The sequence below is a fragment of the Cryptomeria japonica genome, chromosome 3 (assembly GCF_030272615.1).
Source record: "Cryptomeria japonica chromosome 3, Sugi_1.0, whole genome shotgun sequence".
Taxonomy (NCBI): domain Eukaryota; kingdom Viridiplantae; phylum Streptophyta; class Pinopsida; order Cupressales; family Cupressaceae; genus Cryptomeria; species Cryptomeria japonica.
Window position 1 is genome coordinate 86277370 of NC_081407.1, and position 72089 is coordinate 86349458.

Genomic DNA, 72089 nt, shown 5'->3' on the forward strand with positions numbered 1-72089 from the left:
AAGAAAAGGTGACTGAACCTGTGGTGATTCACTGTGGCAACACCACTACTATCAACATATCCAAGAATCTGGTGATGCATTCCAAGACAAAGAATATAGCTATCAAATACCACTACCTCAGGGAATAGGTTCAAGACAGAGAAGTAAGATTGGAGTATATACCAACAAAAGAATAGGTGGCAGATATCTTCACCAAGACACTACTAAAGGATGCCTTTGAATATCTCAAAGGTAAGCTAGGGGTGATACCCCTACCTGCATTAAAGTAAGAAAAGAAGGGCTCTACATCAATTTAGTATGCTTTCTTTATGAAAAATTTCTAAAACTAGATTGATAAGTGTGGACTACTCCAGTTAGGGGGAGTAGTCTTGTCAATGTACTAAAATACATCTTTGGCATTATTGTCAAAGTAGGAGATTATTATAGTGTTTGATTATTATTGAGTAGTGGGTAGAATGTATGCAGTAGTGTTGAGCAACAAGTTGCTGAAGCAGAGGGTTGCTAGAAGTGGTTAGAGTGGTCTGATGAAAACAAAGTATTGCCAATGTTAGGGGGAGATACGCATTACTCAAAGCAGAAGTAATGACCGGTACAAAAATATAGAAAGAAATGAAAAAAGTACATGCAGGAGTAACTGATAAGACAAATTCTGAAGTTTTTCCATCAATGCCAAAGGGGGAGATTGTTGGCATTACTGATATTGACATAACTGGTTAATCCAGTGAACTAGTATTAGCTGAGATTTGTCAATGATGACTAACACTGACCGATGGAGTGGTACCGGTGGAGTGGTTTATCTCAGTAGAAAAGGTGATGGCTTGCAAACAACATGGAAGTAGCATCAGAGACAAATGATCAAGGTTCAATCGGTTCAAGGGAAGACAAAATAAGCCAATCGGTCTATCATTCAAGAAGATCAGTGTCAAGGTCACATCTTCAAGTTGGCGATTCTGATGATAATGCAGTCACAGAAAGTGACTTAGGCAAGAAGACTTGAGGTCCTATGCAAACCGGAACCTCATTGGAAAATAGGAAAAGAGGCTTGATTGAAATACTGCAAACCAGTAGCAAAGGATGAATCGATAGTGAAGAGCGCAATGGTATACCGGTAGGCCGATGAAGCAGAAGGACCAATAGTGAACAACACAGTGGTATACTGGTAGGATGATGAAGTAGAAGTAAGATAGGTGGTCATCATAAATCTAGGAGCGGTGATCAGTTACAAAGTTGCGATGGAAAAGGGTGAGTTGGTTAGTTTGTGATAATGCCAAACTAAAGGTTGGTGAAGTCAACCTTAGTTATCATGCAGTTAAGCCATGATTTTTTGCGGATTTTTTGGTTCACATTTAAAAGACTGAACTCGACCCAAAAGTCGCTATTTTGGGGGATGCAGTGATAGATTTGGATGAGTAGTTGGTGGAATTATTGTAGGGCGTGCAAAGAAAGAGTGGGAAGATTTGAATTTAAAATCTACTGAGATCTGTGATTGCATTGATTAAGGAAACACTTGAAGATGACAACAGGGGGAGTATAAAGTGTTTTGAGTTCATGCAAAACATTTTGATCGAAAAATTTGTAAAGTGCAAATCCTGTTAGAGGCAATCCAAGGTACAAAGTGAAGAAGTGATAATTGATTTAGTAGAGAAGAGTATGTGTGTAAAGTAGACTAACAAAGTGCAGAGCTGAGGGTATGAGCAGAGAATCGGTGTAGTGTAGAGCAGACACAACCGATGGAGATAGAGTATGAGATTCATTGTGATTTGATCAAGCTATCAGTAGCTATTCTAGCAGATCAACTTCCTATTGCTTTCTAACCATTGCAACTCAAAATCCCTTAACCAGGTGGACTTTAATAGGTCCCTTTGTAAAATCCCTTAACCGAGTGACATCTTAATTGATGATCCTAAGTTCTTTAACAAGGCTACCTCTAACAGGGTAAAGGCACTAACAGGCCTTAAAGAAAATCCCTTAACCAGGTGGCACCTAACAGTGTCTTTTGTAATCTCTTAACAGGGATGGATCCTCACCGGGTATACTCTAGAAGAGTGCAGAATTTGTGAGTTTCTACTCACACCATGGTTTTCTCCCATTTGGGTTTCCATGAGATAAATCTTGGTGTTATTGTGTATCTTTTCATGCATGCATGTTCACCTGCAATAACTTTTTGTATTGATGAATATTAAGTTAGTGCAGACTTGAGTAAAAAGGTTTTAATTTAGTAAAACCAGTAAAGTGTTGATTCACCCCTCCCCTCTCAGCACCAGTTGTGACTAACAGAATTGACTTTAGTTCATCATGATACATTGCTTGCCTAAAAAATCAGGAAAAAGTTGGTCGGAACAAGATGATGCCTCTTGGTCCCTACTTTTTCTCTCAGAATTTCGGGAGAATGTTTTGGCAATATTTTTATGTTTAATCCAAAGGATTGCAAAATTATATTAATTCTAGGTCAGCTTATGATCAAAAACAAAGTTACGATTTCATAGATATAGCCTTTTCTTTCCTCGTTTGAAGGATCCATCTAGTAATTTTGAAGGAGCCTTTTATGAAGTGAAAGTGCAGGTTTATTTGAAGTCTTCAATCAGCAAATCAAGCATATATCAAGTCTAAATCAATAATTTTCATCATCAATTGGAGCTTTGAAGACATTGAAGAATAATAGGAGATCATTGACTGTTGATTGGCTTGTACCTCTTTCTTAGGGTTTGGTATGGTTTCATGTTATTTTCGTGTCTTTGTATGAGCTTTGTAACAATCATTTTTAGATTTACATTCATGATTTAGATCCATTATTACATTTTTTATTTGAAGCATTTACATTTACATTTACAAGCGTTTAGGGTTTACTCTCAAAGTGTAGTGTAGACCTCTAGATTTACTTTCTTTTCATTCTAGGATCTTGCATACACACAAGATTCTTGCACACACATTTTTAGTACATTATTGGCTATTTTTGGAGGTGGAAATCACCAAAACAAGGGGTTTGACTAAGGCAAAACCCTATATAGCCACCTAGACACCATTTTTCAAGTTGTAGGTGTAGGTACAGGAATCCGACGAACGCATGATCTTCAGGACCGTTGGAACACACAGGTGTAGACCCAGTCTCAGAGGCAAATCACGGTTTTCTAAGACTAGGGCATGGTTCCCTGGTCTAGTACCAAGGCATGGTACCCTAGTCCTCTAGGTTTTGTAGCTTTTGTCTGGTAGCTCAGCATTTCAGAGTCTCAGGATCCAGATTCCAGAAGTACATCTCTCTGTGGTATCAAGGACCAGAGTGTGGTGTTCTGGTCCAACTTAGTTAGCATCCAATTTCAGTGATAGGTGCACCTCTGAGTTCCTTTTCCTGCTCTGTCCTCAATCTATCAGTTTTAGATCTGCAAATTTCAGTATTTTTAGTTTATGCTTGCATCCCTGCTCATCTCCTAGCATAGTTGATCATTGCATTGTATTTTGCACATCTCCTCTTCATAGCAGCAAAGGAATAGAAACCCTAAAGATATTCCTTGACTCTCTCTCTCCCTCTTGTGAGAAGTAGTCAAAGTGAATCATTTCCTTAGGATCTTTCATATTCCAATGTGTGGAGGAAAGTGGGGTTAGGTCTTAAACTACCCAATCCAATTTTTTTTTACCTTACATAGTGTTAATAGTCAAATAGGGTAGAGTACCTCTCATACTTGGAACAAGCTCTTCAAATACTTTCTTCAAGCCACTTATGTGCAAAATGTTTCCAAACACTCCCATGTAGAGAAATTGAATATCTAAGGCACATTTTTGAGGTAGGATTCAAGATGGACCTTGCCAAAATTATTTTCATACAAAATTGGCTTAACCAAAAACCCTCAAGAGTCTTTGTGGCTTATTAATCCTCACAAATTATTACCATTTCTTTTTAAAGGATTGTGGAAACATTGTTGCCCTCTTTATGACCATATTAAAAAATATTCCTTCTAGTGGGATTTCTACAAATGTAGCATTTGATCTACTTAAGTAAGATGTTCAACACTCCCATTCTTCCTATATTTTAATTTATCTAGACATTTAAATAATTGAAATTTATGCTTCTAAATCTAGGCTAGGTGATGTTCTCATGTAGAAACAATAATTCATTTTTTTCGCCAACAAGGATCTATTTAGAAAAAAAATCTTTCTCATTTCGCTTATGAGAAGGAGATGTTGGTCATCCTTCTTGAAATCAACAAATGGTATCCCTACCTTTTTGGATGATGATTCTACATTAAAACTAATCACCCTGGTCTCAAATATTTATTAGAATAACATTAATTCTCTCCAAAGCAACATAAATAGGTCACAAATTTATTGGGATATGACTACAAGATCACCTAGAAAAAGGGACATAAAAATAAGGTACTTGATGCATTATCATGTCAAATTGAGAACCTTCTTTCTATTACTACTTTATTAGTTAATGCTTTTTGGATTACATTGTGTAAAGAATGTTTTGTATCAACATTTTTGGATCACACTCCATGATCTAAAACATTGATACAAAAACATTTGTACACAATCTAATCCAGAAACATCTGCATTAATTATTTATGGATTGTGGAAACTTGATATCATTACTTTATTAGTTCCCACACTTGCTTGGTTTGATAATTTACATCAAAAATGTTATAAATATAGCTTCCTACAACAACTTATAGACAAAATTTTCACTCATTTTTCTCATAGAATATTTGATTATTTATGAAATGAACCTATTTATGGTATAAGAGATGGTTGGTCTAGTCTCCTAATCAACTCTATTTCTACCATTTTTTTGAGTTCCATACAATACCATTGAAAAGTTGCTAAATCTTTAAAAATATATAAATGACTTCACCATAATTTTGGTATATCCTCTATAAGCAGTCCCTTTTGATAAGTTAGTTTATCCCATGTACTTGGGAGTCAATGGTTTTGCTTAGTATAGTTAGTATAGAAAGAAGGTTATGAGAGTACAATAGTCATTCATGAATTTTATTATAATGATAATTTCTCAAGGAGGTTTCCCCTCCAAGAGATTTGTGATTTACTACAATACAAATATGATAGTTGAATGTAATATAATTCAAGTTTGTTTATTTTTCTACAATATATTTTTCTATATTTTATGTTTGGTCAATTCATGGCATGAGGTTCCTCATATGATTAATATCTAGTATTAAATAGAATGAAGGAAATATTCAATACATTCACATTATTAGCCTTGATCCATATATGCCTAATCTAATTCGAAGACTAGCTCTCATTATGTCCTCATAGTCATTATGAGATAACTTACTACACACATAGGTATGTGCATGGAAATGGAGGATCAAAATGGCAATCAAAAGTGGCCACTTTAAAAAAAATATAGTAAAACTAATGGGTGTGTGCAAGAAGTTGAGTAAGTGGAAGTGTTTTCCTTGCTTTTTTAGACTTCGCCACATTTGACCTAAAAAAATGAAGCACTTAGAGATTGAATCTTGAAAAAAGTTAGGAACACAAAATTTATTACTTAGAGTCTAGTTTCTAAACATGTAACTTATTCTAATACCTAGATCATAGAAATTGACTTTCAGAAGGGATTTTTAAAAACCATTATTTAAAAATGTTTGTTTTAGGACCATACCATGCATGTGTATGACCATCACTTTTTGACACAAATAAAAGTTTTTTAAAACCTTCTAAGAAAATATTTGTAAGACATTGAAGATTGATGAGGATATTCTTTTGTAATTTTTTTTTACTTTTTTATTAATTTTCCATTGGTCATATTTGCTATTTTAAAAATCCTCATGTACAGCCACCATAATTTGACCTAAACTTATCGTTTTTAAAAAAAAAAAAATTATAATTCTATGTAGATTGATGTCATATATTTTAAAAATCCTCATGTACAGCCACCATAATTTGACCTAAACTTATCATTTTTTTTTATTTTTTATTTTTATACTTCTATGTAGATTGATGTAATATATTTTAAAAAAACATTAAAATAAAAATATATTAAATAAATAAGAAAAATTGAGGATCAAATCTAGTACAAATTAATTAAAAATGAAAAATAATTAGATTCTTAAAAAAAGTATATATCTGCAATATACACAATGTAATCTCTAATGGGTTTTAATTGTGTCTGATAAATTTGTAAAAATGGGCATCAAACATATGCTAGAAGTCAATATTTTGTTACTCACATAGTCCAACCTTGTGCTTGCAGGTCCAAGGCTTAGGTTTTGGCATTTGAGGCCTTACCCAACTTGAATCCCAAGGCACATGGTGGGGTGGTTTTCAATTTTTTTTTAAAATAATTGGGCCTCGTTATACAAACGAGAACTTGTTTAAATAATGGGGCCCCATTATTGATTTTATTGTGAAAATACTTTCAGGAAACAGGGCCCCATTTTATAAAATAATAAAATGGGGCCCCATTATGAAATAGAACAAGGTCCCATTTTTATCCGGGCCTCGAAGCATAATGGGACCCTATTGTTTTTAGGCCTTGGGACCCCAAACCAAAACAAAGCCCCATTTAGAAAATAACAGGGCCCCATTCCTAGTGGTGTTGTTCCCAACACACACACTTCCCCCTAATTGGGACCCAACTTCTTGCACCGACCCTAATCATGGATAAAAAATTAGAGATAGCTACACTTAAAACTTGAAATGTGATGTCAATGCTCAAAATCTAGTTTCTAAGCTTACTATTTTAAATAAAAAATGAAGGGGATTAAGAAGTTTAAGTAGGGAAACCCATAAAGTGCTTTTTCTATCATAAAAATATAATAACTATCTTATGTCGCTCCTCTTAAAATATAGACTTTTTAAAATTATTTCACAAATTCAAGTTTCAATGAAAATTTAGCTAAAATCCTGTTGTTTATACTTGATCTTTCTACAATTTTTTTTAATAAATATATAATTTTTTGCAAATTTTTAAAATGGGCACATATTAAAAAATAGGCATTGCTTCCCTCTAAATTTTTAAAACTAATTTAAAATATTTTTTTGAATGTGTATATTATGGAGTCTAGAATGTAAAAATATAAATTTGTTTAAATTTCAATCGATAGATAAAAAAATATATATTTGAAAAGCTATTGTAGTGTCATAAATTATACCCCTTATAATTCTATGGTACATAATAGCCTCCGCTTTATGATAATTGGAGGTCTTCTTCACCACCTTGATCTTTTATCCATCTCACTTGCCCCATTAGCCTTTGCCTTGTCCTTTTTTGACTCGACTTATTGTTTCACTCATAGACACTAGCGTGTCGCGGAGATGTCGGTGCACCATGCTCAAATCTTGTGAATTTGACAGTCTGAACGTGGTTGTTTGAGCATTACACATATGCCTAGAAGATGTTTGTAATGCATCTTCATGATCACCGACATTCATTTTTATCCCAGCATGTTTATCTTCCCTTTTGGAGCTCATTTTGGCTCTCTAGTGGCTTCTCTAACTCTCTCCCTAGAATTCTATTGGATTTATGCTTGTTCATTGTCTCATTTCAAATCTCTCTTTGACTTTTTCCTTTGCTCTCACATATTGCTACCATTGTCATGCTTTGAGGAAGATCGACTTGTTCTTCTTCTTCATCTAGTAGGCTTCTCACTTTGGGTGTGAAAGGGGAGTCTTCTTCTTCCTCTATCTTTTGTTATCTCCATAGCATATTCGTTAAGATATTATTGTTGTATCTTTTATTTATTATTTCATCTATCTTGGTTGTCTATGGAAGTGGAAACACCAAAGCAGGGGTTTGACTATGGTAGGCCTCTAAAAACACAACCACGACATTTTTGTCCTTATTCACCTTGTGTGCAGGTCGTCAAGTAGATTTGGGGAGCTAGCTAGAGACTTCAAGCATGGGTCAATTGTGAGATTACATCTCTTCCCTCTTTCCTTTTTCATTACTTAATAGATAGTCATATTTGATTTTCACATCATTATTTTGCTCAGTTTTTGTTATTTGGGCATGTTTTCATCATAGTCTATTCTTTGTATGGACCCTATGACTCTATATGTACATAATGTTAGTGCATCACACTATTGTCTTAGACCCGCACGTGCGTCCTTAGATAGAGTGTCGTTAGGTCGCATCAAAGGGCCTCTATGACACACTCAATTTCATCTAAGGGGTATTTAACAGTTCTATACTTTGTATTGCATTCCAAGTGGAGAGGTTGATTAGTGAGTTCCTGATAGGTGTTCACCCACGTGTCGGAGTGGTTCACTTTTTCTCCTCTAGAGCTATAAATAGTGTTTTAAAGAAAAATGAATAGACTAGTAAAATAAATTGAAGATTAAAACTTAATGTATTTGAAATGTAGGAAAAATGCATGGTTAGAAAGGTAGGAAAGAGATTAACGTTATTGTGGTATTTTTTTAATTTTATTTTATTTTTTAAATGTGCAAATATGGTAGTGCATGCAAAACATTTACTTACTTTTCATGTTTTATGTAAAAAACATCTTTGGACACCATGTACATGTAGGCCCAAGCCTATAACTCAAACATCCAAGTCTAAGGGTTACCTTCCAAAGCAAATTTAATTGAAACGAATGTCCATCATAACCTATATACATTAAAAAAAATTCAAAAAGTGAGTGATTTTATGTTTTCAAGGCAATTATAATGTGTTCCCATTATGGCTTGGGTTTCTAAGCCATCTCACTTTGACCATTTTTTGGTCTCCCACCTTGCACATATTCACTTGTGTGGCAATTTATTATGTCAAGTAACAATTAAATACATTCATTAGAGTATTGATTCATCATCAATCATCATTCAAAAATGTTACGACATTGAGAAGTACTTAAGGAACACTTCTCTTTGGAGTATTAAGAATAATACTATAACATTAGGATCACCATCTTGATCACTTTTTATGGCTTATATGTTTTTTATCCAAATTTGTTATGACTATAAACTTGGTGGTCCAATAAAAAAAATTGACTTAGGAAAAAATGTTCTTTGTGATTTGACAACATTCCTAAATATTTTAAACTATCAATTTTTATACCAGAAAAAATAATTAAAAATAGAATAAACAAATTATATTAGAATTATTAATTATAGATCTAAAGCACTTTTCAAAAAACATCTATTTTTCTTGATTAAATTAATCCTATCTTACACTGCGAAAAAAAAAAAATATTAATCTGCTCACTGTTTCTCCACCTCCCCTTATATTTAATTTCCTTATTGAAAACATTTAATTAATAGATCTAAGTGTCCCATTAGCAAATGATAAGGATAAGGGCCTTCTTAGAACATTCATTCGCCAATTTTAAAAAAAAACAAGTCAAACATTTAGTCCCTTTAGTCCCTCATTATATAGTAAGTCCAACAAATTGGACCAGATTGATTAAAATAACAATTAAATCTTGACAGATAACAATCGTAACGGTTGGTCTGGAGATTGGCCAGGGATAGTGAAACCCTTTTAATGTACAAAGGCATGGAAATTCATGGAGAAATTGCAGAAGACATCATATTTTTGAATTCAGAGAAATCCAAAACTCCATTGCAGTCTGAATCAAATCTACATATCATTTTCTCGCACTCTTGTGGAGGTTGAGTGTGTGGAATTAATCCGAGCGCTGAGAGAACTCTCTGCAATTCTTCACAAGAGATATATCCGTCTTTATTCTCATCAAAAATATTGAATGCCTCCATTAAATCTTCTGACTCATTTTCTTCTTCATCTTGTTCGCGGTTGAAGATGAAGTTATATAAATCAACAAACTCTTCAAATTGAAGAAGATCGCTACAAATCTCTTCACCTTTCTCTCTCATTACAAATCTCAGATCTTCTTCTGACATTTGTATTCCTAGCTTGTTTATAAATCCACAGATTTCGTTCACAGTAACGACTCCATCTGCATTTTCGTCCACCATTTCAAAGACTCTTCGAATTTCACTCAGATTAGCCATTTTAGGAATGATAAACGCGTTATTAATGATCTCTGAGCAGCTCCAAAAATCATATGCTTAGCAAACAAACAGAAAAAAGTTTAAAATGTGAAAACGGAAGACAATAGGAGGTGTGATCGAAAGGATTAGCCCGTCCAGATTTATAAGAGGGAAAAAAGAAGTTTCGATGAAATTGCAAGGAAGAAGAAAGGATTCTCAATCTCACCGCCCTCTAACGACCCGATAAAATTAGTTGAATGTAAACGCGGAAACTGCAGCTTCCTTCCTTCCCAATTTTCACACGTTTGCTTTGGTTTTTCCTTCTCTTTTCTCGTACGTCGCTTTCTATTGGTTAAGAGTGCGTCTAACTTTGCGGTTAGCATACCACGCGTGGAATTTATGTGCTGAACAATATGGGACATCTGTTGACTATTTTCATAGTTAAAGTTAAAAGGTAAATATTAGTCAATGAGCATCATCACATAGTAAATTTTAAATTATTGCTTCATCAAATAGTTTACCTTTGTCAATTCGTAGGCCTTATTCAAAACTATTAAAGGTCAAACTCTTTCTATTGTTCGTCCAAGTTTGAAAAGTATTCAAGGAGAGGGAATTATGAAAGTAGAAAGACGTAGATAGAATTATGAAAGTAGAAAGATGTATCCATTAGGAATATTTTAGAATGGAATCATTTTATATTTGATGGTAGAATTGTGGAAGTAGAAAATGTCTATGTTAGGAATATTTTAAAATTGAATCATTTTATATTTGATAATTTTATATTGAGATTTTTAATGATTATAAGATGAAGGAGTATTATAAGGAAATTTCTAATGAAGTTCTAGTTATGAATGTTGAGAAAAGGTTATAGTGAAGGAATCAAGAATGGATCGACAAACAATATAAGAAACAAATGAAGTCTACTTTTTTGCCTCCTAGATTATTCAAGAACAAAAATCTTATAATTATTTTCTTCATCCATAAGTGAAGCAAGAGTAAAATATTTCTCATCATTCATATGTACCAAATCAAGGAATATTTTATTCCTACCCAGGTAAGTTTTGGCAATCCTTCTACCACTTCTTCTAAAGGCATTATCATTTTATATATCTTAAAACAAAGTGCAAATATTGCAAAGACAAACATCTATTCTACTCCAAAAGTATAAAAGAAATATTAAACTAAAATCCACACTCTCAATCCTTGTATATATCAAGTACATTTACAAGAAATTGTTTATGATATCATGCTGAAATTTAATTTATTGAAGATAGTTACAAACCATAGGATTGAGATGTTCATGTGATCAAAGGTGTTTGAGATTTCTAGCTTGCATGGGCTATATGTGCGTGTACATAAATATGCACATACATATCCATATACACATGTATACAAATATATGTTTATACATAGAAATGATGTCTCGCACTTGGGGGATCTTTTATCTCATTGACCACTATTTTAAAATATTGATGATATACCTCCATAACTATTACATAATGCTTATTATTACTATTCTTGATCACATGTTTCACAAACATAATCACTTTCTACGATGATTATGGGGTCTTCCATAAAATAACAAAGTTGACACCTGGAGATTACGCTTATTCATGACATGCTAACAATGGCTTGATATCTTATTTATCATGATGATTATCCCTTTTCCTTGAAAGTTTGTCATGATGATATCTCACATGCATCTAGGGTATGAAGATATTTTGCCTTATTGGGAGAAGCATTGGGTACATATTGTTGCCTATCATTATATGCATCACAATGAACATATCAATAGTATGTGTTTAGGATGTCATATGAGGTTCTATATTTGTATTCAAGTATATATTCATTCAGATTTTCACAATTAATTTAATAATTTACATATATTTTCTACTATTGCTCAACTGAATTGCACTTTTTGTACGTAATTAATTTGATGAGTTAGAAGCTCGTTAATTGAAGGTGGAAGAAAAAAGTGCATCTACAAGCTTCTTTTGAAACGAAAGGGCATGAAGAAATATTTTTATGTATATTAACATTTCTCAAGTTTTGTTAGTAAAGATTCCATTAGTCATCTCAAAATTTCTTAGGATTAGGTGGCATATGTTGAATGGTAAAGTGATAGTTTCTATGTATTTAATCTTTTGCAATTATAAATCTAGAATTTTAAAATATATTTTAACAATACCAACATCCACTACTTCTTGCATTAGTTAGATGATAATAGATCATTTCATGATCTATGGAAGAGAGGACTTTGTAATGCATTCTTGAAGACCATCTTCTTAAACAATTATTATTGACATCTATATAAATAAAATATGAGAAACATTTAGAAATCAAATCCAATATCATGTATATGATTCACGCTTTCAGGACACAAGGTAACTTCATCACCTTATATATTGACCAATATAAATTGACTTGATATATCTAATACCTAATAAAAATATCTTCTAATGTACATGTACTTTTCCCACCTACTTTTCATTTCAACATAGATTCATATATTAAATATATTGTACATATCTTTTAAATCGATTATAATATTTTAAAATTTAAAACTATAAGACTATTAACATATTGAAAGACACTACCTAATACACTTAAAAGATAAAAAATAAAAAATAATGTATAAATATGAAAGAGGAACAAATATATATGAAAGTTTGTTTGGTCTACAAGCACAAACCACATGGGAAGAACTTAAGCTCTATTTTTAAGGAAGAGGAGATTTTGGGGGGGGGCTACAAGATTATTTGGAAGTGAAAATGGGGTGGGGCTAGAAATTACCCCACCAGGGTGGGAATTGCATTTGTCACTTGGCAATCACAAAAGAGTTGAAATGAGTTTCACCAAACATTTTAGAAGGAAATAGAAAAAACAAATTATTTCATTTTTACTGCTGCTCATGGGACCACTAACTTCCTTCAATTTAAAGACTTAAATTTTTAATGTGCTACACATTTCATGGAACCACTTGCTTTACAGCACCGAAGCCCCTTCGATGGGACCCCAGCCTTACTCCTCTTTGCTATACTGCGTCAAACTTGAGCGAAACACGGTACAAGGATTATTTTAGTTGAGAGACGTTGAACGTTACAAAAAACCATCTAATCTTCAAACCACTTCGAACGCGCAGACGTTGAACCTGGTGGGTATTGCTGAGATTGCATAGGTGCAATTGCAATCTCAATGATTTAATTGTCAAATCCACGCATCACCATGGCCAAATGTATTCAGGCCATTCTCATAGTGAGCTTGTTTCTGGTAATCCCATCTGTGTTGGCAAGTGAAAAGGAGAATATTATTGCTTTGCCGAGCGAACAAAAGGCCTGCAGCAAAAATTACGAATCGGTATCGTGTCCTGTAAGTTGCTTTAGGGCAGATCCGGTATGTGGGGTCAATGGCATAACATACTGGTGTGGCTGCGCGGAGGCTCTATGTGCCGGTGTTGAAGTGGCCAAAGTTGGATTTTGCCCGGTGGGCAGTAATGGAGGAAGCGGTCTTTTGACTGGACAGGCCCTTTTACTGGTACACATTGTCTGGTTAATTCTTCTGGGGTTTATTGTATTGATTGGGCTGCCATGAATTGAGTAGGGTTAGGATTTCAATTAGTGATCAATTCTATTGGAATTTATTTGTAATCACTGGGGTGCCCTGAATTGGACGGGGATAGGGTTTTTTCTGATTTTAACTGATTTCGGGAGTTTCTACTGGGGTTTGTTGTTCTGATTGAGCTGCTCTAGGATTAGGATCGGCTTCTAATTTTTGGGCCATTTTAGATGAAATAATTTCTCTCTTTGGAGAACAAGATTGTGGCTTCAGCCGTTTGTGGGATTGGTTTGTACTCTGTTTTGAACATGAAATAGAAGCAGCAGATTAGTTCATTACTAGTGAAGATGGCATTCGTTGACAACAACGAAGATATTTCTGTATTTCCATAAATTTTGTGTTAATAATTTTATTTGGTACAAATTTAGCAATTTTTCTGATGGATAAAGTCACGGATGATTATTGATTGTAGATCAATTAAAGGTTTATGTATCCTTCGATACACTATTTTTTAGCAAATATGTGCACGTACGTAACGACTAGATTTTTTCTAGCAGTGATGCCAAGAGAGTTCAGAAATAACATGCTCTAAAATATTCCTACAACATCAATCTTTCCAGCTTTCAGTTACATTATTTTTAGATACAGTAACTGGTATTGAATTTGTTTTTATTGTAATATTTGACCTGTGTGTGTTTTAAGTCATTTCAAGATGACCTCCGTGAGTTATCATAAGGCAAGGTAAGCACATTTAGCACACAAGCACCTTTAAGTATTTTCTAGGGGGATGAACAGTGAATGTAATCCACCGGTTTGGGATTTTCACACTCTCTCCTCTTCTTCAATGGTGAGGCTTTTAGAGAGTGTAAGACCTTGTGTAATTCACTTCTTCTTAGTTTCTTAATTTTTATCATTGTGAGGTTGACCTGTTTATAAGTCAATCATGTATATTTTTAAAGGCTGCGATTTGGCAGTAAGCCTCTCTTTAAAATTTGAGCAGGTGTTTCAAACTTCCAACCTCACTTACTATTAGATGCTGACATTATAGAGGCATTAAAATTGCTGCTTTGCATTTTAAGCTAGGGATTTATTTTCTTTGTGTTGCACTGTTTCAAACATTACATGAGACTGCTAATACAAAAGATTACCTCCATGACACCTTGTCCTTAGATGCTATGGTTTCCTTATGCAATGCTGCAAGAAAAAATTCTTCTTGAAGTTGTATGCATTTTTAGTTGTTAGATGAATTCTACATGTCACATTCATGGGGGATTGTGCCATGATTAGCTTTTGCATAGGAGTATATCTGATTTTATTATCTCTTAAAAATATGTGAATAGAAATTAAGAATCAAGACAATCATGGACTGTGCTACTTATAATCGAATAAATGATAGTCAGAAAGGAAAGAATGCTATGATTAGAGAAGTGAACTGGTGCAGACCTAGACTAGGGGGCTTTATTACAAACTGTCCAATCGAGCATCCTAAATACAAATTAACGCACTTGATGCAATTTGGAGGCAAAACTGAATGACAGTATTTTATTGATTTTTCTGTAGCTTGTTACAATCAACAAAGTGCTTCAGGAAATTAAAGCCTACCTGTGACAATCTATTCACATACACAATGCATTACCGAAGCAAATATTCTTCATATAGAAGTCTGTCCAATGATCTTCAAAAACTGGTTCACATTTCCTTCTTGTAGCTTCTGTTATATGCTTTGTTAAGGGTTTTAGCAAGCTCTGTCTTCTCAGCAAGAAAACCACCGTTCTATGTATGCAGCATTTACTCTCTCTTGTACAGTATATTCTTTAAACTAGCATTCTCTGCATTTACACTTTACTCTCATATGTTCCTTATCAGAATCCTATGAGCTATGCACACGCTCAGTTTTTGTATTTCCCTTATGTTTTTCTTGAATGTTTGACCATTTTCCCTCTCTTTCATAAACCATTGCTCAGACAGCCAAACAATTATTATTAAATATTCTGTCAATATCTAGTTGTTTCCCTATCTAGGGTTTCTCATGTGGCCAGCAGCAAAGTCTCAACCATCATAATGTCTGAAATGGCTAAGAAACAGAACAAGAAACTTCATACAGACCAAGGATCTTTCAAAAATTATTTGAAGGACAAGACATATCAAAGGATTAACAAAAATCAATGCCACAAATCAGAAGGGAAAATGAAATTTCTTGGCTGTGTGAAGAATCTTGCCCAACACCACAAATTAATCAGAAAATTTGCTGACAAAGATTAGTAAACTGCCACTTGTAATTAGTAATAACCAAATGGAATTGTTTTGCTTTGCCAAAGGCAGCAGCAATTGATTTGTCATCCCATGCCAGTGCCAGATCACCAAAAACTAAAAGGAACCCTTTTTAAATCATTAAAAAATTAAAAATGCAGCTGGCAGACTTTGTTCTAAAGATGCATCTTATAGATATATTTGCATAAAATTATTTATCAACCAAATCCAGCTCTGCATTTCATGTTTAAAACAATTCCAAGTTGCTTCTAGCCGAAGGTAAAACATTTTGCTCCACTAAAGTTTGGCCAAAAGATTTATGCAGTTCCTGATGCCTTTTAAAAATCTTTCCATAAGCACATACAATTGAATTTGCTTCTGTATTAGACTGTGTGAGTTTTTTAATCAATGTTCGGATCACACTCCATGATCCATCATCAGGATAATAGAGAGGCATGAGAGACAAAATTTGCACACAGTCTAATCCAAAAGCAACATCAATTAAATTATGGATTTTGTAAATCTGATATCATCACTAAGCAGATACAGCTTGCTGTCACCATTATGTAGCAGCCGTTATAATCAAAGATGTCTTCATTACCATTTATCTTGTCTTGATGTCTTCCCAATGTCTTGCCAAGACTTGTTGTTTCCTCTTATATATTTCTACAGCATCTTTTCCTTTGAAAGCATCACATTGTTCTTCTCTTCCTACATATTATCCTTGGGCATGATCTCTGTCCAAGTCTTATGGGTTGGTGGGAATTAACCTCCATCTAAGGTGCTAAAGCACATCCTTATCTTCTAAGCTCATGCCGAATAAAATGTTTTGTCTCCTAAACTCCATGATTTAATCTTGCACACCTTGCTCATATCTTGTTTGAGGTACAATAACTTAAATTTTCAGATTAGTATTGTGCCCAATAGGAAATAAATTCTTACATGGTAACTCCTTAAATTCTTCTCATCTAGACACAACAAGTTTTTTTGTTTTTTTTGAAGATGACAAATAACTTTGACACAATACAAGAGCCTGTCTTGATATTCTGAGATGTGCAAAAGATATCTTCTACTTCTCATTAACATTAAGCAGACTGAAACAAACTTCCATTTATTTGATCCAAGTATCTAGAATCTTTGTAATATCCCATTTAATTATTTAAATATCGAGGGTATATTTCTGAAATGATAATTCGTTATATATAATAGAGACAAAAAGCTTTATTTATAAAAGATTACAAGATGTTTCTAAAAAGAAACAACCGTAAACAATAGAAAAGGAAAATTACTAAACCACCTAAGATGACCATTATAGAAACATTACAATATTATTTAAATACCTTCCCTTAAAGGTCATCATTCTAACTACCATATAGAAGACATAATCTATAGGTCTTTTGGTCACGAAAGCATAGAAGGCCGCTCCCTTCTCTTCAAAACGCTCTGTGGCATGAGCCTACATTTGAGACCCTCCCCTATTCCATAGAACTTTTGGATATGACCAAGATAATGACAATCCTTCCAACCTGTCGTTGGGTAACTAAGCTATCCCTCCCTATAGCTAGAGACATCGAGATCAGCTTCTCAAACTGAAACCACAATTTTTTGACAAAATCGTGGTTGTTTTTTGAAGTAGTGGAGGGTTTGACAATTATGAAATGATAATTTGTTATATACAATAGAGACGAAAGGCTCTATTTATAAAAGATTACAAGATGATGTTTCTAAAAAGAAACAACCGTAAACAACAAAAAAGGAAACTTACTAAACCACCTAAGGTGACCATCATAGAAACATTACAATATTATTTTAATAATTTCGTAATATATAATCAAGTTTAATTTCCAATTTCTATAGAATTTTTTTTTTTAAATTTGTTTTGATACCTAGGGTATCCCCAATCCCCATGGCCCCGGCCCTGTGTTTCCACTTGAGGGCGAGCCAGAGGGGAGACTAGTTCTTGGGGGGTAAATCCACAGACCGCAAGCAGTCCCCCCTCTTAAACCCAAGAGGGAGTTGAACCTGACCTTAACGGGGAGCAAACCCATCACCCAAGCCAACTCACCTACCCGTGTGGGCTTCTATAGAATGCCATATTGCACAAAACTATGTTTTCCCAATTGATAACTTTGTTAATTAATCAAATTTGCATAATGGTGATTTCTGTGTGAAATTACTCTTAAGAAATTGTGAGTTTTTGTCCTCCAATTTCAAACCTAAAGGGATTTTGTCCTTAGGCTAATTGAACCATAGTTCCATGCCTGCAAGGAGTAAACATCAAATAATAAAATGTTTCTCATGATATGTCCTTCTCCTTGCTTGGTCTTTCTTAAATAGATTGTTTTCTCCAAGAGTTGTAACCCTTCATTTGCCCCTTGATTGCTAATCTTAAATTATGATCTCATTTTATAAATCTATTTAATACTAAGGCTGTGTTTTGCGCTGCTCCAATTTTGGAGTTCAATAATGGTTGTAATGCCTCTCGATTTGTTATTTATGATGTGTTGTTTGTATTATATTTACCACAATTTAACAAGTCTCACATCCAGTTTTTAGGAGGATAGCATATTTGAGCTCCTGCTTTTGTGTAGGCATATCAAATGCGTTTGTTGGGGAGTCAAAGATGTATTTGTGACTATGTAGTCTTTTCATAATCGGTAGTTAATGTTTTGCCTTGCATCCAATTTTGGATTTTATCATGGTTGTAATACCTCTTGGTTTGTTACTTGTGATGTCTTGTTTGTATTCAGGCATGTATCTCATTAGACACAACTTGAATGTTATATTTACCACAATTTAATAAGTTTTACATCCAGTTTCTAGGAGGATATCATATTTGAGCTTTTGCATTTTTGTAGGGATATGAAATGTGTTTGGTGGGGAGTCAAAGATGTATCTGTGATTCTGTAGTCTTTTCATAATAGGTAGTTAATGTTTTTAAAGAAGCTTATATACAGTCACGCATGAGATTGACAAAAGATTCTGTGTCTTCAATAATTGTGATACTCCAAAGACCTTTTGTTTCACACACCATTCGTCAGATGATGATTCGTTTTGCAACATTGTGTAAGGGGGCATTAACTGCTTTCACATGTCTTGATTGGGTGGAGTTAAAGATGCCTCTGCTTGTCATCCCACAAAGCAATTGTCTTTCTTGGCCAAATTCATTCATTAATTACCCTTGACATTTAATCTGTGCAAATCTATCCAATATCCAAATCACACAATCATCTGGTTTGATCCTTGTGTACATTAATTGGATTGATATACCACTTCAAAGTTTCTCTTAAGGAGCAGAACTTAATATATATGCTGAGCGTTTTACACATGTTTTGGTTTAATTCTTCAGCACTATAGCTCTATTGACAAATTATTTATTACATATAAATATCTAAATTATAAGGTTTCCTGTGCCTGGGTCTGTGGTAGGAAGTTCTGTCAAAAGAGGGGGAATTACACCGTTGCTCCTCTGTGATCAATTTCCAAGCGGCTGTAAATAGTCTATCACATGCTTAAATCTTTGAATGTCCAAACAGATGTCTGTCTCCTTTACTTGGAATGCTACTTCCAATAGGGTATGTTACAAACATATGATGCTTTGTGCCAATGCTTGCCTTCCTCGCCCTTATCCAAAATTTAAAACATACGAGCATTATAATTCTGCACTATGGATGGCACTGGCTGCCTGGAATAATGGTGAAGCTGAATCCCTTCTCACTGTTTCCAAAGATGACAAAAATATCATCACTTTGCAATAGCCTTTCTTCATAGACAGGTGGTTGGAGTATGTTCTTCTAATTAAATTACCATCTGCTGTATGAACTTACGTGCACTGGTGTGATTTTTGTGGGATGAAGTTACATTTAGAGAAAAGGTTCGATCCAATGAATATGCCATAATAAGAGGATGGGGAATTCTGTACCATTGTCATTTCCTATAGCAGCAAGGGTGCCTTCACAAATTACCCCTCGCTTACAAAATCCCATTCTCATGCAATGTCCTTTATCAGGTGATCATCCTGAAGGTATTGTTTTGAAGCAATGTGCTTTGCCCAACACAAGTACTATAAAATTTTTCCTCATTCATATATTCGACATTATGTCTATCTTTCCATTGCCATTGGGAAACACTTGTATTAGCAAAAGCATATGCATTCTCCTCAATAGATTTAGGCCTTGGAAAAGAACAAAAAAATTGGTCTAATCAAATTGACAGAAGAAGTGAATATGAAAAATAGAAGCTAGTACTCTAATGCGGAGACTCTTTTCATATGCATCCAAGGGACAGAAGCTAGCACCCTAGTCACTTTAGACTCTTTTCATGTTCACTTCTTCTGTCACTTGGATGCATATGATCATTCTATAGATTGTTTTCTCCAAAAGCCATAGCCCTGCCCATGATTGTTGGCTACACTGATTGTATGGTGTATTTTTTTTGTTTTGCCTTTCATCCATTTTTTCCAATTTTGGAGTTTATTGTGGTTGTAACATATAGATGAAAAACTCGGCGAGCAATTCAAAAACTCGCGAGTAATCGCGATCCATAATCCCGCGCGAGTTAATCGCGGAAATACTCGGGGCGATTTTTTTATATACTCGCCGCGATTTTTTTGGCAAATAATCGCCGTTAATGGCCAAAACCCGCCCGAAACGCGGCACAAAATGCGAGAAAAACGCGACTTAAGTCGCAGGCAAAAAAAAAACCGAAGTCTTTATTCCATTTCGCGGCTCGCGCGACTCCGGAAGGCAAAAAACGCCACGCGATTTGCATAGGGTTTGCATTTGCACGCACGACCAGGTATCTTTTTGTATTGTTTCATTTCGAATACACAGTCATTTTGACTGTGTAATACACAGTCATTTGAAATGACTGTGTATTACACAGTCAAAATGACTGTATTGTTTGCATTTGCACGCACGACCAGTTATCTTTTTGTATTGTTTTATTTCGAATACACAGTCATTTTGACTGTGTAATACACAGTCATTTGAAATGACTGTGTATTACACAGTCAAAATGACTGTATTGTTTGCATTTGCACGCACGACCAGGTATCTTTTTGTATTGTTTTATTTCGAATACACAGTCATTTTGACTGTGTAATACACAGTCATTTGAAATGACTGTGTATTACACAGTCAAAATGACTGTATTGTTTGCATTTGCACGCACAACCAGGTATCTTTTTGTATTGCTTTATTTCGAATGACTAAGACTGTGTAATACACAGTCATTTGAAAATGACTGTGTATTACACAGTCTTAGTCATTTCAAATGACTGTGTATTACACAGTCACAGTCATTTCAAATGACTGTGTAATACACAATCATTAGTAATTAGTAATTACAATTTACAGTCATTTCAAATGACTGTGTATTACACAGTCATCAGTCATTTGAAATGACTGTGTAATACACAGTCATTTGAAAATGACTGTGTATTACACAGTCACAGTCATTTCAAATGACTGTGTAATACACAGTCATTTCAAATTTTCAAATGACTGTGTATTACACAGTCATCATTACACAATCACAGTCATTTCAATTTTCAAATGACTGTGTAATACACAGTCATTTCAAATTTTCAAATGACTGTGTATTACACAGTCATCATTACACAGTCACAGTCATTTCAATTTTCAAATGACTGTGTAATACACAGTCATTTCAAATTTTCAAATGACTGTGTATTACACAGTCATCATTACACAGTCACAGTCATTTCAAATGACTGTGTATTACACAGTCATCATTACACAGTCATTTCAAATGACTGTGTAATACACATTCATTTTCAAATGACTGTGTATTACACAGTCATCAGTCATTTGAAATGACTGTGTAATACACAGTCATTTCCAAATGACTGTGTATTACACAGTCATTTTCAAATGACTGTGTAATACACAGTCATTACAGTCATTTCAAATGAGAAATGACTGTGTATTACACAGTCATTTTCAAATGACTGTGTAATACACAGTCATTACAGTCATTTCAAAATTTCAAATGACTGATGACTGTGTAATACACAGTCATTTTCAAATGACTGATGACTGTGTAATACACGGTCATTTGAAATTTTGAAATGACTGTGTAATACATAGTCATTTTCAAATGACTGATGACTGTGTAATACATTAATCATTAATGTACATTGTAATTAATGACTGTGTATTACACAGTCAATTGTGAAATACTCATAGTCATTTGAAATGACTGTCAACTGTGTAATGTCAATGTGTATTAAAGTATTTCATTTAAATTTAAATTTGAAGTTAAAAACTTAAAAAAATACACAACCAATTAAAAATTTTAATTTTAGAGAGTCATCTAATTTGACTGTAAATAAATACAGTTATACAGTCATTGTAATTTTTGGATGTTTGTGATTTTTTTTGGTAATAATGTTATTTATCTCTAAATGTTGCCTCTCTTTTGCTAGGTTCTTTTCCACATCTTTTTGAAAGAAAATGGATTCAGCTTCTACAGTTAAAGTTGGTGGCAAAAAGAGAGACCCTTGTTGGAAACATGGGAGACCAGGTCCAAAACGAGGAGATGTTTTTTGCAACCATTGCAAAAAAATTGTAAAAGGTGGCATTAATAGGTTCAAATATCACCTTGCAAAAATTCAATGCCGAGATACCACAAGCTGTACGGAATGTACTGAAGAGGCTACGAGAGATGCAATAGCAACGCTTGAAGCATATGATCAAAGGAAGGCAACAAAAAAGAGAACAGCAGAGGCAATGGCAGCCCCAAGGGCAGATTTGAGTTCCATGGGGTCACATACAGATGTGGGGACATCTGGTTCTTCCCTTGGGCCACGGATACGAGCAAAGGGAACTTTGGACAGCAACATGGAAAACTTCTTTATTCCACGTAACACTCCTGGTGCACAACCTGGATTGCTTGGCACTGCATGGAATAAAGAGGCTCACCAACAAGCCAAGGTGGCGTGTGCTAGATTTTTTATCTACAACGATGTTCCGTTCAATGCTATTTCTAGTCCATCTTGGGACCAATTGGTCACCGCGTTGACTGTGGCAGGTAAGGGGTTCAAATCCCCAAGCCGTTACGAGGTAAGTGGACCGTTATTGCAGGATGAGGTCCAAAACACTCATGCATTAGTGGAAGAGCAAAGGACTATTTGGGAAAAGAATGGCTGCACCATTCTTTCTGATGGATGGACAGATGGTAGGAACAGGACACTCATCAACTTTCTAGTTGCTTCAGGAGGACAGTTAGTATTTTTAAAATCAATTGATGCCTCCAATGAAGTGAAGAATGCGGAGACCTTGTGCAACATGTTGGATGAAGTGGTGATGGATGTGGGAGTGCAGAATGTCATCCAAGTTGTGACTGATAATGCAGCTGCATATGTGGCAGCCGGCAAACTTCTAATGGCTAGACATCCGACATTATTTTGGAGCCCTTGTGCTGCCCATTGTCTTGACTTGCTCCTTGAGGACATAGGGAAACTAAGTTGGGTAAAGAAAGTGGTTGAAGATGGAAGGAATATCACCAAATACATCTACAATCACACATGGGTCCTGAATCTTATGAGAGAACACACTGAAGGTAAGGATCTTGTGCGGTCGGGGGTCACACGCTTTGCTACCAATTTCCTCACCTTGCAGAGCATACTTGCTACATTGCCCAACCTGAAGCGGATGTTCGTGAGTGAAAGATGGTTGGGGAGTCCTTATGCTACAAAGCCTGAAGCAGAGAAGGTTGTGATTGCCATTTTTGATACTAATTTTGCCAAGATGGTGGAGGAGATCATCAATGTAAGTTTTGAAACTTTAATTGATGATTTATTATTTAATTTTCTAATATTTCAATCTGCTGATTTTGTTAGATTTTTTATATCTAGGTGTCGGAACCGTTGGTGAGGGTGCTACGAATGGTGGATGGGGATCATAACTCCATGGGGTATCTATATGAGGCCATGGATAAGGCCAAAGAGGCGATTCAACACTTGTATGGGTCAAACAAGACCAAGTATGAACCCATATGGCACATAATTGATCGGAGGTGGAACCATCAACTCCACCAACATATTCATGCTGCTGCCTACTTCTTGAATCCCAAGTTTTTTTACTCTCCGAGTTTCAAAGCAGATGCAGAGGTTAGAATTGGCCTTGACACATGCATTCGGAGATTAGTTGATGATGAGATCCTTCAAGACCTGATACTTGATGAGTTGCAGAGTTATAAGAAGGCCTTAGGGGAATTGTTTTCTTCACCTGATTGCAAACGTAGGAGAGCCACCTTACGACCAGGTAAAAAAAAACATATGTTTAATTTTTACCATTTATTTCTCTCTTTAAGATTATTGAAATCTTTACAAGTTATAAATCACATTTTGTATCCTTGCAGATTTGTGGTGGGAAGATTATGGTGCCACAACGCCTAATCTTCAAAAGCTTGCCATGCGCATATTATCACAGCCTTGTAGTGCTTCTGGTTGTGAGCGCAACTGGAGTGTTTTTGAGAACATCCACACAAAAAAGCGCAATAGGTTGACTCAACAACGCTTGAATGATCTTGTCTATGTGCGGTACAACATTCGATTACATGAGAAGAAGGTGCTAGGGCAAGATTCACATGAAGCACTTGACTTGGATGACATTGATCCATATGCAGCAGAATGGGTTGCTTCTCCTGATGATGTTGATAATGATTTGGATCCATTCCTTACTAATGAGCAGCTGAGTGAGTTGGAGAGGGCAGGAGAGGAATGGGATGCGGAAGTGGCAGCACGTGAGGAGGAGCAGGAGGTTGATCATGCAGAAGAGGCACCTGTTAGTGTTGAGGATGTTGCCACTACTTCAGCACCACCCACCCAGCGGCCACAATCTATTTTGAGCTTTAGTCGTAGACGCAATTTATGATTTCTTATTTTCATAATTTCATTGATACCAAACTTTGAACTTGATATGTAATCAGAATTTCAGAGGTTCTTGTTTTGTGGTCTATGACTCTATAACTCTATGAGACTGTCACTATGAAACGTTGATATGTATTGAACTCTTATACATATGTTGCACTTGGTTTTTGGTTTATGCTATGATACTTGCATTTGTTGCTATGTATTACCAAAAAAATTTGATTTATATATCATGGAAATCATATATGTTATACAAATTTGGTGTAAATGTGTGTTTTTGAATTATATATTAAAAAAAAATGTATTTTCAAATGTTCGATAAAGTTGCCGAGTTTTGCCGAGTTTTTTGCCGAGTTTTGGCGAGTCCCGAGTTTTTAAATTTTTTTGGCCTCGCCGAGTTATTGCAAAATCCGAGTTTTTCATCTATGGGTTGTAATACCTCTTGGTTTGTTTGTGTTTTCACTCATGATGTGTTGTTCATATCAGGGCATGCATCTTATAAGTTGTAACCCGAACATTATGTTTACCACAATTTAATAAGTCTCACATCTGGTTGCTTGGAGGATATCATTTTTGAGCTCCTGCTTTTGTATAGGGATATCACATGCATTTCTTGTGGAAGTCAGAGATGTATTTGTAGTCCTTTCAGATTAGATAGTTAACATTTTTAAAGTAGCTTAGACACAGTCATGCATGAGAGGGACAGAAGATTCCTCTGATACTCGGAAGACTTTTTATTTCACACACCATTCCTTAGACGATGATTGGTTTTGCAACACTATCTAAGGTGAGATTAACAACTTTCACATGCCTTGATCAGGTGGAATTAAAGATGCCTCTGCCTGTCATCCTACAAATGAATGCCTTTTTTGGCCAAAATTATTCATTAATTGTCCTTGACATTCAGCTGTGCAAATCTTCCCAGGATTCAAATCATACAACCATTTGGTTTGATCCTTGCGGTTATCTTTTGGTTCAATATTCTTCTTAAAAGTTTCTCTTAAGCAGTGGAACTTAATATTTATGTTGAGTGCTCTACAAATGCTTTGGTTTAATTCTTCAGCGCTATAAATCTATTTACATATAATTTTTGACATATCAATGTATAAATTATAAGGTTTCCTGCACCTGGGTCAGTGGTAGGAAGTTCTGTCAAAAGAGGTGGAATCACACTGTTGCTCCTTTGTGCTCAATTTTCAATGTGACTGTAAACAGTCTGTCACAAGCTTAAATCTTTGAATGTCCAAACAGACGTTTCTGTCTCCTGTACTTGCAATGCTACTTCCATGAGGAAATGTTATGAACATAGTATACACATGCCCTTTTAATAATTTTATCTCTACATTTGTTTCAACTTTAAATGGGGCATGTGCAGATATAACCTGAATTTGTTTTCCTTATTTTTTGTACAAGATACCAACATCTCCAATGCCAAATTTCTTGGCAAGAGCTTGCACTATTAAATTGATAGAAGATTGATCTTGGATTATGTGCTCTTGTTGGCTTATACATTCTTTTGTTGACTCATCTAATTCCGAAATTTTAGTAACTCCATGTTGCTCTCAAGGGGGGACCTGTGTTGATTTTAGGCAATCAGATGTTAATCTAGTTACTTAAATTATAAACAGACTGAGAATAAGCAGAAATAATAATAAAAGCACACAACACAAGCGACAAGTACTCTGGGAAAACCTCCCTCTTGGAGGAAAAACCCAGCATCAAAGATTCAGATCAGTTCCTTATTTATAAGCAGATTACATGAATCAGATTACTTATCTAATTGAGTGCCAATCTAGGGCAGTCTGAACCTACTATATGCAGTTGTAGTATGTCTTCAGAGAGAGCAGAATATCGACACCACTTGAAGAGGGAGATCACTGAAGTATAGCGCACCACCTTGCCCAACAAGTTGTCCAATGGATATCTTAAGGATGAAGATATGGATCGCTCTCTACCATGCCAGGTTCACTGACTGTTCTTGCATAAGGCTGACGGCACTTGATAAGGATGATTGTTGTGTAGAATGAATCTTGTTTATATACAAGATACAAACAAGATTCATGTTCAAGTTTTCCAAGTCGGCTTTAATCAAATTTCCTTTATTTACATATTTTACTTTGCACTTTGGCGCCCAATTTGGGGCCTACATAACTTGCAACTTGTGACACGTTTCCTTTTGGGCCCAGCCCTATTAGACATGAAATGCTTAACCACACGTTACATTTGGGCCCAGACCTATAGACATAAATTTCTTAATCCACACGTTACATTTAGGCCCACCCCTATTAGGCATAAATTGCTTAATCTTATTACAATAAGATAATATTGTAATTGCCACAAGGCAACATTAAGATATGATCCGAACTAGCTAACCATTTCAACACTCCCTCTTAGCTAGAGAGGATTCAATGAATAATCAAGTCTCAAAGTAGCTACCACCATGGCTACTCCCATGGATGAAACAAATGATACGTTCACCATAGCTACTCCCAGAGGGTGAATGAACTCATCATGGAATTTCTTCCATGATACCCACCATACCTACTCGCAAAGGGTGGGACCACCATGCCTACTCACAGAGGGTGGAATCTCTTCCATGATACCCACCATACCTACTCGCAGAGGGTGGAATTTCTTCAATGATGCCCACCATACCTACTCGCAGAGGGTGGGTCCACCTCAAACTTCTCCCAAAGAAGAATGCATCACCACCATGCCTACTCGCATAGGGTGGATCCACCATACCTACTCGCAGAGGGTGGAACGAAAACTATTGCACAAAAGATGAGGCTTCCTCTGAAGCTGAAAGAAACTGGCTCCCTCTGAGCTTGACAAGCTCCCTCTGAAGCCTAAGATGTCAAGCTCCCTCTAACATTTCCTCCTTTTAGAAAAAGAAGTCTTCATTTGACCTTTGCTCCTCCTGAGATGTCCCTATGCCAACTTTTGCAAAGGAAGCAAGAGGAGTGGACCTGAATTTGCAATCTCGAGCAAAATGACCATACTTGTCACACTTAAAGCACTGGATGTGAGATAAGTCCTTCTTCCTTTTCTTAGGGGCAGCATCTGAATCTCTATCTCTATCCCACTTCCTTCCTTTGCCTTTAACCATATGCAAATCAAGGACTTGATTGTCTACATCATAATGATCACGCTCAATTCCTCTTGCTATCAATCGTGACTCTTCTTGTATGCAATCTGCTCTCAAACGATCGAACTTGGGAAGATCTGGTCTTGCACTGATTCCTTGAATGTAAGACTCCCAAGATGCCGGAAGACCATTGAGGGCAAGCATGGTCAAGTCACTGTCATCAACAACCTTCCCAATGGATGAGAGCTGATCTCTCAAATCTGAAATTCTCATGAAGTATGCTATGACAGATTCACCTTTCATCATCTTGATGTGATGAAGCTGCTGCTTCAAAGCTAGGGCACGGCTGGTGTTGTTGATTTTGTACATCTCTTCCAATGTCTTGAACATTTCGCTGGCAGTCTTCAGCTTAGAGATGATAGGTACAATATGATCTTTCACGGAGTCAACCAGCATTCTTTGAGCTTGAAAATCTTTCTTCCTCCATGAAGTCTTTTCCTCTTCTACCTCAAGTTCAATGGAAGATCTCTCCACAAAGTCTGCAAGATCACTTCCATTTAATGCAAGCATGATTCAGAATCTCCATGATGTGAAGTTGGATGCACCATCCAATCTATCTTCAACCCTGAGACAGTCAACATTTCGAATGAAGTAATAAGAGCAAAAATGGAAGGAGGAGGAACAACTACAATCAATCTGATTACCCATAATACGAACTTGGCTCTGATACCATGTTGATTTTAGGCAATCAGATGTTAATCTAGTTACTTAAATTATAAACAGACTGAGAATAAGCAGAAATAATAATAAAAGCACACAACACAAGACACAAGTACCCTGGTAAAACCTCCCTCTTGGAGGAAAAACCCAGCATCAAAGATTCAGATCAGTTCCTTATTTATAAGTAGATTACATGAATCAGATTACTTATTTGATTGAGTGCCAATCTAGGGCAGACTGAACCTAGTATATGCAGCTGTAGTATGTCTTCAGAGAGAGAAGAATATCGACACCACTTGAAGAGGGAGATCACTGAAGTATAGCGCACCACCTTGCCCAACAAGTTGTCCAATGGATTCGCTCAAGGATGAAGATTTGGATCGCTCTCTATCATGCCAGATTCGCTGACTGTTCTTGCATAAGGCTGACGTCACTTGATAAGGATGATTGTTGTGTAGAATGAATCTTCTTTATATACAAGATATAAACAAGATTCATAACTTGCAACTTGTGACCTACAATTTGGGGCCTACATAACTTGCAACTTGTGACACGTTTCCTTTTGGGCCCAGCCCTATTAGACATGAAATGCTTAACCACACGTTACATTTGGGCCCAGCCCTATAGACATAAATTGCTTAATCCAGACGTTACATTTAGGCCCACCCCTATTAGGCATAAATCGCTTAACCTTATTACAATAAGATAATATTTTAATTGCCACAAGGTAATATTAAAATATGATCCGAACTTGCCAACCATTTCAACAACCTGATGTTGGTTCATTTTTCTATATTGTGCATTCTCACCTTTTATTCCACCCTTCAGTACTGATGTTTGGATTGCAATGTAGCAATTATTTATTCTTTGCAAACCTAGTCACTATATTACAATCACCAATATTTTTCACAAATCCCAAAGATTAGGAAACCACTCTAATATCAAATTCATCTGTAATCTCATAAAAAAATGCTTGTAGAAATTAAGAATCAATATAATCATGGACTGTGCTACCTAAAATCAAATAAATAACAGTAGGAAGGAAAAAATGCTTTGATTAGACAAGTGAACTTGTAGATATTCAAAAGACCGTGCAAAGAGGGTAAAACCAGCTTTGGTAGTGGCTAATACATTTTTTCCAAGTTATTATTCGAAGTTAGACTTTGGTAGTGGCAAATACATTCCTACTGAATTGTTATTAGAAGCTGGACAAACATGATGAGTTGAAAATAGGGTAGAATAATAAATACAATTCACTCGTTGCTCAAACTTACAACACTCAAATTCAAATTCTACTTCTCTACGACAACACTCAAATCTACATCCAACGATACAATCCAGCAACCCTTTTGTCTGTATGTAGATGCTGGGATGCCCATGTTATGCATAGAAGGTCCCAGAAGTAGGTTAGAAAGAGAAATGTTGGACCGCTGACTTCAAATTTTATGTTTCTGAATTGGGGATGAAATTGCCCCCTCACACACATAGCCAGTTTCAAAGTTACTGCTTCGAGGGAACTTGCAGTTTCAAAATTGGCAGCTGTAGGAACTGGCAGTTTTGTCAAGGCAAAACCAGATGGTCTTTTAGAGCTGCAACTTTTGGAATTGATTCCTTTGATGGAATTTGACTCCTGATCCTTATGGATCAATACCTATTGGTCTTTGAACTTGGGTTGTTATCATGAACTGTTGTCTTTCAACTAGAGCATGCCCCATTGAACCTAAAGAAAACATTTGTTGATGAATCATGAAGTCTACTGAATGCAATATCATATACAATCAGTTTTATTTCAAGTTAAAATGTACTTTTTATTAAGCAATTCTTTGTGTTTTGGAAAACATGCAGCTTACCTATTTCTTAAAATATAATTAATTCAGTTGTTTTTACTTTTCCTTTATTGCATAAGTTGTAATATGATGATTTATGATTTCTATTGGCTGCCTCATTCATTCTGCTAAATACCTGAAAGTCGTAACATCAAAGAAGACTTGAGCTTACCATCAGTACTGAAACAAATAATTTTTATAAAGGCTATCCAGAAGAGATTGTTCAGTTAAAATTAAAAATTTTGTTTGACAAATATAGAACAAATAAATTTGTCATTTCTTAAACAGTCATTGAAAAAGATGCCTAATTAGAAAGCATACTCAAAACAAACTACTACTAATTTGGATACCAAACGCTGCATCCTAAGCATGGAAGGGGTTTAATTTTGGTTAATTTAATAATTTTAGAAGATGGTAGGGCTTTTATTTTGGTTAATTTGATCATTTATGGCATTTTCTATTATTAATGCTCACCTTTTGGTTGTTAGGATTGGTGATATTAACCTTGCAAATCTGGACTAGGTAACTTATTTTTAATCTTTTAGTAGTCGGATATTATTTTCTGTACTCCAGGAATCATGGAAAGGGTTAGATGCCCTACATAGGAGGCACAGTTTTTTTTGTAATTAAATATCATTGTCTAGGCACTTGGGAATATTCTGTAGGCACAGTTTTTTTGTAATTAAATATTATTGTCTAGGCACTTGGGAATATTTTTTAATGTGGCATTGAATGTAGAAATTTAATTTTGCCTATGATAGCATCTTTAGATGCTTGACCTGAAGTGGGAAGGGAATTTAACTTTTTATGGTGCTGTAAGAAGCATCTTTGATTATGTATAAGAGCTTGGTGGCCTTTTTTCATCTCAGGAGTTATTTTGCCTTTCAGTGGGTTGTTTTTGTCTTCTAATGTAGTTGGACACCTTAGTTCATGAGAAAAGTCTTGAAGCTTTTAGAAAGATGGTTGTAACTCCCAGGCACATGTCATGAGGAATCTTCTACATGCAGACTATTTGGCTCATGATTTGACTTTGAGTCCATTGTATTCGAAATTTTTTATGGTTTCTTGTATTAATTTTGGCTATAAATTGGAGCTTGGAGTAGGAGTTAGCACAAATGTTGAAGGTTGTTGTAGCAGTATTGAAGTGTTGTAGCAATTCAGAGGGAGAAGTTGTATTGGTGTAACTCTTGTTGAAGATTAATACAAACTTTGGATCTCTTTTGGTCTGGACTTTTTTCCTTCTCCACCGATATTGTGCTATGGTTTGCATCTTTGAGTCCATTGTATTGGAAATCATTTATGGTTTCTTGTATCAATTTTGGCTATAAATTGGAGCTTGGAGTAGGAGGTAGCACAAATTGTGTTGAAGGTTGTAGCAGTATTGAAGTGCTGTAGGAATTCAGAGGGAGAAGTTGTATTGGTGCAACTCTTGTTGAAGATTAATACAAAACTTGGATCTCTTTTGGTTTGGACATTTTTCCTTCACCTATTGTGCTATGGTTTGCATCTCTTTTATGGTCATTTCTATATTTGTGTATGATTTATCAATGTTTTTGTGCTTGGATGCTTTGAAATTGCAACTGTACTTTCAATTGTTAGTTATATTTTGTTTCAACACTAGTAAGATGTTCATGCTTCATATAATGATTTAGAATAGCTAGTTATATGGTAGTAAATGAGAGAGATGGGAATTTAATGATCAGTGTATTTTTTCTGAATGTGATCGTTGATATTAGTTGGGACCTGTCATTATCTTCCTGTAGTTTGAGAACTCATGCTTAATATTTTGAAAAGACATCCATAGTTGAAAAGTCCAAGTTGGGTTGCAAGCTAAGATAATTTTGACTGCAATAATACTACAGTTATCAGTTTTACTAGAATACAGTGGGACGCCTTCCAGTCTCAATGTAAGAGCCTAATTTTACCTTGTCAGCGGTATTTTGCATTCATTTGTATGTATGCTGCTCTTTGTTTCTTTGTGTTGCCGTTCTTCTATAAGGTCCTAGTATTTATATTTTTTATCACATCTTAAGTATACGTGAAACACAGACTAGCACAGGGGATTAACCAGTACTAGAGACGTCTCCGGTGATTTCCAGACGCATAGGGTGCTTTTGACTGCCATCTCCAGTGTCTCCCTACCAGAAACTGACGTCTCCCACTAGAAAACTTAGGGCAAAACATAGTAAAAGGCAAAAAAGGAAGACAATTAAATTAAATAAGCCTGCAGAAAAGCAAAGACATAGGGAAATAACTAATAAGGAAATCGTGTTGCAAGAAGACAAAAATCCATGCAAAGTTATAGTGATTGGATCTACTGACAGTGTAGATTTTGTGAGAGGGACATAAACAGATGTATGACTGATTTTTGTCATAGTAACAGTCGAAAAACAAAGTGCCTTTACTAATTAGCCAACAATATTGAGTGTGCCCAACACTTTTATTACCTTACTTTCTCTAAATCATTTAGACTGGCTATGGTACCAGCAGTATAAGCAATTTTAATTTCAATTTTTGTTCAATTTTAAAAATAAACTTCACCACTAATCTTATTTTCAAAGTTCTTTGTCATGATATTTTCTGAAAATTATCAAACCATATTAAAAAAATTGGCATCTCCAAATACCCGTGTCTCCTGATAACCTTGGGATTTTCAAGGTTTAAACTATCTGAGTGTGAACAGCCAATTCAAAGAAGCTACATGTTAGTGGATTGAGAAATAAAAGGGGGGAAAACAAGCCAACTAGAGGTAGCCTACTTGGGCCAGATAAAACTTAATGCTGATGGGGTTTAAAGCGTGTCCTTATGATTTTGGAGCAGGGTACCTCTTAAGAGATCATAATGGGTTCTTTTTTACAGTCTCATTTGTCGTTCCCAATTGAAACATATTATAAGTCAGTGTTGGTTAATTGAAGGCTTAAAATTAGCACTTTAGATTAGCTGCTTGCATTTATTAGTGGAATGTAACTCACAGCTAATAATTAATGCAATTGTTGATGGTCTGACATCTAATTGGAAGCCAGAGAGCATCCTTAAAGAATCAAGGCACCCAATAACAAAGTTAACAAGACATTCTCAGCCTTGTTTTAAATAAATCAATGATTAGTGGATCTTATAGTGGACAAGGATATGCATCAGGATCTGCTAGGATCAGTACTAAGTTTTCAGCACCAAGAATGGGAGGGGAGATCTCAATCTATCAGTAATTAATGTGAATTCTGTCAAACACCTCACAAAATGAATCCTTGTTTTCCTTAATCTAAATTGATTGTATAAATTGATTTTCCCTCATCCATGTGCTACATCCCATTGCCAAACCTCACAGACCTGTCTCTGTTCTTTTTTGTGATGTGTTTGTGTATGGATAGAACTGTTTTGCACTTGTAGTTTTTGCTACTGATTGTAACCCTACAGGATCCTCCCCGCTTGATCTCTCTCTTGATGGTCCTATGATAGTATCGCCTGGACTGTTGTTTGTCACAGGGTGAAGGGGAAGTCCTCCCCCCTTCCCCAAACCCCTCCTTGTCAAGGCTTAGGTGTCTCTATCCCTCCTTGAGTTGGGTCTAGGTTTTTTCTGGTTTGACAGACTTTCCTGTTCGCCTGTCCAACCTTGTTGTTTGGGGGCTTGCTCCCATGGTTAGTATTCTCTCACTGCCTGCGGGCTGTTGTATTGAGGGTCTGCACCCTTGTTCTTGATACTGTTAATGTGGTGTTGATAGTCTTTGACTATGTTAAAGGTCAGCACCCTGGTTAACGCTGCTTTACTAATAAAAAACAGGGACAGGTTTGACCTCAATCAATTAGCACCAGTCGAACCCATTATCAGTGCCAATATTTTTTGTTAGGTCTGGTCACATTGATTGTCAGGTACTTAACTGCATATTCATCTGTTTTTGTTTGACAGTAAGCTTCTGAAACCTTTTTTAGGTGTCTATTCTCAAGAATAACCTTTCAAGATTGTTTAGCATAGGGTTCACTAGGTTGTTTCAAGGGGAGAACATTTAAATTGAGTTATCTAATTTAACTATATTAACTATTGTTGTAGGGAGATATGTTTCCCATCATCTGGCACCTACAGTTCTGGAGATGGATATGGCAGGTGTTGTGTGACATGAGACATCCTCACATTATCTCTACGTTTCTAGAAAACCTAAATGTGAAAACAACCCTATAAAAAAACAAAAACCCTAAAAACAGAACAATAAAATTGTTAGAAGTTGTCATTGACTGTTTTAGTAATTTATTTACAATACATTTTCTCTTTGACTATTTTTATTGTAATTCTAAGGGCGAAGGACTGGAAGAGACTTCTGAGCACAGTGATACCAGAGGCAATGGACTTATGAATTTCAGAAGTGATGGCAAACAAAATAAATAGATTTCAGAACAGTAATGATGGTAAAAGGATCTGTTTTTTAATAGAACAGTGATGGTGGTAAATAGATTGCGTTGTTTTGTAATAGAATATGGCAGAGTTGTTCTCTATTAGCAACGGCTGTAGAATGATATAAGTCTAGGTTTAAAACAGATAGTCTAGGTTAAATTTAACTTATTAAAGTTAAATTTAAGTTACTTTGTTAAAACTTATAATGTAACCCCTAAATTAAAAAAATTATAAGTTCAGGTTAAAGTTTGAGACTCCAAGATTTTAAATTAATTATTCGTAAGTATACAATTTAACTTAAATTTAATAAGTTAATTTCATGTTTTTAACTTCAAATTTCAAATTATCTAAATTATAAGCTTAAAGATTTGTTTTTAAAATTAAATTTAAATTGTTCATTTGTAATCTAATTTTTAATGTTTAGAAAATTATATTATTATTCTGCATGTAGTCTCCAAGTATATCCCTCATCCATTTTCAAGGAAATGGCATTTTGGTATTGGTACACATCTCCCGAATGTGTTTACCATTACTGATCTAATTTCAGATCACCAAAGCCCTCTTTGGAAGGATTTTCTGGAAGTTTTAAACAATAAGGATCACTCTATGCAGGTGGGGGTAAAAAATCACTTTGCAGGGCTGTCGTTTCAAAATTTAAAATCATTACTTGGCCAGTTTGATAGTACATCATTAGAAGTCAAGGGAAGTGCAGATCTGGGCAATATACGCCTTGTACAGTCGTAATGTCAAAGATTATAATCTTGCCTGTACTAGTCCTGATGTCAGGGAATTGTACAGGAGGATTATATTTTATTGCCTATTTTTTTAGATTACCAGTTTATTACACCATCCCCCATCCCCCTTGCAATTCTCACGATGCTGGTTGTTGAGTTTGACATCTGCAGGTTCTTTTATATTCTGCCTATCATCCTGATCAACTAAAATAATGCTTGCTTTGCTCTTTATCTGATATAACTCTAAAAAAACATGTTTTGGGTAGACGATTCGAGCTTGTTGGACATGATTAGAACTGTGCTTGGAGAGGGCGGCACTGCTAATAACAAGCAGAGAATGAACTGGCTTGCAACTGAAGAATATTTTTACAAGAAGCTGGCATAGGTGGTGCAAATCAAAATTCTCAAGGCATTCAAGAGAAGATACATGGAATAAAAGATTTGGGGAGGAGCTTGGTGAAGGACACTTCAACAGGAGCAGCAAGCAGCAGGCAAATGTGACCTCCGTGGCTGATGGCCCCTAAGAAGCCTTTTGTTATAGATAAATATTCAGATTAGCAAACTTTGTCTAAATCATGATTTTATTGTAGAAACTTAAGATAGATGGCACAGACAGTCACTGCAAGACTGATTAGCTAGGATCTTGGTAGGGAGCCCTTTAGTTTCAAAACAAAGATGTCAAGTCCTGGGAAAAAAATATAAATGTAAAGCTGTGTCTTTGAGTTATTTTGTAGCACATTCTTCTACAGCTGCTACTGAACAAACGCATGGCCTTGACATGGACAAGGACAAGGACAAAGAGAAATATGAGAATAATGTGCCACTAGTTGATAAACTCCTACAAATATGGGACATGTTGAGCACGATGTTTCACATTGACGTAGTTGTGAACTACCTCATTGCTAGGATTAACAATCCTGAATGGTAATGTTGATACATTTGTACAAAGAATTCGATGTGAAGATAAGAAACACCAAAGTATATTACAATACTTTGAAATATGACATTTTGATTTATCCAACATCAAATGGGTTCATGGTACCTTGTTTTCGATAATATGATGGTACAAATGATCTATCACGACATCTACAATATTTCACCGTTATTTTCTTGAGGATCAATTACTTGACAAGGTGTTCCCCAAACTTTCGTGATCATGTAGTATTTTGCTTTGCCTCATATTTCTATCACTTCGGTCAAGGATTTGGCTAGTGCTTTCATTGAACATTTCCTTTACAATATCAAGTCAAACACTTACTACTCAACTCATGCAATGCAAATAGAAGAAACAAGAACCGATTAAGATCATATTTCTGAATTTCAAGCTCTAGCCTAATAATATGTCATGCCCATTTTGTGATGATGAACGTCTATTTATGGATGGCGTACTTTCAATCTTTAAAAGGTAAGTGTTTTCTATGTCCCATTGTTCATTTTCAGACTTAGATGCTATTATATGTAAATGTGAGTGTACCCTATCAAAAGATCAACTTATATATTAGTATATTTGTAATTCCTTTTTCATGAGTCAAACATCATTATTATAGAAGATTTTTTCTAATATCAGCATTTTTAGTAGTATTTAAAAAATGCTGATATGAAAGGAAATCTTCTACGATAAACAACAAACTATCCTATCTCCAATTAAGCCAATCAATATGTCCACACTTACACCATAGAAAGCTAAGTACTTTTGTTAATATCTGATTTGTATACATGAACATTTTATGGATAGATGTATTGTTGTAAAGCATAAAATTCAATACCTTGTAATAAAGTAGAATTGAACATTTAAAAGACACACGGGCCTATAATTTCATAGCTTCACGAGGTTAATCTTATGAAAGAAAATAAGAAACATTGAGAAAGTGGTCTTGTTGTCATTTTATGACACCCTTGGTCCATTAGTGAGAACCGATCAGAGACATGTTCCATGGACCAACGCTGCCCCAGTTGATCAAGGGGAGAAGAATCATGAAGTGTGAAGTGTTGCCTTATCTAGAGGAAGTTCCTCGCTTGGCCCTCTCTTCTTCCTCGGAACTACGAAACCTTGAGGTTCTGAGGTTCTTTCTCTTTCCCTTCCCTCGCTCTTCCTTCTCCGGAACTCCGGAACCCCGAGTATCCGAAGTTCCTTTCTCCTTAGCCTTTCTCCCTCCTCTTCCTGAACTACGGAACTCCAAGGTTCCGAGGTCCCTTGCTGCTCCCCTTTCTCCTATCCCGAAACCTCGAGGTCCTTCCCCTATCTTCCACTTCAGAACTTCGAACTTTCGAAGTTCCTGGACTTCCTTCCGACTGGCGACACTTCCTGATGGCGTGATCGACACTCAAAACTTTTAATGCTTCGATAGTTTTGGTGACTTGTGCAGTTTCTTTTGTGGAGCCACAAGAGTGCATTAAATGTTTTGGCAGGATTTCCATTAAGGGAGGTACGGGAGCCATGTTAGGTGACTTATGTCATGTGTGACATTGGAAGGTTAGTCAATCCACCTTCCTCATAATTGCCTTTGGAGGTATGGCTAGGTTGCTTGCATGTACAAGCCAAGTGCATGCACTTCCCTGCACTTCCAGACTGACATGCAAGAGTCATGATCATCTCTTGTAACCATTTTTCTATATAAACGCTGTTAAGCCTCATTGTAAAGGGTTCTCTCCTTGTTGCCTTGAGTTTTCCTATGCTCTTTCTCTTCTCTTGAAGACTTGTAATTTTTTGCATTTCTGCAATTGTAAGATTGACTTTTGGCCTCAAATTAATTGAAGATCACCATTCTTGCCTTCTTTCGACTTATGCATGTTGTGTATGTGTTCTTATCCATTATAAGTGTATGTTTGTGATTTTCTTTCACATGTGTGTTGTGTTAGCTTGTTTTCTGAGTGTGAGTTGTGGGAATCCTTCTCCCCTCTTGACACTTAGCAAATTCTAACCTCCACACACGTATTGGGATCATTCATACAATTGAAGTTTGTGCACTTCTTGGGTGTTTCAGTTAATTCTTTGTGTCATTTCGGTAGGGAGAGGAACTATCTCCTCTTGGTGCATCACCTCCTCTCATTTTTAGCATTTCCCTCTTCCCTTTTCCTCTGCAATCGCTAGGATAGGCTTAGGAGTCAGTTTTGAAGTGTTGAGTTGGTTCAACACTTGCACTTGGATTGAGAAGGAAGCCGGCCTTTTGCGGAGATTCAACCCCCTTGCGCTTGGTCCCACACTTCGGGGTTGTTTCCATGTTTCACAAGGTTGCTGAGTTGATAGCTCAGCAAGGGTGCAAGCTTTTGTGATAACAGGTCCCATATTAGCCCATGTTGAGATTAAACATGGCATAAAAGAGAAACAATCTCTTGTGCAACTAAATTCTTATTAACTAGAGACAAACCGAAAAAACAAACAAAGAAGAAGCAACGACACAACGCTGTGAAAAGAAATTTGATTTCTTTTGGATGGTTGATAGATTGGATGAAGGTAATCTATTAGATTTGATACACTATAAATGAGCATCATTATGGTGTACATACATAAATGTGTGTAGCTTACATTTACCTTTGTCTTATATCTTTTGCATTTACTTTTGGTCTTGCATTTAAGGTTTGTTTTGTTGAACTTCTTTATATTTTGTTTCTACATTATTGTTTTTACAATTTTTTTTACATACTAGAGGGATATCTTGGTTTTGACCTCTTTTTTTTTTTTCACATGATTGTTGACATCCATTTTTATGTCTATGCTTCATCTACATTTGCCTATTTCGTTATTTCTCACTTAGGTTGCTCACTTGCCTTTTTTTCACATGATTGTTAATATCTTTGTTTTTGTCTATACTTAATCTACATTTGCCTATTTCTTTGTTTTCTCACTTAGTTGAAGATGAAATATTACCATCATTAATATTCCCATGCGAAGATTTCAAGTAGCAATAGGATCTATAGGAACATCATTGCAACTAGACAAAACATTTTCACATGACATGCCTCATGTTCCATACATCTTCAACTAAACACACTTATCATCTTTGGAATGGATGGAATTTCTTAAATTTACCCATTTGCTCTTATTTTGTACTTTATTTTCACTTGTGGAACAAAGACTACTCAATGCATACGTTTCTTTGATTTGTAGGTACTTATGGAAGGTGCACATTAATGGATACACTTACATGATGCCACTTTACAGAATATGTTATATTACATCATATGGATCTCCTCTCGTATCTTTTGATGTCTTAATATTTACTTTACATACATGTTTGCAAGTCTTACATGTTTTGAGAGACATGATCATTTTAAATTCATATTCCCTTTTTTCGCTCGTCTCCAAGTGGTCAATTTTTCATCGAAGCTATACGAGACAACTTAAAAAAGATATTTGTACTATACATAAGCCTATTAAGACTAATAACCCATTCCTATCATGGCGCTCCGGAGCTGTTTGAAATCTCCACGGGCAGGGGCTACGGTTTCTTTCTCATTGTCGAGCCGCAAGGAAAAATTTGGCTCTCGCCCAAACTGTTCTATTGCAGCATGGAAACCGGGTTCAAAATGTGCTTCAAAAATTGTAAGCCCTCCTTTGAGTGATGATTATCTTGTGTCGTGAATGCAACGTAGTGATTTTCCCGGGTTTGAAGATGGCGAGCCTTCTCGATGTGTTGTGGATCCGCCATGTGTTGGGTACGGTCGTGCCAGGGAGCCAACTTCTGGGGACGGTAGTGCACAAAGCTTTAAGGTGGCTTCAGCTAAGGGGTGTGGCTTAAAACCCGCACGACATAAGGCCAAACAGTCATCGGAATTCCATCAACAACAAAACGGTGTTTTCGAGACCTCCGTAAAGCTCTCATCCAAGGCCTTTTCAGTGTCTTTGGATGTGGAGGCTGAGGATGAAGTTGCTCACATTGTATTAGTTTTCTCTGAGTTGGGGTTGGTTGGACGCTTCAGGGGCTTGTGGCCAAGCCTTCATGACTTGCATGCTTGGATTTCTACTAACTAGGAGCCGATTCTTGACGGGTGTGTGCAGATTTACCCAACAACAAAAGGTTTTTTTTACTGTGGTTTTTGAAAAGCCCCAAGACAGAAACAAGGTTTTGTGTGAACATTTATGGAGTTGGGAAGATAAGTTCCCCTTGATGTTGAAGCCTTGGCATCCATCTTTTTGTCCAACTATTGAGGTTTTTCTAGATTGAATATGGGTGAGGCTTCCTAATCTCCCCTTACATCTCCAGTTTGATTCTTGTTTTGAGGCTGTAGGAAATTCGTTGGGAAGTTTCTTGATGGTAGATGAAGGATCTTCCAATCTATTTCACTCTACTTTTGCACGTATTTTGGTGGAAATGGATGTCTCTGATGGACTTCCCAGAGAAATATCAATTAAATCTTGAAAAGGTTGTTAGGTACAACCTTTGGACTATGAAGGGATCCCCTTCAGGTGCAGGAGATGTTTCCAAATAGGGTATATGGTAGCACAATGTGCCAAAGATAGGATGCTCAAGTCGGCCTCTTGGTGGAAATATGCTACTCAAGAGCTTTATACAATGGAGAAGAAAGATGGGAAGAAGGATGGGTCGCAAAAAAGATTTTCTCAAATTGTTTCCACAGAGATGACTCACAATTGTACAGATCCTCTACTCATGATGAGCAAGCGATAAAAGATAGGGTTGAATCCGGTTCAGGTGGGAGTGATGGGGAGATGCTATTAGGAAAGGGTGTTGTTACCCCGGAGGGAAAGGAAAAATGCAAGCCCTCAGGGTCCCAAGATATGGAGGAGACTTCGTTAACAACAGATGGCAATTACCAATAGGAGGTATCCTCTACAATGGATCAGGGGATTTGTTTCGAGGATTGGCAGGTTGAGGCTGCTAGGCTTGAAGATGGATGGTACACTGTGAAAAGGAAATAAGAGAGAAAGATGAAGAATAACCCCTTTGATATGGTCCTTCGTTCACATGCAAAGGGAGGGGCTAATAGAAAAATGTAATTTCTACATTGTATGGTGGTTTTGGATCTTTTTCTATTTTATGTGATCTATTAATGGATCCCTCTGTTTTATTCACCTCGGGATGGTAGTATCCCTGATTGTTAACACACTTGGCCAAGGCCAAGTTTTTTCCCTAGATACTCTTAATAAATTTATAACCTATTACCGAGCAAAAAACAAAAAAGACTAATAACCTTGTATGATTAGTTAAGGTGGGAAGTGCATAATCCTTGTCTAAAATAGTAGTGAGTTTATTAGTACTTCTCTTGGTAATATTATTGCAATCAAAATTACTTAACCAGTTATTCTTATGTGTACCTATTATACAATCATATATTAGAAGTTTTCTACCAAAAATAAATATTAATTTTTGTGAAGTCAACATGCAAACATTTTAATTAGAAATATCCCAAAAATGATTTATTGACAATCTTATTGGCTAAAGAATTTCATCTCTTTATTGCAATTTTACATTATTAAAGGCAGTAATGATTACTTTGTACAATTTTAACCTCTTAACATATATTTTTAAATGAGACATATTTGGTTTGCAAATTTGTATTCATATAGTCAAACACCACAACAAACTCATCTTCCCCAATATTTGTAAAAGTAAAATACAAAAATGAACTCAGTTTCATGCATGTAGTCTAGCCACCTACCTTTTTCTTCAATAGCCAATATCCATGCACAATGAGGCCATAAATTCTTTTTCCCTCCAAAACCTTTGCAAAAATTCACTTTTGATAATGCTTCGATGGATGCTCATGTCTTTCATAAGAATTTCTAAGTTATTTTCAAAAAATTAATATTAATATTGTACAATCAACATATTATATATTCATATATCTTTGATTTTTTTTTCAAAATGTTTATATCAGTGACTACCAAATTCATTTCAAAATATAATATTAGAAAGCAAAACAACTTCTATTGGTATAATGTTTCAATGATACTTGTTGAACCCAAAACATAGTGTCGATATATTATAAGAAGTCAAAGTCATTTATTTACTCGAAAACAAAATGCAACCATTTTATTATAAGCTATTGTTTTAAATGTCGTACACAAGTCCAATCCAATCTAATGTAAAATCTCTACCTTTTTCCCCATTAGATGATGGAAATGAAAATGGAGATGAATCTTTTTATAATCTTTGATATTAGACAATCTATTTTTGAGTTTAAATATGACTTACAACATGTTCTTCATGCAGAGGCACCTAACTATATCACAAATGAAATGTACATAACTTATCCTTACCTCTTTTTTAAGAATACAAATTTTCCATCATGAAAAAAGAAATCCAATTATATTACAATCTCTATGCTATTTGAGTATCCCACCAAAAAAGGCAGCTCTGCTCATAAATCTCAGGGCCTCTATGAAATCCCTCACGTCAATTAGTGGCTGACAAATTCTCCTCAAAACAAGCGGCCCTGTTATTTAAGAAAAATAGTTTCAATTCTTAGATGAAATTCTTAGCCACTCTGGTTCTGAATTTTAATGTACAAATCTTTTTATTTTGTCTTCTATTTTATCAGAATTCAACTTTGAACTGTGATGTTTTACAGAATCAATTATGATGTTTTTGTAAGGATTTATAAATCTGTTTAAAAACCAAAGCTGCAAATATGATAACAAATAATGTACTAGCTGTTTAAAGCTCAAAATCTCAAAATCTGAAAAACCCTGAATAACCCCAAACTGCCAAACGAGGTCAAAAGTGAACACCTTCAGGTTTTGGTGGTCATCATGTTCTTAAACTCAGAGAAATCCATGAGGCCGTCGAAGTTCTCATCAAATCTACATACCATTCTCTGACAATTCTCCAAATAATGCCTACCCTGCTCTATCAATCCCAAATTACTCAGCACTCGTTGAAGCTCGGAAGAAGAAATATACCTATCTTCATTCAAATCGTAAACTTTGAATGCCTCCATTAAACATAAATCCTGGCTTTCTTCATTACCACTGGTACTGGTACTAGAACTGCTCTCATCCAGAACAGATTGGTAAAGCTCAACAAATTCATCAAATGTTAAACTACTATCTTCGCTATGAGAAACAGCCATCACCATACACTTTAACTCTTCCTCAGTCAGATGTATTCCAAGCTTATTGAGGAAGCAATTGATTTCACGCAGACTGAGCCTCCCATCGCCATTTTCGTCCAAGGTATCAAACATTCTACGAGTTTCATTGTGAACAGATGAAAGTGCCATACGTACTTTGCTTTTGTATATAAACTTAGTTCAATAACGGGTGATCTTGTATTGTCTGGGGATGCTTTTGTATATGAACTTATTCAATAACAGGTGATGTTGTATTGTCTGGGGGATTCAACATATATACACACCCAAAATGTAGAGCGGCCACATGATTTCCAAGTGCGTGCAAGGAGAAACCTCCAAGTCAAATCTGTGTGGTTTAATCTAGAAGAACTAGAAGCTTCTGGACTCGAGAACATCTAAAGGATTCCCGATATAGGACCATTCGTACCATTTTCGTGGTAAGGCCAGCAGGGGCGGGGGCAGAGGCAATTTCGCGGCAATTGCACAAAAAGAGTCGACTAGTTAGTAAAGTAAAGCTGCGGCGTTTGTGGGGGCCCAGTTTGTGGGGGCGGGGGGCCGCGTGACTCTTAATCTCTAAATAAAAATTTAGTTTTTTAATGTGGAGGTCTAAATTCCAAGGTCTTATCTGGAGATTTTTTTTTAAATATATTATTTTCTAAGAGATTTTTTTTTTATATCTATTGATTCTTAAGAGTAACCCAACTTTAACCTAACTTTAATCTTAAGCTTAACTCTAATATAGATTCAACCTTAATTTTAATAGTAGCCCTAATTTAATACTACACCTAATCTTAATTGAACACTAACTCTAACTGTAACCCTAATTAAAAACTAACCTTAAACGTAATTGAAGCCTAACTTTGACCCTCACAACAACCTAATTGAACTCTAATCCTAACATTAATTAATTCCTTATCCTTACTGAACCCTAAATTTAATTGTTAAAATTGATCTGTGTAATCTTAGGGTGAAGACTTATTTTATATGAATTTAGAGCTATTCAATTTAATGATGCATAATTATTAAATTATAAATTTGATTTATATAATTTTAAAATTAAGAGTCATTTTATATTACTTTAGATCTATTTATTTTAATGAATGGTAAGCCTAATCCTAACGAAACTTAATCTAATGATAACCCTAACCCTAATAGGAAATTGCTAGAAACATTAATTACAAGTTTTGAGATGCTTGCAATCCAAATATTATAAAAATAGATACTATAAAAGCCCTTTCATGGAATGCGCTTATACTCTATAAAATAGGTATTGTCAAATATTGTACATCTTTTGTAAAAGATCCTTTAGTAACTTAAAATAAGGACTGTGGTTGTAGAGCATGCTTTTGGCAAAAATCTAACCTTTTGTTTCTCTCTATCATAAATAACATGCAAATTTTGTTGTTGATAATTCCCCAAGATAGTGACAAGCCCATATAATTCATCTTTGCTATTCAAATTGATTAAACACCCTAGTTTTGTTGAAGAAACACCAATATTAGTAGTAGCATCTTCAACTGAATTAGGTATTAGAAATATGTAATTCTCTGCAGTAAGTGTGATAGTGACATTTTCTTTGAAGTGAAACTTGAAGCTTGGAAACATAGGAGGCTCTTTTGCAATGGAAACATATAACATTGATCAAATTCAAAAGCTACTTGAAGCTCTAGAGACTTAGTGTTTTCCAACTTGAGCATAGTCAATATTTTTCTATGTATTGATGCATCACGCTTTCATTACTATATCCTTATATTTCTAGGGGAATCCCACTTGCATATTGAGGTAGTTTCTATATTTTTAGTACATCCCATTCTTTTAAATTGTTATGTGTTTACATCAAGGCATCATGTTTTCTCCCACATTTTGTACTCATCTTACCATATTTTTAGCCTTTATACCTACATCAAGATATCATGCCTTTCATGCCTTCTCTTTGACATGTCATTAAACTATACCTTTATTTAAGGACATCATGCCTTCTCTTTGACATGTCATTACTATACCTTTATTTAGGGACATCACGCCTTCTCCTCCTTGACATTATATACCTGCATCACCTTACCATCTTTATATACTGGGGCATCATGCCCTACTCCACATATAATTTTTTTCTACCTATATCCACTAGGGGCTTATTTACTTACTCACACCATTGTGTGATCATTCTTGTGGACACCACATTGGGGGTATATGTTGATCTAGTTCCCTATATACTTATGTGGGTGCCTTTTCTCTATTGAGTTACATGACCACATTTACTTGCCCATGCTAGGGGTAGCACTACTTCCTATATGTGCTTATCACACCTTGTTATTCTAGATGTTTATCATATAACATTCTCATCTTACTTTGTACATAACTAAATGGTTGTCTTTATATTACATTTGATTTTATGTATACTTTCTCAATTCTTTGCATCTTATTGTAGGATAGGAGTATATCATCACAAACAATAAGATGTTGAGCTTTCAAGTAGTGGTATGTGGATATCGTTGTGGCTAAAAAAATATTATTACAACATGTCCTGTGCTCCATGCATCCTTAGCTAAATGTTCTTTTCATATTTTAAACAGGTGGAATTTCTTAATTTTATTTATTTCTTCTTGTTTCCTATTTTCTATGAAGTTGGCATAATCTTATTTTGTACCTAATATTCACATGTGGAACAAAAGCTACTCACTGAATATTTTTCTTTATTTGCAGTTGATTATGGAGAACACACATTTAAAGACAGACACATGTAATGAAATTTTATCGAATCCATTACTTTATATGGATCTCCTTTCGCATCCTTTTATGTTTGAACATTTACTTTAAATACATATTTTTGAGTATTAATGTATACTTTGCAATATATGATCATTATTGAATTTACAATGTCCTTGTTTGGTTGGTTTCCAAGTGGTCAATTCTTCATGGGAGCCATGTGAGACAAAAAAATATAAAAATTGCACTATGGGTAAGCCTAGTAAGAATTGGCTGCTTACATTTTTAATAAATGACACTAATAAGCTTATGGGATTGGTTAAGGTAGAAGTAGGTAAACTTTGTCTAAATTTTTTTTTTTTTAATTAGTACTTTCTTTTGACAATATTATTAAAAAAAATGTTTAATTAGTTATTATCATACATACTTATTACACAATAATATATTGGAATTTTTTTAACTAAAAGTAAATATTTATTTCATTGCTAAGACAACATGTAAACTTTTTAATTGAAAATATCTAAAAATAATTTACAGGCAATCTTATTGGCCAAAGAATTTCAACACTTATTAAATCTTTCACATTATTCAAGGCATACAATAATTACTTTGTACAACTTTCACCTCTTTAATTTATATTTTTAAATGAAACATATTTGCTTGCAATTTTGTATTCTGATAGTCAAACACTATAGAAAACTCATCTTCCCTAATATTTGTAAAAGTAAAATAAAAAATTAAACCCAATTACATGTATGCACTCTAGCCACCTTCCATTTCTTTAATGTACATACATCCATTGAATGTTGAGGTCACTAAATTCTTTATCCCTACAAAACCTTTTTCCTATGTATGGTAACTAACATCATCAATATAGATGATGTCTTCTTTTGGTTACTTCTTCTTTTATTTAAGATGCATAAATTATATGTTGAGGCTACTAAATTAGTTTTTCCCTCCAAAAGATTTCCCATATGTATGGTAACTAACATCATCCATATAGACGATGTTTTCTTTTGTTTAGTTCTTTTTGAAGTATGAACATTTGGAAAACGAGAAATAAGAGAGACAAGAAAAGTGACTCGTAGAATGGTTAGTCTAGACAACAATGTAGCCTATACAACTATGTGGCCAAAATTGATAGAGGAAACACAAAAAATAACCATGTTATACTTGCTCAAAATAATTCAGAAGAGATTTGTAGGTTGTAATTATATTCCTTATTTTTTCTTCTAGATTAGCAAATATCCCCCTTTTGTTATGCACTAGTGGATGTCATACCTTGTTCCAAAGTCCCCATTTTCACATACGCTATAACGATGTGGGTAAAAGTTGCATAGTTTGATTTTACACTTGCCAATTACACCTACTCAAATGTTTCTATAGCCTTTAAAAACTATAAGGAACTTCAAATCCCATCCAATGAAGATAACCTACAAAGAAAATTAATCATAATTAGAAATCATTTATTCATAAATTCTTATTTACTAGACTTTGTGCAAAATTTTGATTAGACAAGCACGGGAAGGGACCAAACCCATTACAAGTTAGCTATGAAGGCAAAAAGAATGAATCTCACAAGAAATGAGATTGGGAAAAATATTTTGACTAAAGCAAGGAACCAATAGGAGACAAGGGTCCAAACCCTAGGCAACAAAGTTCTCTTTCACAACATTTCAAAGAGAAAGGGGTGAAAGAGAAGGAGGACCTTTCCTTCAAGTTTACAAACTATTGTCCAAGCTATCTATCATTTGGGGCCCCATTATAATGGGAAACAAGTGATGATCCCCCATTGGGGAATCAATGACAACAAAAGTGGGGACAAGATGATGGGGTGCGAGACAATCCTCAACCATTGGAGGATGTTGAAGTTGTGAGGAGGCTCTCAAAGAAAGTTGGGTTAGACATGAGGTAGGAGGAGGTTGAAATTGTGAGGAAGCATCCAAAGCAAGTTGAGACAAACAAGGAGTAATAGGGAGTTCCAAGCATGACAAAGCCTTGTCTAGAGCAAGACACTCATCAATATATTGAGAAGAACAGGCCTCAAAAGGGACCTCAATAGTCAAGTGATCTTCCTTAGCATTATTCCATCAAGTAGCAATTCCTTTTTGTTAGGAAAGTGAGCAGTTTGAAGTGAAGTAGCTAGTTACGAAACAATGGAGACAACAAGAGGGTATCCCTCATAGTCCAATGGGACTTTGTGAAAAGTTCATGAAGTCTATGGTGTTCAAAAGTGGTACTTGCAACTACAACTTGCAATAGTCTACTTTCAATAATACTGTTATGAATCCCCATATCTCATTACACCAAGATATGTGTAAGAAAAATAAATGCCAGCATATCAGTGTAAGAAAAACAAATGCCAACTATCAACTCTAAATTGAATAAGATTATTTTAGCAATGTCCAAGTTTATAATTTTTCCAACCTTTCTTAGCCTTTAAAGCTTCCAATCGATATAAAAGTTTCTATTTTCAATCAAGAAATCCTTTAAAGTTGTAATTTAAATTGAAAGTTTCTATTTTGAGATACAATGATCTACATGAAAAATCCTACATTTTCCTTCTATGAGCTACGTCAAGACAACTTTCTCTATACATCCCAGTTTTTAAATGTATTTGTTCATTTGTGCATATTTAGCACTTCCTTTTTATAAGATAATAAACATTGCTTTGTTAGTTGTTATTATAAATTAATTATATTAGTTTGGTAGTTCGTTTGGTAGTAGTTATTTCATTCAATTTTAACATAGCATGGATAAATAAACTTTCTTCTTTTGATGATGATATAGAATTATTTTGGCAGTTTGTATTTACAATAGTTGAAGGGATGATAAATTAGATGAAAATTCTAGGAGATGATATAACCAACCAAAATATGATTGAAAAAATATTAAGAAGCTTGCCTTTCAAATTTGATAGTGTTGTCTCCACAATTGAAATTTCAAAAGATCTTACATCTATGAAAATTGATGAGTTTAGTAGCATTTTATTAACAACAGAAGAACAATGAAAAGCATTTAAGAACCTTTAGATCAAGCATTTGCAACTAAGGTGAATATTTAAGAGGTAAAAAGCATAATTTTGTTTAAGGGTTATCACAAATCTGGTTATGGCAATGATTCTAAACATGAACATAAAGGTGAGCCTAGTCACAATTATAGAAGCAAGGGCTATGATCGAGGAACGGGTTCTAGTTTTCAAGGAAGAAATAGTAATTATAGATGTAGAAGCAAAGGTAGAAGCATGGATACTAGTAGAGACAAAAGACATGTTCAGTGTTTCCATTGTAACAAATTTGGCCATTATGAGTTTGAATGTTGGCATAAGCAATCTGTTAATAATGTTGTAGAAGATAAACAAAATATGTTTGTTTCTTGTTTGAATGCAAGTTCCAATGAAGAGCCTTAATGGTATATTGACTCTGGTTGCTCTCAACATATGACTTCTAATGAAATCTATTTATTAATTTGAATGAAAAATATGATAGTAATGTTGTGTTAGGAGACAATAATTCACATGAGACTAAAGGAATAGGAACCATTGAAGTAGCAATTGAGAATGGAAAAACTAAATACATTTTTTATATTTTAATAGTTCTCATTCTAAAAAAGAATTTGCTATTAGTTAGTCAAATGCTTGAACATAATTATCAAGTTTTTTTTGAGAGAAATGAATGTATAACCAGAGATAAATCACAAAGATATGCAACTGTTGCCTGAACACAGATGACAGGTGATCGTATGTTTTTTATGATAATCCATTATGGCATCAAAGGTACGGACATGTAAACTTTGGTGGTTTACTTGTGCTTAAGAAGAAACATATGATTGAAGGATTGCCATTTCTTAAAAATTATCAGAAATTTGTGAAGAATGTTTATTATCTTACATTCTCTCCCATAGAAAACATTGTAAGCAAACAGAGAGAAAATGTTCATTATATCCCTTTTAATTTTAAGTGTTGCATTTCTCTCAAATCCTTCGAACAGAGATTTGGCGAGATCTCTTATTGCAAACCATTCACAAAGGATATTAAACTGAGATCTGAGAGTCTTGACTTGATGTTCACACGATTGATATCTTGCTATGAACCTCAAACAACAAATAAATGAGAGTAAAAATTTCTTCTGTGCGGACCTGCATGAATGATTCAATTTTCTCTACATCACACAGATTATTACATGTCTTTCTATGATGTTGATATAAGCCAATTGACCTTCTTCTAAGACCAATATCAGATGTCAATCAGTTTCAAAAATACCAACACCTATGTTGTAAGTGATTGATTACTCGACGAGACTAATCTCATAAAACTACGAGACGACAGTATATGACATTTTGAGAAGAGGATTTTGGGTAAAATGGGAGATAGATAAGAGCTACGAGAATATGTGTCACTTCTGCAATTCAAGTCAAGGGATGTGTAGGTATTATGTTTCAGGCCCTCTTATTTCGTTGATCCATTTGGGAACATCAACTGTAATTGATTGTCTCATTTTTCTACTTGTGACAGGCATTAGAAGAAGAAGAGGGGAAACATTTGTCATTGTTAATATTTTCTTTTATTTGGGCTTTGGTATTGAGATTACTTATGAGAAGAGCCTTCACCTTGTATGTTATTTGGGCTTTGGATGCCTCAAATAACATATAATGTCCGCCTGTTATTTACTGTTTGCTTAGTATTTTTTTAAAGAATTTACTCTGTTAACAGTTGGTATTGTCTGTATTATTTGGGGATTTTTTTGGAAGAAGTAATTTCTCCCACTTCTCAGACCCAATGTAATATGATTTTGATCATCAATAAATTATTCTCTGCTGTAGCAGCATATTTTCTGTTTTATTTTTTCTCCTCTTTGCTTTCATATTGTATCAGAGCAATATGAAAGCAGGTTGAAGGTGCAGTCAATGGGGCTCGACAACCCTAAATTCCTCTTAAATCATGTTTTTTTTTTGTTTTGTTTTTCTCTGTGTTGACAGATTGGTCATGGTGATGTTGTAGCTTTAAGGAGGGAGATTCATTGTGAAGCTGTAGCTTAAGTAGGGAGAGTCTGTATTGCTAGTAATTGCATGAGGTCAGAAGAGATCAGAGTAAATTAAAGATTGAAAAAGCGCTTGAAGAGCTTGGAGATCAAGAGGAATTTGATGAATTAAAAAAGTTATTATAGAGTTATTGCCGCCAGCCCGAGGAAGGAGATGATAGAGGCCAGAGATTGCATTCCTCAAAAATTTCGAAGGTAAAGGGGATTATTGTTTGTTGTTTGTAGTTGTTTGAAGAGTGGAGCAAGATAGAGGAAATCAGTTTGTGGTGAAAAATCTGTTATCTCAGTTGTATGGAAAAGTCAGCCGTAGCTGAATTTGAGGACACTAAATGGAGACACTGTAAAAGGTATTGGAGGTAGGCAGATTTGTTCTAAATTTGTGTAAAAATAAATTATTATAAGTAAAATGGTTGAGATTATCACATAGAAGAAAGCCTGAGAAAAAGAGCATCGGCCAACAGAGTCCATTGATAGTAAGATCCCCGAGCACCCGTAGTGTGACTCTAAGGGAGGTGTTGATAAAACAAGTGAATCATAACTGAACCTATGATGGACTGGTAACCAAAAGGGCCAGAGCAGCATGGGACTTCCTAGATTTGATCTCAAGATTTAGAAGATTTTTCAACGCAGTAGAATGAGTGAAAGAGACATTGCAGTCATCAACAAAGGAATTAGAGAATGCCACAGCATTCATGGTAGTTGTGATTAAGGGGGAATCCCAACTACAATTAACTCCGTCTGCCACCGTTTACAGTCAAGCCAGCCACCGTGATTATTTCTCCGTACGTCTACATGCAAGCAGATCCTCCATGCAAACAGATTGAACTAGAGATTATAAATTGATCCCATGTCTACATCCATATATGCAGCCAGTAGACTTCAGTTACAGCCAGTAAACTTCAGTAAAAAGTTGAAATCATTCCCACGTTTCCTATACTTTCTCAGTCAGCTCCGCATTCTCACTCTGTTCTTTTTCTCATTTTAACTTGAAGTAATCGTATGAATTCTTCTATTTATAGAGAAGCAATGTAATATGATTTTGATCATCAATAAAAGTTAAATTATTCTCTGCTGTAGCAGCATAGTTTCTATTCTATTTTTCCTCCTCCTCTGCTTTCAGATTTTAAATGTAAATAGTCAATATATTATTTGCTGTTGATGAGTTAAAACACTAAGGTAAGACAGGGTATGCACTTGGGATCTTCTGAAATGTCTCCCATTCCTTTAGTTACACACGCTTTGCAGTAAGCACTTCCACATATCTGGGAAAAAAACAACTTTTATTATTTCACAGTTTTCAACTTTGATGTATTATTATTTTTTATTTTTCTTGTATTATATTTTAATTTACAAATACAGATGCTGGAACGAAAAGAATTAATGCAAGATGGAAAAAGAGCTCCAATTATACCACAATTTCCATAGCACTGCGTACCATATTTCTATTTGAAGATCCGCCCATAAATCTCTGGGCCTCTATGAAACCCCTCACGCTAATTAGTGGCTGATAAATTCCACACAAATTTTAGTAATATATTCTCAATTCTCAGATGAAATTCTGAGCCACTCTGGTCATATATTTAAATGTACGAATATGATTATTTTACCCTCAAAATAGAAGTGAGAAGTTATCGACCTGTGATATTTTATCAATTTAATTTTTGCGGATTCATAAATTTATTTACAAATGAAAAGCTCTAAATATGATCACAAATAATTTATGGTTGTGTAAAGTTGTTTTATTTAAACAAATGCAAATTACAATTGAGAAATGCAGCAACAGCTGCAAATGTCCAAAAATACTCAACCAAATATCCAAAATGCTACCAGCAAAAACAGCAGCAACATAGGATGCATCATACTGCCAGCTTTACAGCGGAGTGGAAAGAACAGATTTACCCAGCAAACTAAACAGCAACAGTTGCTAAAAATATCTTAACAAAGAACAGATATGCCCAGCAAACTAAATGAACAGCAGAACTAAATAAATCAGGCTGTTTAAAGCTTTATTCGTGTAACATGCCCTTATACAACAATATATACTCAAAATCTGTGAATCCCCGATTTAGTCGTCATCAGGCTACCAAACCAGGTCAAAAGTGAACACATTCAGGATTGGTCATCGACTCATCATCATGTTCTTAAACTCAGAGAAATCTATGAGGCCGTCCAAGTTCTCATCAAATCTACATATCATTCTCTCACAATCCTACAAATAATTCCTACCCTGCTCTATCAATCCCAAATTACTCAGCACTCGTTGAATCTCGGAAGAAGAAATATACCCATCTTCATCCAAATTGTAAACTTTGAATGCCTCCATTAAACATAAATCCTGGCTTCCTTCATTACTACTGGTACTGGTACTAGAACTGCTCTCATCCAGAACAGATTGGTAAAGCTCAACAAATTCATCAAATGTTAAGCTACTGTCTTCGCTGTGAGAAGCAGCCATCACCAGACACTTTAATTCTTCCTCTGTTAGATGTATTCCAAGCTTATTGAGGAAGCAAGTGATTTCATGCAGACTGAGCTTCCCGTCGCCATTTTCGTCCAAGGTATCAAACATTCTACGAGTTTCATGGGGAACAGATGAAAGTGCCATGCTTTGCTTTTGTACATAAACTTAATTCAATAACAGCTGATCTTGTATCGTCTGGGGATTGAACATATATACACACACAAAATATAGAGCGGTTACAAGATTTCCAGGTGCGTGGAAAGAGGATCTGAAAAATCTCGAAGTCCAATCTGTGGAGTTTAATCTAGAAGAACTAGAAGCTTCTAGATTTCACATTGTCTGAAGGATTCCTGGTATAGAACCATTCATACCAATTCTGTGGTATTTTTTTGTTTCTTTTGTACAGGGGCGGGGGCAGGGGAAATTTCGCCTGTGATTGCAAAAGAATAGCGGATAAGTTAGTAAAGTAAAGGAGCGGTGGGAGTCAGGTGCACGTGTCCCTTTAGTCAAGTTCACGCGAGTCTTGCTTTCTAAATAGAAATTTAGTGAAGGTTTATATTCGATGGCTTTATTTATAGATTTTTTTAATGTGAAGATTCATTTTCTTATATGCGAGTAGAGCTCAACAAATGTAATGAACTAGGCCTAATCTCAGCAACATGAACTCCTCACTCATCAATTCCACAAATTACATAAGTTTAATTTCGTTATATTACATGGTGTGGTAAGTTCAGTGTGTTTGATTTTGAGGTAAAGAATAAGTTAATTAGTCTTGATTGTGAAAAATTATATTGGTTAATGTTGTTAAAATGGGAGTATTTCTAACACAGAGTTTCATTGGTTGGGCAATATTATATCACGTGCATCTATATTGGGAGATTTAATATCTCAAAAAATAAGTGCAATATACTGCCTATTTGGTGAAAATAAGGGTTTTTTTTAATTCAGGGTATGAAAAAATGCAATATATGGTCAAAATAGGGGGTTTTTTAATTTGGGTTGTGTATTGGGAGGGGGTGACAAAATTTCTTTTTAGAGCAATATTTTAAAAAAATAGGGGGATTATTAAGTATGCATGAACACACGTGTTATAACCCAAGTTCACTAAGTGAAGCCCTGTGATTTCTAAGTAGGCACCCTCCCTTATCATAGAGCTTCACTACTAAATGCATGAATATCTAAATAGAGTGTTGAACCCCTAAGACATTTTTGGCATTAATGTCAAATGTCTGAAGATGTTTGATAATTCTCCTTGGCATGAGACACTATAATGAAATGCAGATATGATTATGCTCCTAATTCAGGTTGTTTACAATGTGGTCATACTTACACATATTCCTTCATGCATCTTTGGTTTCATGTGATATTATTGGAATCACTATTGAAAGACCTTCACTCTATACATTATAAAAGTTGTGATTACATTTGTGAAGGTACTTGATTTTTTGGCTTCATTAAAATGTGCAAAAGCTAGGTGAAGATACCTAGATGCAAAGTGTAGAAGGCATATTTGTATAAGCCTAAGATGTTGAGAAGTGTTGAATAAGGTTTGAAAGGTGATGTATTAAATTCACTTTAACTAACTAGGTTGTGGATATATTATATTCAAGTTTTATTAAAATATCCCACTGAAATACTTTTGAATTTTAATCGGGCAAAAGCATTTTCTTTTTTCTTTTTGAAAGCCCTCGAGCTTCGGCTGGGGTACATACATAACAATTAGGCTTCTTGCCCGAGGAAGAAACAATGGATGTTGTTTGACAGTTTGTTGAGGTAGTATGTGACTGTTTTGATAGGAAGAAGCATGGAAATGTGTTTGGTTTGGTGTTGACAGTTTCGAAGGAGGGACTTTGGTAAAATGAGAGATATTCAGGTGTTTCAGTTTCTTAACTCCCTTTTCTTATTTCATCTTACCATGTACAGTCTTTGGTTAGTGATTGTGTTAATTGTTTGTTATCTCTATTATCCTTGGTTTGGGTATGAAGTTTAAAATGTTTATCTTTATGTTTGGTTATAAACCCGTGTACAGGTTTTGTTCAAAGGAGTTTCAATTTTCTATTAAGAAGTTATCTAGTTGTTAAGTGATTGTTTAGTCTACTATATTTTCTTAAGGCATATGAAAAAGAAAAGTGAAAGTTGTTTTAACCCCAGTTAGGGTTTCGGTTGCAATGCCTTTCATTTTTGTTTGGGCTTTAAGTCACTCGTGTTTGGGAGTTTATCACACACTGTTTCATTGAGTTTATCATGCATTACCTTATTAAATTTTCTTATGTTTTGTGTTAATGGTTTGTTAATGTAACCCTAGTTCAGGTCTTGGGTTACTATTCTTTTATGAAGTACAAAGCTTAATGCGAGACTCGTGATGCGACATACAACAGAGCGTCATATTGTTAACTATTATGAAAAACTACAATATCATTATCATTTTGTTATTTGTTATAGAAAACTAAAAGAGCAGCTAAGATGACAGTTATGATTTAGTTCAAAGTTGCAGAACATTAAATATGTTAAATTGAATTCATTCTTCTGTGTGTTGAGCAAAAAAGAAACATTATGCTTAGATTGGAAAAAAAAGGTATTCTATTGTTTCATATTTAGTACTTGAAAGTTTTATTGATAGCACACTTAATGCTTTTAAAAATTGATCAATTATGGAAGTATCTCATATTGTCATGTATACAAAAATATACACATTAGTTTGTTGTACTTAACTTCTGCCTCTAAATCTTAAAGTGACGTGATATCAGAGGATGTTGTAGAAAGAAATAGAGATGATACTCTGTGTTGGATTTCAAAAGTGGTTGTAATAGCCAGTGAGGCACACTGTTTGTTAGTGAGACACATTTCCAGTGATGCACACTATTTTCCAGTGTGACATTGTAAAACGTTAGTTTATCAGCTAAGCCAGTGAGACAATTTCTAGTGGTTTTATTCCTCAAGAGGGTTTCCACTTAGGACATATCATTGTGTCATGTTCTTGTATATGTTTTTGCTTATTCAGTTGTCTATTTTGTTTGCTTCATATTGCTCAAATAATTCAAATTTGAAAACGCATTAAAAAAAGTGAGAAATTGTATATGAACACTGATTCACCCCCTCCCCCCACCCCTCTCAGTGTTCATTGTAATCCAACATAGAGTAGGAGAACATTCATTTTGTAAGATCCTCGATTGTCTAACCATTGAGAATTTTGATTTTGATTTTTTATTTTTCCTCTGAGTTTTCTAAGTTTTGGTATTTGTAATGTTTAATATATTTATTTTTGCTTTTTCGGGATTTCTGATATTTTGTTTTGTTTTTTAAACGATGAAGAATGCAATGCTTGAATTTACAAGAATTTGAAAGGAAATAATAATTTAAAATAAAAAATAATAGAACAATCAAATGGCAAGGAATTTTCTGATTTATTTTATTCATGGAAACAACTAACATACTCGTACCTTGATGTATGGTTCTGGGACATGTAATTATCAACAACTATTTCTATCTAATTTGATTCAAGTTATTCCATAGATGGTTGATTCCCTCCTCTGTTGTTACCGATCTGTTAAGATATGTGCCTTGAACTTTCAATTTGATGAAACCTGCCATTGCAAATCCTCACGCCAAGCTAGTAGGTGGTGCTCCTCTTGTTGGGTGATATACAACTAGGGTTTGGAGGCTGAATTATGCTCGTTATGTAGCCTATTTCCTCTGATATACAGTTCTGAACCTTGTAAGTTATCTGTACTAATATGAGATTAAGATTAATCACCAAATTTGTTGCCAATTTGATAAATTCCTTTGTCCCGTGCTAGAAATTTCTTGCCAGGTAGCTGGTTTTTCATCCAATTGCCTATACTCCTAACAGTTTCCATTCCTGGAAGCCAATTCTACAACTCAAACTCTCCTCAGGGCTCAAACCCCGTGTGCTTAAGCCAATTTAATAAAAATGTATGAATAAATGCTTTCAATTAAAGCTCAATTCACTTTTATTTCCTCTCAAGAGGTTCAACCTTTATTTAATTATTGCCCATCAAAGAGTTCAATCTTCATGAAGTCTTATTGCCCCTTTTTAATAAAGTGGCCACCTTTATTTAAAAACAACTTAAAACTTTATCGCCTAGGAAGGTGTGCTAAGGGGGCCTTTATTATACTTTTATAATTTATTATAATACAAAGTGATTATAATAAAGCATTTTATTATTATTTATTTAGATCAAAAACTTAGGAAATATTAAATATTTTCCAAATAATTCATAAAATGCTCCTCGGGTCTCTAAACTGGAATTTGGCTGAAGATTCCTGATCAAGGATGTTAACCCAATGCTACATGTGAACTGGCAGTGATCCCCTAAAAAGTAGGAACCCCCCTAGAAAGTAGTAAACTATCTCCAAACATCTAGGAATGCTCAAAAGCAATCTTGCTCTGCTCTGTGGCCCTTTGGGTGGTCAACCAATCAACTAGTAGTCCTCCCTAAAAAATAGGACCCTCCCTAAAATTTAGGGGATGGTCTCAAATGATCTAGAAGGGTTCCCATACACCCCATAACCAACTCTCAATCATTCCCTAAAAAATAGGGATCCCTCTTAAAAACTAGGAACTATTGTCTAAATGTCTGAACCAGCTCACAAAGCCCCTTCCAAGGCTCCATGACTCCTGAATGGGTCCCCTAACCACTCCGTTGACCTACGGGAACCTAGATAATAAGCCAACCATGCTCGTTTGCCTGTCTCCTAGAAAGGGGACATTACACATGTTGGTACGATTGAATCTTATGAATGACTATTCATGAAGATGGCTTCATAAAATTTAACTATAAACTATATAACTATATCAAGAAAAATAATATGTTTGTAGAAAAGTAACTTCTATACAATTTTACCAAATTTTGAGTATTTTCAATTAGAGTTGCAAAAGAGTTATTATGTGTGCTAGATGCCAAAGCTAACAAAAAGGGTTAGGGTGGTAGATTGTACTATCTAAATAGTTTTAGTACAAATTTGGTGAGCATGACACAATATGTGTCATTTATAAACAAAGAACTTATAATTGCTATAATAAAGGAAACCCTACATGATCAACCTTTGCCACCTCTAGTATACCATGAGAGGAGCTAAAACTCTGCATGGTATATCTTTGTCACCTTTGCCATGCCATAAGAAGAGTTTTTCCAAATACTTGAACATGTTAACCTTTGTGTCAAAGAAGAGACCTAGTATTGGAAGATCAATGGTTGCATAGGTCGAATTAGGTGAGATACTATATGGCCATAAGCAATGCCAAAGCATTGATCTTGCTATCCTTCCAATTGGAAGAAAGGGCACTACAAGAAACAAAACTATCATCCAAAACATTACAAACCCAATATATCCTAACACTACTTTGGTTGTCAAAGCCATCACCATACCTCTAAACTTTTAGCTTTAAAGGATAAAAAGTTGCATTCTCATCTTTTGTACAATGAACAACTAACATAAAAAATAGCATACTTATCATATGTTCTTTTTTATTTTATCTGAATGGATTATAAAAACCCTTTTATAACTGTATAATGCCTCTCTATGAAATTAAATTTTCAATAAGATCGTAATATAAAAACTAATAATCAAGATTCAATTTAACAAACAAATGATTGTATTATGTTGAAAAATTAACATTAACATTAATATTTTCAAAATATAACAATCAAATTAACATTAACATTAAAAAATTTCAAATAGGCACCAATTTTTAATGTTAATTTTTCAACATATTATGAACATGTTAATAAGTTAAAAAATTAACTTTGACATTATATTTCATCATTTCTTTTCTTTCTTTATTTATTTTGGTGTGATAATTCTTCCATAATGTAGAGTGTCAACGCTCTCTTGTGAAGGCTCAAATCTTGATATTGTATTGTAACTATTTTGTTAGTGAGAATATGTAACTAATAATTGTTTTGAAAAAAATTAAATTTAAATTTATCACTCATTCTTAGTTAGGGATGTTCATGTTAGATTCTTAGATTTAGACATCCTTTGTCTTCAAGAAGTCAAAATGTCTTGTTTTTTTTTCGATTACTTCCTACATCATTTCTCCCAACAATGCACTTTTCTCCAATCATGAGGTTGGTCATGGTAGATTTGTCACCTTTCTCTCTCTAACATGGTGCCGACTTTTGGTCGATCATAAATACAACCCCACTAACTACATGATCAGGGATCTTTTCCATATTCATAATCATTCTTTTTGGGCGACTAATGTTTATTCTACCAATGATGTTGTTGAAAGATCTACCATTTGGTGATACATTGTAAATCTAATTTCAACCACCATTTGGGAGTTGTGCAAAGATTTTAAAATGATTGAGTGGCTCCATAATAAATGTAAACTTTTCCCATGTGTTGGGTAATTAGTAAGAGAGAGGCTTGGTTTTATATGTATAATAAATTGGACCTTTTAACCAAGTAATTTCAATTGCCATCCTAATCATTCACATTCATACACATGGATTGATTCCACTCTAGACTTGATAGCATTTTAAATAGGCTTGATCAGGCCATGATTTTGATACATTTTTTTTCACATTTTCCATTTTTTATTCCTTACTTGTTGAATTGTTGGTTGATGTTGTCTTGTTTGACCATTTTCCCATACAGTTTCACATTGAATGGTAATTTGTATCTCCCAAAGTTTTGAAGAGTTAATTCTTTCTCGATACGTCTCTTCTCAATATTAAGGTCATGTTAGCTCACATCTGGCATGTCTGGAATATTTAGCCACATCTACTTCAAGGCATTGGAAGGATCAAGCTATGGAATGATTCCATCATATATATGATCACCTAATTTATTTACATTTATCAGTACCAACGATCATGTTTTCACCACTTCTCATATGAGGTCACCACCAAAGAACTTTGCCTAACTACCTTCACTTTAGAAACTCAATCTTTTTATTCTATCTCTTAACTCTGACTATCCAACCCACACTAGTAGAAGAAAATTGTTGATGCTTATATGATCCATAGTGCTTAGGTCAAAGCCAAGATTCATTAGCTTGACATTGGGGATAAAGTTGTGAAGGAATACTTTCAATTGTTATGAATGTGTCATTCTTCCTCAACCATCAAAATAATTCACAAGGGTTATCAACTCCTCCATGAATCACCTTGTCTCCTCCAATATTTTTTCTACCATTATGAGAAGGTTTTTGTTTCCTGAGAGTTTATACTTGCAAGTATTCTTACCTAGCAATAGTGTCTTGCGACAATGCCTTGCCAACTATCAAATGATAAAGGTATTTTCTATGACTAACCTCTTACTAAGGGTAATATCAAAGAGGAGGTATTTTCCACACCTAATGAAAAGTTCCTTGGCTTTGATGGATTCTTTTTCAAATTCTACAAAGACTTCTAGGGTATAGTTAGGAGTGATCTACATAATGTTTATATTGAAGCCATCCAAAAAGGATCATTAGAGACTTTGATCAATAAAGGAAACCCCAAGTTCATACTTAAGATTGGTGACCAAGAAAACATCAACAATTGGTAGCCTATCATCTTGCTAAATGTACAAGATCATTTCCAAGGCACTAGTGCTCAAGCTATATACTATGTTCCCTCTTATTGTTACACTTGAATAGACAAGATTTATCAAATCTAGATTCATCCCAGATAATTTATTATCATAATCCATGGGTAGGATGGACTGGTCCAACCAATCCCAACAACTATAAGTTTTCATTAAAATTGACTTTTTCAAGGCTTATGATCATATTGAATGGCCCTTCGTTTTGGATTTAGGCACTTGGTTTTTTATCGTGATTCATTTAGTTAGTGCATTTAATAATTTTACTAAATTCTTTTGTTGGCATTACTATTTTGGTTAGCAGTCTTCTTCTTTTGGACTCTTTTGGTCCATTAGACAAGGATTCCTACTCACCTCAACTATCTATGTTTTGATCGTGAAAGGTTTAGGTTATCTTCTAATGCACTTGAGATGTTTCCCAATCCCATGTCAAGGGAAACTTTTTTCCCAATTTTGAGCAATAACTTATTAATGGTAATTTTTCTGGTGATTATTTTCTTTGTCTACATGAAGAAGAGGAGAATATTTCTTGGCCTATCAAATGCTTGGGCATTTTTATCAAGCCTTTGGATCCAACTTACAATGGAAAAAGACCTTGTGTTACAAATAATCCTTCTTTTCTTAACCCTACATGGTTGACTTCATTCTATTGGAAATGGTTTTGGTATGTGGTGAATAATTATGCTATTGGGCTTAAATTTTGATGACTTTCTTAGCTACATTTTCTCTGTAGATCAACTATGGGAGAGTGTAGGGGACAAAACTTTGACCATTATTTGGTACAAGGAATGACTAATATTTTGATATGTGAATCGACTTTTGTAAATCACCAAAAAGAGCTTGATAATTAAATGGTTGTGTAATGTGAAATATCACCAGATTATAATTTTCTCTTCATATATAATAAAAAGAATATGGATGGTTGTTTCTTTATCTTACCATTATGAATGTCTAAATAAAATAATAGATCACTTAAAAGATTGAATCTTGTAAATGACTATTCATGAAGATGGTTGGATAAAATGTAACTATAAACTCTATAATTATATGTAGAAAAATCATATGTTTGTATGTGAAGTGCCATGCTTTGCTTCTGTACATAAACAAACTTAATTCAATAATAGCTGAATTGTATTGTGTGGGGATTCAACATATAAACACATAAAAAATGTCGAGCAGCTACATGATTTCCAGGTGCGTGCAAGGTCGAGAAACATCAAAGGTGAATCTAGAAGAACTAGAAACTTCGGGATTCAAGACGGTCTATACGATTATGTATATAGAAAGTTAGTAGAGTTGTGGCTTGACTCATGCTCACATGACTCCTAAGTCAGAAATTTAGTTTCTTAATGTGTGCGTCTAATTTGATGGCCGTATGGAGATTATTTTTTTGGTAAGATATAGTTATAATTTCAAGAATATTTTGAGGAAGATTTTTTCATTAAAATTTATATGAAATTGGAAAAATAAAACCAAAAAGATTTTAAGAAAGATTTTTGTGAAAAATTATATATAAAATTTTAAAAAGAGAATCCAGTCAAATTGTAGTAAGGTTAGAGTTGTGTGAACTTTTTTCAATAGTTTTAATTTTTGTATCTTCTAGATCATTCATTTTTGTATGTTCTATGTCATTTCAAGCATTGAAATAAATTGCAACAATGCTTACCCTGACATATGGAGTGGTTCTACTCACCATAAATCATTATGTCAATGGAGAAAAAACATAGGAGAAACCCTATTCGTACCTAAAAGAGCCCTCTCAATAAATCGCAATAGCTATGTAAGAAGTAATATTTTTATCATAACACATGGATCAACTCTATCCACCATAAATTTCATCATGTCAATGAAGAAAAAAGTGTAGGAAAAACACTACTCGCACCTATAAGAGGTCTAACACCCCTCTATCTCCAAAACACTAGAAAATGTAACAAATTCCCCCTCAACCCCAATTCTAGCACTCCTTACGATGAATGAAAATGTCATGAAAGAAATAATTCTATAACTCTTGGAGGTGAACCTAGAACCTAGCCAACACCCATGACCCTCTTCATCCTATTGCTCTGAGTTAGGTATTCTTGCAAGAAAAGAATTAAAAATCATCTAATGAAAAGGAGAATAAGCAATTAGAATCTTAAATAAATAAAGGAAGGCCTATCAATCATCCCCAACTTCAAGAAGCTAACAATAGATATAAGATTCTTGAATGCCTTCTATTTGATGAGGTTCTAGATGTTATTGACAAATGAGGCAAAGAAAAATCATATTATTTGACCTTCGAGGAGTTCCTTTTGAGCGAGACTTCTATAAATGGACAAATTTTTTTTGGGAAAATAGGGGGTTGGATAATAGAATCTATCAATGGTATTGGGAAGAGTTACATTTTGACTTTAATCATAATGAGTCTCTACTTTCAATGTTTAATATCATTATAAAAAAGCACACTATGCACTCTTGAAAGACAGTGATCTTTTTTCTTATTGTAATTTCTATTCTGCTTATCATAAATATATATTAAATTGACTAATATAACTAGTATATCAATATTTAAAAAATATAAGTAAATTATGTCGAGAGATATCTTATAATAGAAAGAAATATGATGATTGCAAGAATATTAGTGTAAAGACGTAAATTTAGGATAGAAAACCTAATCTACTCTTTATTCATAAATAAACCCATAAGTCAAATATTAAGTCTATTTCATACAAAATATACGGAATTATCAAAAAGTTTATAAAACATTCATAGATATATCATTATCATGTAAAATGAATAATACAAATCTCTCAACATATAAGTCCTTATTCCCTACTTAGGCTTTCATATTTTCCTTAAGTATATACAAAAAGAAAGAAGGTGGAATGCATCCGTCGATCTCCATTCTGAGTTGCTTCCTTTCAGTCCTTTGAACGAAGACGAGAACAAGATTCAGGCACCTTTTCCGCCCAACCATGAAGCTTATGCTTCCCCGAAATTCTTGGTCAATCAAGAATACCCGACCCTGCATGGATTGTTTTAACCAAAGAATTCAAAGGCAAGAGGGAATCTGGTGCATGCCTAGATGATACAAGCATTTTATTTTTTCTAAATCTTTTAAGAACAAGCATTCATTATCAAACAAGGATATGGTAGAGAGCACAAAGTAAAGAATTCCATTCATTCTATGGATAATTCAAATAATTAATCGGCGGAGTATAATGCCATGCATACCAAATAAATAGTTGGAAAAAACAACTATTCTCTCTAAGAATCCACATTCGGCACTCGTCCTGGAAGGTAACTTTCTATACACAAGCCTATCCCTAGCTTGGTTCCCACAAACACGAATACAATTGAGAATACAATCTTTTGAAAAATAGAAATATCATCTTCCCTATAAACACTATTTCATCTATTTCATCTAAATAAAGACATTCTTTCATATTTTAGAAAACAATAAAATTTCATAAGCAATATAGTTTCATAAGCAATTTTTCGAATGGATACAATGTAAAAGAAGGTGTTACACAAGAATGATTTTTATTTCATATAAGGCATAAGGTATGCAAACACGTTCTTTAATTAAAAATATAAACTAATCATTTTGACAAATATCACTTTAAAGCAATTAAATTAAATAACATCTATTTCTCTTATGATTTCCTTTCATCTTTTTAAAATATTAATAACACATTTTCAGTAAACAAATAACATATGCAAAATCATATAAGAAATCATACATTATATAAAAAGCTTCTAAGTTCTCACTTCCTTATTTCAAATAATAACCAAAATAAAAGAGATTCGACCTCTTTGTACGCTTGAACTGATTGAGAGATCTCTAACGTGCTTCCTCCAAATAGATCTACACCTTCCTTGAACACTTGCAAAACTATCACCAATCTATCTTCTCACTCTTATTCTTAAACCACTCTCTATTTCTCTCTCTCTTTGATACTATATGAATATCCTCACTATTTCCTCTACTATTCTCTTCTTCCTTCCGTGTGTCTATCATCTCTCTATGTGTGTCTTTCTTTTCAATCCTACATCTCTATTTATCCTCAATTCTCCTATGATCTCTCCAAAAATAGAGGCTCAGTTATGGTTGTTGATTTTAAGTCTTCTTTGCATTACGCCGAGTCTTCTTATTTAACTCTCTCTCACGTCTACACGTCTAAAAGAGATGGTAATTCTAGATGCAGTTTAAGTGCATGAATCGACTATGAATCTGCTTCTTATCGTGGATATTCTCAATACCATGGCACCACATGCCTGTTACTTTATTTCTTCCTGTAGTTATATGCCTAAGATTGAGGTCTTCTTCTATGTTTTCATAGTGGACATTATCAGTCAATTCCAATCTACGTCGAATGAAGGAGTTATCTGCAGTTAAGAGCATTTGTTTAATCGGTGAATCTACAGTTATTGTTAAAGAAGTGTCTGCTATCTCGTGGCAGATTGTTCGCTTGGTGAAGGATTCGACAAAGTTTAATGCAATTAAAAACACTTCAATGTTTTTCATGAGCGAGATTATTGCTCTTACTGACAAATCGATGCCATGACCTCCACGTCGCTGCAACCTCTAGTTTCTGCATTTAGTTGATAGCCTATGTGCCTAGTCTATTGGCATGATCTCCACATTGATGGATATGCAACCCTAAGTCTGCATCAATTGATGGTCTTTTTGTCTAATCGGCTACCCTATCGACACCTAGCTAATATGCGATATAGTTGCTATCCTTTGTTTATTTCATACCCACCAACTTTCTTGATAAATATATAATAATCAACTATTTATTAAGTTGCAAGGTAAGTCTAAACTTAAACGTTTAAACAAATAATATATAATCATAATTTATATATATACGAATATTCATAAATACATTTTATGAATAATCATGTTTGTATCATAGGACAATGATCGCATAAACTTAATTTAAATTTTCAGCTCAAAATATATATGTATATATGTGTGTCCGATAGAATCGAAGTTATCTACTACCATGTATATTTAACTTGCATCAATATAAACAAAATGATTATTAAAATCAATCATTCTATATATGGTACGTTAGGTTGCAAAATCCAAATTATTCAACTTATAAATAATCATATTAAAATAACCAATATAATTAAACATGAACCAAATTTACCTACTTATTTATATATGTATATGATCGAGTCCTAATATACATTTAAAATCCGTACAACTATAGTATAATTTTGAAAACCAAACAATAATTATATTTTCGGTAATTCACATATTTCTACACAAAGGATGTTAAATCATAGAGTCACTATTTAATTCAAATTATTAACAATTTTTCACCTTTCATAGACAAATAAAACATAACATTTTCCTGACTCCAAATCATTTATTAATGCAGACATAAATGTATATGCATAACTTCACTAATGTGGTGTGTAAGATTCCCTATTCTATCAAAGTCATTAGTTAAAAACACAACTCTACCCGAGTCATGTTCTCACCTTCAACTTCATTCACCTGTTTCTGCATCACTCGCACTCGATAATTCATCAATATTGACAATCTCAAATTAAAGAATACTAGATATCGAATTACATATCAATTACATGAATATAATGCATACAATATTTCCTCACATCTGAATTATCTTTTAAATTGAATGCTCAAATCTATTTTAATTTCAATGCATACATAAAAACCTACATTAAATCTCTGAAATACGGGCAAGTGCAAGGTAATGAGTCACAAATTCACGGAAGTCCGTGCGTTGGAAAACGCGCTCTTATAAACGAGGGCCCATTTTCAAAAAATGGGGACCCGTTTATGCTTCGGGCTCCCGAGCCGAAAGGTAACGGGGGTCCGAAGAAAAAAAAACGGGCCCCCGTTTTGTTCTAAAATGGGGGCCCGCTTTTAAACAAAACGGGGGCCCATTTTTTAGAAATGAGGGCCCGCTTTTAAAAACAGGGGCCCGTTTTTATGTTTTTTAAAAGCGGGCCCCCGTTTCTAAATGGTATTTTTCCTTTTTTTTCCACAAGCCACCCTTGTTTGAAAACGGGGGCCCGTTTTGTGGAATTTGATTCCACAACCCGCCACTTGGCTCGGGTTTAGGCCCGGGATAGGCCTGGGATGGCCACACTTGAGACATGGACCTGCAAATTCAAATCTCCATGAATGAAAGCACAAATATGAACTTCAGAAATAGTTTACGTGCCTCTAATCAGAGATTTTTTATACGAAATTAAAACCCATTTCAGATTATACTGTTTAGATTCTAAATATGTAAATTTATTTAAAAATTGATTATTTTAACTATTTTTCATTTAATTTATACTAAATTGAGTCCATAAATTTGAAATACTAACTAATTTTGTTAATTTAATAACTTTTTTATTTGAAAGAATTTTGGAAAAAAAATTATATGTCATCAATCTACACAAAATTCTTTTGTATTTTAAAAAAATAAAAATAAAAAAATGTTAAGTTTACATCAAATTATGTGGGTCGTACATGTCAAATTTTTAAAAAGATAATTATGGCCATTTAAAAATTAATTAAAAAAATATATTAGAAAAAAAAATACAAAAAAATATGCTCATCAATCTTCAGTGTGTTACAAACCACTTCCCAAAACGGTTTGAGAAAATAATTTTAATTGTGTCAAAAAGTAAGGGTCGTACACATGCATGGTATGGTCCTGAAACAAGCATTTTTAAAACATAGTTTTCAGAACTCCATTCAAAAAGTTATTTTTTATTATGTGGGTATTAAAATAAATTACATATTTGGAAAGTACACTCAGAGGGCTATCTTTTATATTATTGACTTTTTCCAAGATTCAATCTCTAAGTGTTTCAAAATTTAAGCTCAAATGAGAGAAAATCTGAAAATCGGGGAAAACACTTCCACTTTTTGGCCAAAAAGTGGACTCATCTTCTTGCATTGACCCATACACATTATCAAGAATACGATTCATGACATCCTTCCCCTCTTGGAAGAGACATCGTCTCGATGTCTTACTACTCATTAATAATCACATAACAATTATATCTCATAAAAAATGTTAACCATACATCAAATTTCAAATAATAACAATAGCACACATGCTATCCAAGTTTACATCATAAAATTAAAATCATTGTTTCAAAGATATCCCAAATAATAAGCAAGTATTTCCTAAGAAAGCAGATGAGGAAAATGATGATTAATCATCTCAGCATCTTCCCATTTAGCACTATCCTCAGAATATTGGTCCCACTAAACTTTATACTGAGTGAAATCTTTGCTACGTATCTTCACACTACACTGATCTAGGATTCGGATGGGCTCCACTAGCACCACCCCTGGATCCTAAACCTGTAAAGATTGCCAATCAAGAATATGAGATGCATCAGTATGATAAGGTTTCAATAAAGAAACATGAAACACATTATGGATTCGAGCTAAAGCAGGGGGTAAAGCTAATCTATAAGAAACTGGATTGATAACCTCCAATACATCAAAGGGTCCCACATATCTTGGTGCCAATTTTGATGATTTTCCAAACGAGATAGAGCTCTTATGAGGTTTGACTCTCAAAAAGACTTTATCTTTTGCAGCAAATTGTCCGTAAGTCCTATTTCGGTCTGCATAACTCTTCTGTCGATCAACTGCTTCCTTCAACCTACTCTTTATCAACACCATTTGCTCATCCAATTCCTTAAGTAAATCTGGACCAATAATGATCCTATCCTCTAGTCTATCCTAACTGATAGGTGTGCGACACTTTCGCCCATATATTTCTTCAAAAGGTGTCATCCCTAATGATGCATGAAAGGAGTTGTTATAAGAAAATTCAACTATGGGCAAGTACTCCTCCCATTTGTACTACCGATCCATGTAATACATTTGCAAAAGATCCTCAACTACCTGATTAACCCTTTTTGTTTGGCCATCAGTCTGAGGATGATATGCTGAGATAAAATTTAGTCTTGTTCCTAATGCTGCATTCAATGTTGTCCAAAATCTGGAAGTCATCCTGGTATCCTTCAGATATTATGGTTTCTAGAACACCATGTAACCAAAAAATTTCTTGCACAAATTTCTTGGCAAGAACAAATGATCCATCCTTGAGATTCCTAGGTATGAAATGTGCAACTTTAGTCAACTTATCCATCACTACTAAGATAGTGTCATGTTTATTCTTGCTCATTGGTAATCCTTGGATAAAATCCATACTGATTACCTGCCACTTGTATTCTGGTATAACATGTTGGAATAGAAGTCCTGTTGGATGAACATGTTTAGCTTTCACTCTTTGACATTCCAAACATTGTGCTACATATTCAACCACTTCTTTTATGAGTTTAGGCCAAAAATACAATTTTTTCAAATTGGCTACCATTTTTGTTATTCCAGGGTGTCCTGAATAAGGTGTATTGTGCATCTCATGCAATATTAACTTCCTCAACTCTCCCCCTTCTCGTATGTACATCCTTCCTTGGTACCTCAAAATACTCTCTGGTTCTATCTCATATCCATCATAATGATGATTTGGAGAATCTCTTTCCAAGGCTTGTTTAACCCTTCGATAATATTCATCTTTTGGAAGATTCTGCAACACTTGTTGTTTCAAGTTTGTCTTCATTGTAACCATAGCAGATAGGTGTCTTCTTCTGCTGAGAGCATCAACTACTCTATTTTCCTTCCGTTTGATATATTCAATACCAAAGTCATACTCACTTAAAAATTCAAGCCACCTTCTCTGTCTTGCATTTAGGTTAGGTTGTGTTAAAATATACTTCAATCCCAAATGATCCGTTTTTATCTCAAAAGGCTTCCCTAAAAGGTAATGCCTCCACATTTGTAATGCATGCATAATAGCTAGAAGTTATAAATCATGCGGAGCATAATTCATCTCATATTGCTTTAGCTTTCGTGATTCAAATGCAACCACCTTTCCTTCATGCATCAACACTGCTCCTACACCTTCACCCGAGGCATCTGTAATTATTACAAAATGTCCATTGGGATCTGGTATAGTTAATACTGGTGCTATTGTCAATTTTTGCTTCAGGAGTTGAAATGATTCCTCACACTTCTCAGTCCATTCAAACCTTTTTTCCTTTTTCTGAAGTGAAGTAATTGGTGTTGCTATCCTGGAAAACCCTTCCACATATTTTCTATAATATCCTGCAAGTCCCATAAAAATCTGACCTTCTGAAACATTCTGAGGTGTTGGACAATCTACTATTGCTTCTATCTTTGCAGGATCAACTGAAATTCCTTAGGTGGTAACTTGGTAAGATCTTCAGGAACGACATCTAGGAACTTTGCAAGGACAGGATAATCCTTTGGGCTTTTCTCTACATTATTCAAATCATTAACCATGATGGCAATGATGGAACATCCTTTTCTTTGTGCCTTCTTGAGTTGCATTACCGAAATGTATCTTAATTCAAGAGGCTTTTGAGACTCGAAAATTTCAACAGAATTCCCTAAATCATCAATGCAACTGATGACCTTATCTTCATAGTTCACTATGGCTTTATGTTCAGTCAACCAGTTGATACCTAAGATCACATCATATGGTCCTAGTGGTGCAACATAAAGGTTAACTTGGGTTTGGAAACTGGGAAGTTCTAATTCACTGCAAAATAGACAAGTATCTACCCTCTGTTCTGCTCGATTTCCATATTGAGCCATCCATGCATTTGAAATATAACCAGGTCTAACAAATATTCTAGAAACTACTTTTGGATCAATAAAACATTCAGTAGATCCAGTATCTATTAAAATAGAAACTGATTGTCCAAAGAGCTTACCCATCATCTAAATAGGTGTGGCTTGGAAATCAGCTTGACGATTGTCGACTGCAGCGTGAATCTGATGTTGAGGGGGCTCCTTGGTGATTTGCTCCTCTTTGTGCAGTGGTACGTTGTGGATAATTCAAGGCATAATGAATCCCTCCACAATTATAACACCCATCCCTAGGTCCGAGATGGCCACCTGACCTTCCTTTGTCCATATTCTGTCGAGCATTGGTGTTATTGTTTGCTTTCTTGTTTCCATCCTGATTCACTCTTCCTCTTTCCTGAGTGTTGGGTCCCCTCTTAAGATTTCTTATCTGTTGATTGTTGCCATTATTGTTCTTTTGGAAGTTCCTATTCTCAAAATTCTGTTGGTTATTCAGATTTTTACGGAAGTTCCCCAACTATTGCAACTTTTGCTCTTGCTTGGTCGCTTTCTCAAATACCTCCTCCATAGTTAGTGGATTATGAACATCCACTTCCACTCCTATATGGGTTCTCAAACCCAAAAAGAACTTCCTAATACGAAATCGCTCATCCATTTGATATTGCAGAACATACTTAAGGAGGTTGGTAAACTTCTCCCAGTATTGAGGTACTAACATACTACCTTGAGTTAGGTTATGAAATTCAGTCATCTTCTTATCAAAGAATAACTGAGGAAGCCACCTCTTCCTAAAGGATTGCAAGAACAATTCCCATGTGATATCTCTTGGTTGCAATTTCCTTTGAGACTTTTCGTTATTCCACCAAGTAGCAGCTTCGCCAAACAACTGATAAGCATCCCAAACTGCCTTGGTTTCGTTGGACATGTTGCAGAGACCAAAATATTTCTCCATTTCTATCAACCATGCCTCTACACCATCACTGATAGTTTTTCCATCAAACTTTTGTGGGGATATTCTTTTCAAATCTTTTTCCATCTCTTCTTCTATTCTGGCTTGGTTATCTGGCTACTCCTCAACCCTTGGAGCTTCCTGTCGGACTTCTCCGACCCTTCGAACCTTCTATTCGAGTTCATTAATTATGGCACTCTACTAGTTCAGTAAATCAAGGATTTCGTCCAGCCTTTCATTCCCATTACTAGGCCCAGCCCTTGTGGTTCTTGAGGCCATTGTTATTCAACAATTTCTGCCTCAGGGAAATGTTGATATTTCTTAGCGAAAAAAGAAAAATAATT

General features: G+C 34.7%; 6 protein-coding genes across 6 annotated transcripts; 2 read left to right on the plus strand and 4 right to left on the minus strand.

Moving 5' to 3' along the window:
- Positions 1–9145: 9145 nt before the first annotated feature.
- Positions 9146–10044, minus strand: LOC131071017 (calmodulin-like protein 3). Its single transcript, XM_058006721.2, has one exon. It carries the CDS (start codon positions 9925–9927, stop codon positions 9460–9462), a length of 468 nt encoding a protein of 155 aa, XP_057862704.1. The 5' UTR covers positions 9928–10044; the 3' UTR covers positions 9146–9459.
- A 2848-nt stretch (positions 10045–12892) lies between these two features.
- On the plus strand, positions 12893–13802 carry LOC131071007 (uncharacterized). Its single transcript, XM_058006712.2, has one exon. The coding sequence runs from the start codon at positions 13132–13134 to the stop codon at positions 13495–13497; it is 366 nt and encodes a 121-aa protein (XP_057862695.1). The 5' UTR covers positions 12893–13131; the 3' UTR covers positions 13498–13802.
- A 9796-nt stretch (positions 13803–23598) lies between these two features.
- Positions 23599–24921, plus strand: LOC131874467 (uncharacterized). Its single transcript, XM_059217856.1, has 2 exons — positions 23599–23999; positions 24097–24921. Exons 1-2 carry the CDS (start codon positions 23621–23623, stop codon positions 24609–24611), a joined length of 894 nt encoding a protein of 297 aa, XP_059073839.1. The 5' UTR covers positions 23599–23620; the 3' UTR covers positions 24612–24921.
- Positions 24922–25803: 882 nt separating this feature from the next.
- On the minus strand, positions 25804–28265 carry LOC131873967 (uncharacterized). The gene is made up of 2 exons (XM_059217157.1): positions 27628–28265; positions 25804–25885 (listed from the first exon to the last, which is right to left on the minus strand). The coding sequence occupies exons 1-2, from the start codon at positions 28263–28265 to the stop codon at positions 25804–25806; spliced, it is 720 nt and encodes a 239-aa protein (XP_059073140.1).
- A 14786-nt stretch (positions 28266–43051) lies between these two features.
- On the minus strand, positions 43052–43540 carry LOC131071008 (calmodulin-like protein 2). Its single transcript, XM_058006713.2, has one exon. It carries the CDS (start codon positions 43538–43540, stop codon positions 43052–43054), a length of 489 nt encoding a protein of 162 aa, XP_057862696.2.
- A 9576-nt stretch (positions 43541–53116) lies between these two features.
- Positions 53117–54019, minus strand: LOC131070982 (probable calcium-binding protein CML43). The gene has a single exon (XM_058006690.2). The coding sequence runs from the start codon at positions 53738–53740 to the stop codon at positions 53345–53347; it is 396 nt and encodes a 131-aa protein (XP_057862673.2). The 5' UTR covers positions 53741–54019; the 3' UTR covers positions 53117–53344.
- Between the last annotated feature and the right edge of the window lie 18070 nt (positions 54020–72089).

What these genes read in the sequence shown, in the direction of transcription:
- LOC131071017 (XM_058006721.2), bottom strand. Translation starts at nt 9,927, where the DNA reads ATGGCTAATCTGAGTGAAATTCGAAGAGTCTTTGAAATGGTGGACGAA.
- LOC131071007 (XM_058006712.2), top strand. Translation starts at nt 13,132, where the DNA reads ATGGCCAAATGTATTCAGGCCATTCTCATAGTGAGCTTGTTTCTGGTA.
- LOC131874467 (XM_059217856.1), top strand. Translation starts at nt 23,621, where the DNA reads ATGGTGGATGGGGATCATAACTCCATGGGGTATCTATATGAGGCCATG. An exon ending in GAGAGCCACCTTACGACCAG is followed by an intron (nt 24,000 to 24,096) that starts GTAAAAAAAAAC and finishes GTATCCTTGCAG; the next exon opens with ATTTGTGGTGGGAAGATTAT.
- LOC131873967 (XM_059217157.1), bottom strand. Translation starts at nt 28,265, where the DNA reads ATGCTTGCATTAAATGGAAGTGATCTTGCAGACTTTGTGGAGAGATCT. An exon ending in AAGGACTTATCTCACATCCA is followed by an intron (nt 25,886 to 27,627) that starts GTGCTTTAAGTG and finishes TCATGGAAGTAG; the next exon opens with CATTGCAAGTACAGGAGACA.
- LOC131071008 (XM_058006713.2), bottom strand. Translation starts at nt 43,540, where the DNA reads ATGGCACTTTCATCTGTTCACAATGAAACTCGTAGAATGTTTGATACC.
- LOC131070982 (XM_058006690.2), bottom strand. Translation starts at nt 53,740, where the DNA reads ATGGCACTTTCATCTGTTCCCCATGAAACTCGTAGAATGTTTGATACC.